Genomic DNA, 71,232 nt, shown 5'->3' on the forward strand with positions numbered 1-71,232 from the left:
ACATTGTTTAATTCTTAACCATGTGAAATCAACTCATATCACTTATCCACTAAATTCTTGGTTGAATATGGTCTGGTTAGTTTTCTCATTATTTGAGATCACCAATGTCTGCATCATTATTCACAGGTCTTTATCAAATGCCTACTATGAAGGCAATGGCTTGGTTGCCAATGGGTTATCTTAACAAAGAGACAGAAAACACATACATTTGTATGCCACCTACACATAATATACTGTAACTTATACACGTTTACATATGTATAAATATGTACACAAATATAATAAAAATACTATACGGTAGAAAATACTGCAACATAAACAATATAGGCAAAAGGGCTGGTTTCCTTTTAGGTTTTTGAGGGGTGCTGGATATCAAATTATACCACTGAGCTAAATCTCCAAATTCACAAAATAGCCATTAGAACCAGACGCTAAGCTTGGATATAATGGAAGATTCTGAGAGCAGAGCGAAGTTCACCTGACACAGAAGGAGGGACAGGTTTTAAAAATAAAGGCAGGACAGCGGTGCAGACAACTTGACAAAGGGCAAGAATGGTGCTTGTCGGACTTCAGGAGTTATTCAGAAGTCTGGGTTTAGGGGTCTTTAAGAAAACGTTTTAGAATGAAGGCTTAATGTGGTTTTACAATTAACCTGGAAGATCAGGTTAGCTATTTAACCAAAATCAAGAATGATCCAGAGACTGTTGTGGTTCTTGAGGAGAGTTTCAAAAATTCTATGCGGTAAGGTGTTGGCAATGGGAATGGAAAGAAACGGATGCCTGCCTGGATGTGGAAAACGAGAAAGGAGGCCAGGAGGAATATAAGATTTCAGGCTGGGAGAGTGAGCTTCCCTCAGGAGAATGAAATGGGAAGGTTAATCTTCCCATTTAATGAATGAGCACAGAATTTAATGAACAGAGAAGCCCTGAATCATTTAAGATGGGGTTAAGCGATAGGACCAAGTTTTAGAGCAGTTATAATAGACATTTATGACCCCCCCCACCCCCCGGCAGTTGGTACTGGAATTAGAAACTCAACTTTTTAAGAGGAAATACAGATGGGAAAGATACAGAACAGAATGAAGAGAGGACACTAACAAAGAAAGTATAACAATATCCCAAAGATGGGTGTGGCATTGCACACCTGTGATCCTAGCACTCGGGGAGGCAGAGGTGGGCAGATCTCTGTGAGTTCAAGTCCAGCCTGATCTACATAATGAGTCCAGGACAGCCAGGGATACACAGAGAAACCCTGCCTGGAAAACAAAACAAAGCAAAGCAAAACAAAACATCCCGAGTACACGACAATGGCAAATACTAAAATGACTGAGTTCTGAGAAAAACCGAGTAATACTGTCACTTGTGATCTACACACAAAAGAGAAAGAATAAACTGTTGTCAATCAAATGATTTATATGAGGTTACACTCTAAGAAACGCAGTGTTGAGAGACAACAAAGTTAATCCAGTTGAAAGGAACTGGATGGAGGATTAGTCAGCAAAATACGGAGAGGCAGAAGAGGCTAGGATAAAAACAGCCATCAGTGACATGAGAAAAGAGAGAACATGCCTAGACTTTTAAGTAGAAAGCAAAGGCATTCTCCAGATTTTCTCCAACCATGGAAGGTGGTGTGTAAGGGATCTGAGGTATAAAAGGCCGAGAAAAGGGAGGACAGAGGTGACTGGAGCAGAATCTTAGACATGACATCATGAGACTGTTATTTCCATCCCGGATGTTAGCTCAGGCTGACCACTAGATCCCGTCGTCCAGACTACTCTCTCATAAGCTGTTAGATTAAATTAGATAACACATATAAATTACACAGCACTCCTCCAACAAGGAAAGTTAGAATACCAGTTATGGGAAATGTGATACGGCATGAATAAGAGATGGAACAAAGTGTAGCTGAGCACCAAGGAGGCTAAGTTCAGAGCAACAATATAGAGCAAAGGTAAGTCCACACAGTTTTTGTAATTTGCTTCAGCATACCGGAGTGAAGCAAGTGGCTTCAGTCAGGGCAGTGCAGAGCACAAAGGCTGGAGAAATCTAGGTAAGGACCATTTTCATTTTTAAGACCTTTATAGGCATCTTACATTGGCCAGTCACGTGATTTTTATATAAAAATGGCTTTTAAACAATTCACAGGTAATATTTTACTTATGTTAAAGTTAGAAGCAGATCTCAAGACCCTCACAATAAAGACCAAACCAGACCATTTTGGGGGTGGTGTGTGTGTGTGTGTGTGTCTGTCTGTGTTCACACACGTGCTAGAGACAGAACCCAGAGCCTCATACATACTAAGCAAATACTCTACATCTCCAGTCCGACATATTTTAGAAACAGCCAGATTGGTTTTTTTGTTTGTTTGTTTTGTTTGTCATCTTTCCATAATTTAGGGCCCTTTCTACCCAGAGTCCATACTTCATAAAAGCGTACGTAGCCTCTGACTGCTAGGGCTACAGAATGAAATCTCTGGTAAAGAGATCCCCGAAACAGCTGTCCATGGATCGAAATCAACGATGGGCGGTTGTAAACGAGGAAAGGTGGGAGGCAGAGTCTTAAGCTACTGAAGAATAAGAACAGGTGGCAACTAGGGAGCCATGTTACCACTACTGGAATTCAAGAGATGAAGGACTCAGACCTCACCTGTGGGAAGCAGCAGTCTCCTTATGAATGAATCTGAGACTCCTGGCAGAACTCTTCAAGGAGACAAAGAAATAATAATGCTCAGGGTATCAGGTGTGCCCATTTTCCTAACTAGTTGTCAGGCCTACAAAGGATTTATCCCTCACTCACATCCTCCACTGTCCCATTGTGACCAGGCAGTAGCCCCCCTTGATGGTAAAAACAGCCGCCAAGCTTGCTCTGCTAGCCCCACCTCTCCCCCTGCCCCGACCACTTCCGTTACTGTAGAATTCTGGGTGAGAAGTAGCTGAACTCCTAGGTCATGTGCCCTCCGGCCTTGAACCGGTGAATTAAGGGCAGCCTGCACCCCAGAAACTCAGTGGAGCTCCGCGGGGCTTTTCTGTTAGACTCCTGGAACCAGAGCCGGAGGTACCTTTGCCCTGAAAAATGCCACAAGCTAGCCAGCTGCTGGCAGCTTGCGAGACCTAAAGAACAGAAAAATGCTCTTGAGACCAAGGAAAAGAACCTGATAGGGTGACCCTGATTCGCGGAGGCCTCTGCAGCCAAGGAGAGGCCGCCTACAACTTCCAGCATGCTTCGGGCTAGAGCTCTGCCGACTGACAGTACCACGCACCAATGGGAGAACCCTGTCTGACTTTAGGGCGGAGCCCGTCCAGCGGCACTCAGCGCGGCTTTTTCAATGATCCTGAGGCCTCTCTACTGGCCGGAGCTCTTCCTCGTGAAATGGTGATGCCGACGACACTACGCCGCTCACTCCCAGGCTCCTCTTCCCGGTCCTACCTGCCGCCCTCCCTCGGTCGTCCCTCTGGTCTCAACGCCTGAGGATGTGGAACTTCCTGAGCTTATTGGATAACAGTGGTGCCACTCTGGGGGGCGGCGTGGCTCCGAGCGGCGAGGCCTGCCCCTCTCAGACGGTGATTGGCTTCTTTGGAGCTTACCTTGGCTGGGATTGGTGCGAGGCGGGGCGACAGCTCTGGGGCCTTCTGAGCAGCCGAGGGGGGCGGCCGCACTTGGCGCCGCATCCTGGGAGAGCCTGAGGACCCTCTACCTCATCGCCGGGGGCGGAGGGCGCGCTTGTCGCGTGGGGGGAGGGGGGGCGGGACCGGTGGAGAGAGAAGGGGGTGGCCTTGGAGGACCCGAAATGCAGGGGTTATGGTGGTGGTAGCTGGACCAGCGGGGGACTAGATCAAGAAGCGCTTGCTAGGAGGACGACTTGGGTGATAGAGGAGGGCGTGGACGTGTCTGGAATGGGGTGCAGTGGAAAGGAAGGGCCCAGCCACAAATCCCGAGTAGAACTGTGGATGGTCCTCAGAGGCATTCTCTTTACGGTTGCCCTTTTATTTGTCAACACAAAAGTCCTTATGGTTTCTGTTCAAGTTCTTGGAACTCTGTCTCTGGGTGAATTTAACCTGCATTATAGGACTGCCCAGGGCCTTTTCTGATACGGGGTACAGACGTGGGGAAGATGTCAGAAAACAGGAAGCCGCTTCCGGGTTTCGTGCACAAACACCCCGATGCGAACGCATCTGGGAACTCAGGCAAGACTCACTGCCCTGCGTGTCTGGGGCTTTTTAAAGCCCCCAGGCTCTTGCCTTGCTTGCACACGGTGTGCACCACGTGTCTGGAAAAGCTGGAACCGTTCTCAGTAGTGGACATCCGAGGGGGTGACTCAGATACACGCGCTGAGGGGTCAATATTCCAGGAACCCAAGTCACGCAGCCTGCAGCCACAGATTGGCATCCTCTGTCCGGTATGTGATGCTCAGGTGGACCTGCCCTTGGGTGGAGTGAAGGCTTTAACGATAGACCACCTGGCCATGAATGATGTGATGCTGGAGAGTCTGCGTGGGGAAGGCCAGGGCCTGGTGTGTGACCTGTGCAGCGACAGAGAAGTAGAGAAGAGGTGTCAGACCTGCAAAACCAATCTCTGCCACTTCTGCTGCCAGGCTCATAGGTAAAGAGGGAATACCCCGCTTGTTGTGGCTTAAGAATGGAGCACAAAGATAGCAAGCTACACATCCCTTTGGCCAGCAGATCAAAAAGCAAAGAACTCCGCCTCTGCAACCACAAGCTCTAGAAGAGAAGTTAGCACAGCTGAGCCGATACCTGTAGTAATAGGAGCATCACAGGTCGCAGTTCACAGAGCACCCTGGGTTTCCCACCATCACCAGTCGTTTATCCATTGCATATGCACTGGGTGCTGTGGAGACAGGATTCCTGGGCTAGCGTAGACCCTGCCCTTGATCTCATCTGACCATTGTGACTTTTACAGAAAGACAGGTGCTATTTCACTCCTGTTTGTCAAGTGAGGAAATGGAAGCTCAGCAATATTTTGTTAATTTGCCAGGGTCCCACAGCTGGTAAGCATGTTACTGAACTGAGTTCTCAGTCCAGAGCTAGCTCTGCCGTGCTCTCTTTACTAAGCACATGCCACCTTCTTGACATAGGTGTCCACTGCCTGTGCCTTAACTTCCACCTCTGCACCTAGGGAGCAAGCTGGTAGATGCTAATTGGAGTGTTTCATCTTATCACACTCCACGGACGGTTTGTTAGAAGATTTACCCTTTGTCCCCTTTCCTCACTACAACAAAGCAAACAAACAAAAAACTAAGTAAGTTCAGATTAACTAACGTTTTTAAGTTCTGACCTCCCTTAGTTTTCTGGTCTTAGCAACAGAACAATTGTCTCTGCTCCCTATTTTTAACTTGTATGACTATCCCCATGGCTGTCTTGTTGCCAACTCAACAGCTGACCCATTTTCTCAGCAGCCGCACTCGTACCAGAATGGGCACATACACTTCAAGTTGATGGAAACTCCTCAAGCAGTCACTGCATTTCCCTGGGGATTTCCAGAGTCTCCTAGAAGCCTATAGAAAAGAGGAATTAAAGAGAACTTTGATTTTAGTGTCCATTGATTTTGCTTTCTACTAATGGTGATGGCTCTTGAGGGAAATGCCGGCCTGCCAATGTATGTGATGGAGGCACTGGCCAGAGGAATTGCTTTGCTAAAATGTTAATTAAACATAAGATGAGTGTTTGTCGGAGCCAGCTGGCTGCTTTCACTGCTGTGTAGATCCATCTGGCCTGCGTGTTGCACGTGGTGGCTGTCTTCCACCATGTTTTAGGAAGTGGGCTGTGGCTCTTGTCTAAACTTAACAAATTAACTCGAGTGGAAGTTCCTTGGCTTGTAGTCTCAGCATTGAGCCTTTTCAAGATGTATCCCAAGCCAAGTTCAAGTGTATGTGTATCGTGTTCTAAACAATAGACCCAGACAGACATGAGTTTCACTGTGTGGAGAAATAGTGAAGCAAAGAGGGACCTGTAGTTTTATATAGTTCTGAGGAATGTGACTGTTTAAATTTATTTAACTCCTACAACCTGTTTGCCAAACTGCCTCCCTCTAGAGTTATTCCCTCACTTCCTGTCCCCAACTCTTCTTCCCAGGCGACAGAAGAAGACGGCGTTTCATACCATGGTGGACCTGAAAGACCTGAAAGGCTACAGTCGGGTTGGAAAGCCCATCCTGTGTCCCACTCACCCTGCGGAGGAGCTGAGGCTGTTCTGTGAACTGTGTGACCAGCCGGTGTGCCGGGACTGTGTTGTTGGGGAGCACCGGGAGCACCCGTTCGACTTCACCAGCAACGTCATCCACAAGCACGGAGACTCTGTGCGGGAGCTGCTTCGAGGCACCCAGCCCCACGTGGAGGCCCTGGAGGAAGCCCTCGCTCAGATCCAAGGTGTGAGCAGTGCCCTCCAAGAGCAAGTGGAGGCGGTGGCAGCCGATGTCCACGCGTTCTCCCAGGGCTACATCAAAGCCATCGAGGAACATCGGGACAAGCTGCTAAAGCAGCTGGATGGCATACGGATCCAGAAGGAAAATTCTTTGCAGCTTCAGAAAGCACAGCTGGAACAGCTGCTGGCAGATATGCGGACTGGAGTGGAGTTCACAGAGCACCTGCTGACCAGCGGCTCGGACTTGGAGATCCTCATCACCAAGAGAGTGGTGGTAGAACGGCTCAGGAAACTGAACAAAGTCGAATACAGCGCCCGCCTGGGAGTGAACGATAAGATCAGCTTTTCTCAGGAGAAGGCAGGCCAGTGCCGAGGCTATGACGTGTATGGGGCCATTAACACCAAAGAAGTTGATCCAGCTAAGTGTGTCCTTCAGGGAGAAGGTAGGAAAGCATTTCTTGGTGGCACTGAGGGGATAGTGTACAGGGACATGATATTTAAGGAATTGTGGCTTGCTGTCTTGAGGGTGTAGCTCAATTGGCAGAGCACTTGCCCGACCTGCACAAACCCTGGGTCCAGTTACCAACTCCACATAAAACTGAGCATGGCTGGCCACACATGCTTATCATCCCAGCACTTGGTGGATAGGGACAGGAGGGTCAGAAGTTTGAAGACCTCTTTGGATACATAGCAAGTTTGAGGCCTGATGGGCTATAAGAGACAATATGTCAACAGGAGGAAAAAAAAATGAGGCTTGTTCAGCTAGGAGCACTTCCCAAGGGAGAGAGGCATACTGATTTTAAAGGCAGCAACCCTCTGCCTTGCAGTTTTCTTTCTCACTTGTTCTGCAGATATTAATATGGAGGTGAGGCTTGAGCATTTTTCATTTCAGAAAAGTAGATGTTCCCAAGAACCTTAAGGATCAGGCTTTGCTTTGGGGAGACAGAACCTGGCCATGCCCACAGGAAATAATAGCACTGACTTGGACAAGGCAAAATCTGCCTGCTCAGAGGCATGCATGGCAGGTCCTAGTGCTATGTCAGGGTTACAGAGCAACAAGGAAGACAAGATGATGGCTTCCTTTCTTCCCCACCATTTTGGTTCATACAAACTATATCATTGGTGGTTCAAAGGATTTGATAGGTTGAGGGTTTTTATTTTGTTTTGTTTTTTGAGACAGGGTCTCAGTATGTAGCTCTGGCTGACCTGGAACTCTATGGAACAGGCTGGCCTCAAACTTAAAGAAACCTACCTGCCTCTGAATGCTGGGTCTAAAGGCAGCATCGCCAGGCCCATCTAGAAATGATTTCTTCATACCAGTGTTCTGTTCCTAAGGGAAGCATGTCATCCAGACCAATTTCACAAATTAGTCCTGATGGGAAATTTGTATTTGAGTTGCCTTCACTTTAGTGAGGAACTCCTAACTCCTTGGGAGTCACAGATCACTCTGAGAATGATCGCCCCCAGAAGTACCTACTAAGTAGGGCATACAGTTTCAGGAGTTTCCTAGCTCCTCCCATCCCCTTGCTCTCCACCCCCCTCACCTCCCATAGACTTCTCCACAACACCTGGTAGTTCACAATCCTGGTTCTATCTGCTTGCTGGCCTGCACGATATAGCCAGCGGGTAGCCTCCCAGCACCTCCACATTAGCTTCTGAGTTGCACAGGCTCTCACAACAGGAGAGTTGCAAGCTGGACTGCAGGATCCTCTACCTATTCGAGCAGGACCCAGGGCTTGTGGAAGGTGGTTTTGAAGATGTCAGTCTCATACACTTCTAAAGGCTTTCCTTGGATACCTAGATGGATCCTGACTATTTGCAGTTTCCTTGGGACTGAAGTTAAGATGCAGAACCCTATGTGGCCTCCTAGAAGCTGCTGACAAATGACTTTGCCCAGGCCTCTGGGGCAGAGTGTGAGGGGTTATCCAGGTGGCATGGCCTAGAGGGAAGGAGAACAGGAAGGAAACAGGGTCATTCAAATAACCAGGAAGCACAGGCTTTGTTTGGATGACTGGGGAGACGGTCCTTCCTTTTTGCCTGCGAGGTGAGCACTGTGTGTTTGTCTTTTGCAGATCTCCACAGAGCTCGAGAGAAACAGACAGCCTCTTTTACCCTGCTTTGTAAGGATGCCACAGGAGAGAGCATGGGCAGGGGAGGAGACAACGTCCATGTTGCAGTTGTCCCCAAAGATAAGCAAGATAGGTGTGTATAAAATGTAGCATGTGTCATGGGCAGTGAGGAAACCAGTAGGGCCTTTGAGGTCCGGCAGCTGTAACCGGACTCTTTCACCTTACAGTTCTACAGTGCCATGAGAAAATGATTCCACACCATTAACCAAATATGTTTCCTTGTGTAGGTTTTATGGCTAGCTTCAGTTCTTTCTCAGTATAGTCTTCCCTGTCCCCAGGTTGTCCTCATACCAAGCTCTGGAATGGACAGAAGTTGCCTTGAGGTATATGGAATGATACCCTTTCTTAAACCTAGCCTATTTCCATAAAATTATTCCAGGATCATATTTATATTCTCGCTCTGCAGTTGGCATAAGGAGAAAGGGCCATGGAACAGAGAGGACAACTGAGACCTGCCAAAAGGAGTCTAGGAACATTTTCCTGGTTTTCAGGATGATGGACTAGAGTAGAGCTGATGCTGTTTACCTTCAGCTTGGGGGACGTTTATCATTCATATTAAGTGCAATGAATGTAATGCTGCAGAACTGTTGCCTCCAGCAGGGCAGCTGGAGCAGGCTTGTGAGAGGGAATGGCCTTTTGAACCCTTACTGTCATTCAGTCCAATCAGAACAGTGGTCCAAGACAACAAGGATGGATCATACCATGTTTCCTACACCCCTAAGGAACCTGGAATCTACACCGTGTGGGTCTGCATCAGAGAGCAGCACGTGCAGGTGAGGAAGCCCCACCCCCCACACCTTCAGTCAGCTCAAGATCTCATAGGACCACCTGCTTAAGAGATGAAATAAGTAGCCAGGTGTAGTGGTACACACCTATAATCCAGCACTCTGGAAGGCAGAGGCATGCGGATCTCTGTGAGTGTGAGGCCTGCCTGGTCTACAAGGTGAGTCCAGGACAGCCAAGGCTACACAGAGAAACCCTGCCTCAAAAACAAAACAAAACAAAACAACAACAACAAAAAAAAATGAGAGAGAGAGATGAAATAAACTGTCCCTTTCTCTTCATCATGAACAGAGCCTAGATTCTGAAACTCCTGTTCTTACTAGATGGTGCTCATGACCCTAAGAATGCTGCCTGTTTCACCCACTGACAGTTACATTGCATTTTATCCTTCTTCTGGTCATTTGTTGGGATTCTTAATCTTGGGGAGATGTCTTGGCCACAGGGGGTCTGTTAGCAGATAAGCACACATGTAGGACAATTTTTGACTTTTCCACACTGTGACTGAGCATGGTTGGCAGGGATATGGCTCCTCCTGACATCTGACCGTCATATATCTGCCTAACCATCAGCCCACAGAACATAAGTGTATCTGTACTGTGGTTCCAATAACCCACACAAGAAAGTAGAGCAAAAACCTTTGATGACATTGAAGCATTCAGTTTCCTCAGTCAGAAGGCAACACTGATGGCCATAGATGCCACTGTGGTTATGTCGATCATGTGACCTGTGCCATTACTACTTAACTAATCACAGCACCAACAGCTTGGATGTTTTTGTATACTTCAGTCTCTTCAATGCCTACTCAGATCTGTCTTGCCGCAAAGACAGTAAGCTCTGTAACCAAAATTGGCATTTGAACCTCTTTATCTTCGGATCGTTTTATTTTATTTTGTTGTCGTATGAAATAGGGGACAGATTATACAATTATAACAATAGTTATAATCTGTAGGCTGGCCTACAATTCACTGTGTAGCCAGGCTGGCCTTGAACTCTTGATTCTCTTTCCTTGAACCCTCAAGTACAGGGATTATAGGATGTGCCAATCATGTTTGCATCCAAGTTTTTTGTTTGTTTGTATTAAATTGTGCATTTGCTATCCTTCCATTACTGTGACAAAATACCTGAGCTATGAACTTGAAAGAAAGATTTTTGGCTTATAATTTAAGAGGCTTAGCCTATGAGTCTTACCTTCAAAAGATGGAAACTTTAACACTGGGAAGTCTTCTAAGATACCAGATTTCCACTTTGCCTTCTGTCAGATGATGTGGTTCTTAGGTAGGGAGAGGAAAATTACAATACTTAATAAACATTCGTGTTTAATAGAGGAGATAGATTAAAATAGAGAAGTTATCCTTGAAGAAAAACTGGCTAGAGCTCCTCACTTGAGGCTCAGGAGCCACACATGCATTCTCTCCTCCACGGACCCTCACCAACCACTAATAAGAGGATGCACGGACTGGTGGTGTCAGGATCTGGAGGTGAGGGGAAAGGTGCCAGCTCTGTGAGAAGAGACGTGGCTGAGAAGCTGCAGAAAGCACTGCCTATGTCCTAGCTTGAGGCTGTGGCAGCCTAGTGGCCAGGCCTGAGATGCCTGGGACTCCTAAAGATGGCCAGCCGCATGAAAGCCCAAGCTGATGACTGGTGTGGAGTGGGTTTCATTCCCACTTCATGCAAGGCTGGAGGGAGGCAGAACCCATGAAGAGCCTGAGCCACGCCTGAGTTAATTCAGATGTTATTGAAAATGGAGCTGACCCTATGTAACTGTCTTCAGTGCCCAGAGGCTTTGGTAGCCACGTGAACAATCAGTGACCCAGTGAAATGTGACTCTGGCGCATGGCAGGGGGGCTGTATAAATCTCAGTCCAGCTTCACTGCACTGGTACTTGCCCTGTCCAGCCGAGAAGTCCCTACCCAGTACATTCCTGTCCTGCATCCTTGTCCCCCACCCTGTGACCAAAACCTGCTAACCATGCATCCCACTGATGCCTGAGGTGCCTTTCTTTGCTCGTGGCCTGCCCCCTTCAGGGCTCACCGTTCACTGTGACTGTGAAGAGAAAGCATCGCCCACACCTAGGGGTGTTTCACTGCTGTACCTTCTGCTCCAGCGGAGGCCAGAAATCTGCACGCTGTGCCTGTGGAGGCACCATGCCAGGTAAGGGTGGTCGGTGCCCTTAAGCCTGCTAGCCCAAGCAGCAGCAAGCAAGGGTCCTTCCCTTCTCTGCCCTGGGGCGTTTCTTCTAGAATTCTAGCTTCATGTGTACAGGTGGGACAGAGAACCCGTGTAAGCCCCTTGTTCTGACCTGAAATGACGGGCTTCAAGGTTCTGAGTTCTTTCTTCGTACAGCTCACCAGTCCACGGGCCTTGTGACCAGTCCACAGGCCTGCTGCTCTTCCATGGGATTCTCAGGTTCAGTCTATACCCACTCTAGCAGTGTGAGCACTGTGAAATACAGACCCATCCAAAACCATGGAGAAATTCAAATGGGGAGGATCAGGGGAGTGGATGATTGAGCAATGTCTGGCTCTTTCAGAAGGCAGAACTTCAGGCAAGAGATTAAAAACTTTTTTTTTTTTTTAAATTATCATGGAGCTGGAGAGATCCAACCATGTGGCCACTGCCTGCTCTTGCAGAAGATTCAAGTTCAATTCCCAGCACCCACTCAGATGCTCACAAGTATTTATTACTCCAGTTAAAGGGATTTAATACCCTCTTCTGGTAACAGGCACACACATGGTACATAGATATATTTCATTAAAAAATTTTTCCATCATGTCTTTACTCTAATGGTGGCCCACAGAATGCTGTTGTACCCTTCCATAATCAATTCAGAATCTGTCTCCTTTTCTATTAATCTATCCTTCTTTTTTCATGTCACTCACTCAATACAGTTAAGATCCAAACCAGTTCATTTAACACTTAAAGTGCAAACTAGTTCATCTTCAGGCTGCACTTCGGACAGTTCTGAGAGCCTGGGCTGGCCAGGGCTACCACAGAATCCTGATCACAGTGGAGTGAAAACGGTAGCTCCTTTGGAAAGATTTTCACTGCTTAGGTCTGAATGCTGCCAGGCTTAACTTGTGTGGCAGAGCTGGACCCTGCTTGCAGCTGTTCTCCTCCCTTTGTATCGTGCAGGTGGGTACCTTGGCTGTGGCCACGGACACAAAGGCCACCCAGGCCGCCCTCACTGGTCTTGCTGTGGGAAGTTCATCGAGAAGTCTGAGTGCACATACACCAGTGGGCAGGGCGCACCGAGGAGTCTGCTTCGGACCGTGGCACTCTGATGACTTCCTGGGGACAAGTTCAGCCAGGTAAACCTGAGGCCAGCATGACTTCAGATATGCAGAGAAGCAGGATCTTGAGGAGTTTCAAAGAGACTGAGAGAATTAAAGACAAAGTGCTTTCTCTAACGTCAGAGTCCAAGTGCTTCTGTGTGTGTAAGCGTCTCGCCATGGCTAAGCACAGGTCACCACTTCAAGCAGGATGCTCAGACACAGGAGGCTCCTCTCTGTTTCATACAGACACCGAGGAGTCTGCTGTGGGAACATACCAGCATGGAGCAGGAGGACTTTATTTCCTTACTTTCCATTGTATTACCACCTCTTCAGTTTATCCCTGAGCTAGATAGAGTTTTACTTCTCCCAGAGAATGTAAACCCTTTGTCCCATTGCTTTTTGTTAATGTACTTTCAGTGTTGTTTTTTTCTTTGTTTTGTTTTCCAGCACACGGTTTAGGACCACTGTAAAGTGATTTTGCGGTTTAGGTGAGAGCCTAGGTGATGACGCATGTGTAGGGCTCACAAGTAGACAGTCAATAAGGAGGAATGGTGTAGAGAGAGCTTGTCTGACTTACTAGAGGGTTTTTGCTGTGTCTATACCCAGCAACTGAAGGCACTGACTCTGCAGGGTGCCCCCCAGCAGCTATAGGGTTCTGGGAAGAAGACTTGGTACTGCATCAGCCTGGCCAATGTCCTCCCTTATACATTTTGTGCTCTGGGATTCTTAATTTCTTATGTAGCAGTAAGCTCAGAACACATTAAATATTGGCATTATTGGCAATATAAGGTCTCTTTGGGAGCGATGACTCATTGGCATGACCTGGGCAAAGCAAAGGAAGGGAAGCAAGTGGACAGTTGATCTCTGCAGAATACATGTTGGAGCTGCTGCATGGCAGCCACAGACATTAAGATTCAATTTCTTCCTTTTCTGGAACATTTCCCTTTCGCACCTTTGTGTGAGCAAAATCTGATGCTTCCAGAAGATCCCACTGCCCATCACCCCTCCAGCTAGTGGTTGTCTGTTCCCCACTCTTTGTCTCTGGGTCGAGAATTGGGCACCTCTTGAGCTTACCACTGCTGATTGGGATTGCTGCTTCTCAGCCAGAGGTGATTTTGGTCCACCCCACCTCCCTGAGGAATGTCTGGCAGGATCTTGGGGATACAGGCTCTAGCAGCATCGAGTGAGGTCACCGGTCAGTTTGTTCAACTGTTTGCAGGATAGGACAGCTTTCCACAGCAAATGGAACATGTGACACCTCCCTGAAGTGCCATCTTGATGACTGGTGATGCATCACTCCTGCATTCTTCTCGACCATTCCTTCCCAGGGTCCTTTGCGCATTCTTGCACTTTCCTGGTTTGTAAATGCTCAGTAGAGTTGAAAAGCACTTCTTCTATTTCCTTCCTCTGTTTCCAAGATCTCATTCTGACTTACACACGGTGACTCCCAAGTTCCCCTCTAGGTCTGCTCTCTAAATGTTTATAATGTCTAGTGGCTTTTCTCACTTCTCCGCCTGTGTACAGTAAGCACCTCACTCGAATTTAAATGACTTCCAGTGCCCAGTTCTCACTTCCTCCTGCCTGCCATCACCAAACTGCTCCTCCTGCACTAGAAAAGAAAAACACAAGTCTGTCCTTAGATGGGGAGCCTTGAAAACATAGTGTGTATTACATCCCATATCCAACCACAGGGAACCCCTGTCAGCCTTACATCTGACTCCTCCGCATCCACAGCTGCTGTCCTGGGATGCCAGGACTTCCCACATCAAAGTTTTGTCACTGCCTTGTAAGCAGCCTGCTTCCGCCTCCCTCCCCCAGCCCCCTACACTCTATTCCCCCAGTAGAGAGCCCCTCAAAAGTCACGTCATTCTGCTCATTCTCCTCCAGTGGCCTCACGTCTTACTCAGAACAGTCAGTATACATGCTTCACATTACCATGCATGACTGGCATGATCCATGTTCGTCTCCTCCCCAGCTGCCTCTCTCCTCTGCACAGGGGCCCCGCTGGGTGCTCCTCATGCTCAGAACAGTCTCATCTTGGAGCCTTTCTAGTAGCTAGCCTTCTATCTCAAAGATGCATACCTCTTGATTCACTCTGATGATTTTTCAAGTTTCTGCTCTAGTGTCAACCACCATTCTATTAGTGAGGTCCCTAACTTCCCTGTATAAAATAGCAGTATCCCGCCCAGGGGAAGGCATCCCCCGCTTCAGCTTCTTCACCATATATATATATATTTTTTTTTTTTTTCTTTTTCTTCTTCTATCTGCTGTACTGAACTCTGAGCTCCCTGGGGACAAGAGCTTGACATTTAGTCACTGTATTATCCCCATGCAGGACAGGTTTTGGTTCATAGTTGAGAACAGTGTGTTGAATAAATAAAAGTCAAAATTGGTAGAGGTTTCAGTTTGGTTTTACTTTATATGTTTTTATGACTTCCATTCTCCCAAGTCCAAGTACTTCTAATTCAACCAAATTCCACTTGGTAAAAAAGATGTCTTAACCTTCTATCAAACTTGTTGGGTAAATTATGAACACCCAAGGGACCAGCTTTGAGTTTTCCAATTACCTCAGACATCTAGGGAGTCTTCTGCCATGAAGTCTCTTGAATTGCATCATCTTTCCCCGAGTGTGTTTATGAGTCAGTGCACCAAGGCTCACGCGTCTCCCTGGAAGGGGTTGCAACAACTGGACTACTTTCTGTGGGTGAAGCTGCATCTCTAGAGCAAAGATGTGGTTTTGGCAGAGCATCTAGGTTCTGCCTAATACTTTGTCTTGAGGCAAATAGAAGGTCTCAAGATAGTAAGCATATCCCAGGGCTGCTAACAATTCCATGGAAAATATTCAGTCTCTGTGGCAGTAGGGGTGGTTGGGTTCTTCCTGAGGCCCAATTTAATCTAGATTCTCTGGCAGCTGAAAGAGCTTCTGAAAGTCAGAGCAATCTGAAGAACCTCAAACTCCACAGCGAGGAGAGAGGAATTGGAGGTTTTAGGGACTGTCAGAACTTTGAGCTGTGCACATGGAAGCATGGAGATGCAGCTCTGTGATGTGGCTGCTGTTACTGCCAAGGGGAAAAAAAGACACAAATTAGTCTTGGTCCTCTGGGATATTGTAATAGGATAAACACCTTGGCTGTCTTGGAAAATAAACACCCATATATCTGCGAGCCCACCCATCCTCTTATCTCCCTGTCATTGCTCAGCATTACTCTAAGGATTCGTACCTGTGTCCGGTGTGGCTGGATAAAGAGAATGCCAGTTAGAAGCAGAACAGAGGAAGAGGCAATCGACTGTGCTGTGTCAGCTCCTGCAATTGATAAGGCACTCCTTTATCACCGCCTTGGAGCTCTCACAGGTCAGTTTCCGTGATGAACCCTGCAGCTACACAGGACCTCTACCTCAGCTCTCACCTCCAAGCGCCAGTACAGGCAGCCTTATTAATGTGCAATGCTAAGCCTGGGGAAGGTAGGCTTTGCTTCCCCTCATAATGGGAGTACCCAGCAGAGCCTTGCACACAGTAGGTACATGATACATATTTTAATTAATGTGCAAGTAATTGAGTAAGACATACCACCCATCTGTCTTTTCTTAGACATCTCCACCTACGCTCGGATTAGCTATGAAACCTGGATAGAAAGGACTCAGGATAGTAAGCACATGCCATGGCCACTGCCTGTTTCCTCCCTAGGGCAGGCTTTTCGCATTTCCTGCCTATCCCTCATGGTAATGGACTCCTATAGTACACTGCACCTAATCAGCCCTTATTTTATTTTTATTGATGAAAACATTCTAATACAGATTACATGCTCAAGAATTCAAAGAATTCTATTATTTCCCTTTGTGCTTACATACATGCTTTCTTTTTCTTCCTATATTTTTCAAGGGTTTGATGATGTGTGCTGCTCAGTCGGTCAACTGGTAAACAGGGTCAACTAGTCAACAGGGTCATCTGGGAATGATGATTGGCCTGTAGGGCATTTTCCTGATTAATGATTTATGCAGGCAGTGCCACCTGGGCTGATGGTCCTGGGTGGTATAAGAAAGCAGGCTCAGTAGCCATGGAGAGCAAGCCAGGGATCAGCACTGCTCCGTGGCCTCTGATTCAGTTCTTGTCCTGACCTCCCCCAGTGATAGAGTGTGACCTGGAAACTGTAAACGGAAATAAACCCTTTCTCTCCAAGTTGGTTTCAGCCATGTTTTATCTGAAGACTGGAAACTTCACTAAGACAAGCTGGACAAGAGCAGTAGAGTGTCCCATTCCATAAACTCAACTCCAAGAAATTAAACAAGACTTCAGAGATCAGGCCACACGTTGCTGTTGGTCCCACAATTAGCCTCTTGATTCACCTGGGAGTCCTGCAAAGAGCCATGTCACTGAGCAAGCGAAACCCCATAAGGAACTAACACTGTGTATAAGGGGCCACAGTCAAACTTTATTAGAGGAAGACATGGTGGAACGTGATTATAATTCCCAGCACTCAGGATATCGAGGCAGCCTGGGCTACAAGGTGTATAGCAAGACCCTGAGTTCAAAACAAAACAAAAACACTAACCCACATGGTTGCCAAAGGGGGGGTCACATCCCATAAAGGTGTCATTGTGACTATTGCTGTTCCCAGCTGCATGTCAAGAGGAGTCCTTGATGGGGTTTGAAAGGGCCTAGAATGCCACATGGCCGTGGTGTGTTGATGTGTGTTCTTATTTGATCAACATTCAAGAGAAAAGTCAACCGTAAACCTCCATAAAGGAAACTCCTTGTAAATTTGGTATTTGAACTTTGTGCCCTGGTGACAGTTGTTCAGTCTGGCTCTGCCAGCTGCGCCTGTGTTCTGCATGCTACTTCTAGCATTGTCCCACAGCACTGTCACTAGTACCGATATGGCACTTTAGGACTCAGAGAGGGTTTATTACTCAGACTGTTGATGGCCAGCTCAGATGAAGAAACTGGCTGTGGAGGTTCCTGTGAAGGCTTGGTGATGTCAGCAGGGCTCAGCACAGCAACTAGGTCACTACATTGTAAGGTGCTGCCCACTGGTTGGGGTGCAAACTCAACATCTTACGAAGAACTTGATTAGTTGAGCCAAGCATGGTGGCTAATGCCTTTAATCCTAGCCCTCAAATGGCCGAGGCAGGAGGGTTACCACAAGTTCAAGGTCTGCCTGGACTAAAGAGACCCTATCTCAAAAAATGCGAAACAATAATTACTTAATTCTTATAAACTAAAAGGAACATGAAGACTGGGTACAGCCCAGGTGTGTAGTACTTGCCTAGCATGCATGAAGCGTGGACTTGACTGTTAATGCCCCCAGAAATCAATATTTGAAAATAAAGTGGGGGCTGGGGAAGTGGCCCAGTAATAGAGTGCTTGTTAGCTGCCGACCCCAGAGTCAGCCCCCAGGACCATAGAACAAAGTGAACCTCATCTTGAAACGGACACCAGAAGGCCACACATAGCATTATTTCATAGATGTGTGTCCTGGGACTAAGATTTAAGAACACATTTGGTGAAGTCCATCCCATCAGACAATTCTACATTTTCTACATCCACAGATATCACCAGCATCTACTTTGGTAGGAACACTTAGCACCCTCAGACACAGTGAGGAAGCTTTGTCAGCTTGCCATCAGAACAAGAAAAATGAAGGGAGGTCTTTAAGAAACCTGGAGTCCACCTTATAAGCATTTGCCAATTGGCCTTGAAGATAGGTTAGAATCTCTGCATTCTCCAAATAAAGACTTAAATTTGGAAGTTAGGACTCTGTCAAACAGTGCTTGGCATGGACAGTTTTCACCTCACAGGCACCACTGATTTGCCTGGTAAGAAAGGCTAAACCATGCACATTTGTTACTAAGTTCAAATGTTTAGTATGAACTTAATATGTGATATATGCTAATTCATACAGCATACAGATGGAAAGCTGTGATGCCCACAGGACCTGTAACTAGTCTATGGCAGTCAGCTAATGGCCTGCCAGACTTGGACATGCTTGCTAAGAGCCATTACCTTTCAGGTGTCTTTATCATTCCTTTGATCTCGTAACTTCAAAAGGGTAATTTTACCACCTTTATTTCATCAGGAATCTTATTGTAGACGTTAAGTTCTGAAAACAAGGGCTGCTTTATAAATGAGACCAAAATATGAAATTTTTAAAACTTGTATTAACTAGCTGTGCAAACAGCTAAGGTGAGACCAGAATTAAAGAGTTCTAGATTTGAGTTCTCCCCTCCTGTGCGTTACCTTAAGTCTTCAGGTCCCACTTTTGTAAGGAGCCTTTCCTGAATAGACTGCAGAGTCTCAAGCTAAACCGACTGGGTTCATGTCTTTATCCAACACAAAGGAGGAAACACAAAGGGCTCTCTAGGAAAGTGTTTTGTTCTCCTTGCAGAAGTTAGCAGTGTCTTGGAGACTACTCTTAACTAGTTTCCTGATAAATGGGTCTCACATTATATACCAGTCATCATAGTGATAACCCCAAATCTCAACATTAAATGATTTGCCCATCATGACCCAGTCCAGTGTAGGTGAGGCGGGTGAAGAGTGTGCAACCAAGGACCTAGTCCTTACTGTCACTCTGGCAAAACAGTCTAGGGCCCAAATTAGGTTCAGAACTCCTGTTCTTTATGCCCACCCACCCCCTATCACAATGATCCTTCTAGAGAGAGTGGGGGACCACTGAACATGGTCATGACATGAAAGGCCACTGCACATGTGAACTCACAGGACCTGTGACTTACGCATGAGATCAAGCCAGCTAGATCCCAGCATGGATGGGGAGGGTCTTATACATTCCCACTCCATAGCTTCAGAGCTACTGGCAACTGATGGCTGTTGGGGAGGGATGGTGTCAGCTTGCTTCATGTAGGCTTTGCTTTTTTTCTTTTTTTTTTTTTTTTTTGGTTTTCAAGACAGGGTTTCTCTGTGTAGCCTTGGCTGTCCTGGACTTACTTTGTAGACCAGGCAGGCCTCAAACTGTGTCACAGGGATCTGCCTGCCTCTGCCTCCCTTAGTGCTGGGGTTACCAACAGCAAATGCAGCAACAAAGACCACTAGCAGCAGGGGCGACAGCAACCTCCTTGAAGCATTCAGTGTAGCATTTCTCTCTATGAGTGTCTTGAAGCATCCTTTCTTTCTCTGCGCTCCTATTTATACCTTCTCACAGTCCGCACAAGGATGTTTTTTAGCTGGCAAAAACAATGTCCCCTCCCCTCCACACACAATGCAGTTTCCACCTGACAAAGATCACTCGCCCTCTCATGAGGCTGTTATCAGCTGTGGCTTCCCAAACCCCACTCTTGAGTTACAACAAAAACATACTTACATAAATAACCAAAACTTCCACTACAGCTTCAGGAATGCAACCTCTGATAGGCGGCCAGTGCCCCAGTGCACAGCCCTGTGAACACACTGTCAGTACTGAGGAGACTTGGGTTTAAAAAGAGTACATGAAGTTGGGAGGGAAAAGCTATGGTGGAGGATATGGTGTGAAATTCTCAAACATTTTAAAAAAGAAAATCAGGAGATTCCCCGATCTAATGTTATTTACCCTAACCAAGGCCACATCATCTTTCCTTCAGATTGTACCTCCAACAGGTTTACAGACACACCAAGAAGAAACATTTGGAAAGTTGCACAAGATAGCCTTTTTCTTCACAACACTTCCCTCCATGCTCTCCCAGCTAGAACTCACCTGCAGCAGGTAGTCCTTCGATGCTCTGAGGAAAAGGAGATGGGGTTTGGTGAACACATAGCATTATCTCTGTGACACTGTTGAACACATTTATTAGCCTACCAATGATAACACAATGTGGTGCAATGGTATAAATTAAATGATACAACAGTATTAAATGCAAATGACAACTAAAATTGATACACATTAAATAATACAAATACTATATAATAGAAATACTGTGATACCAAATACTAAATGACACAGTGATGACACTGAGTGCCACAGTCACACTCATGTTGGTATATTCCTAAATGAAAACAGTGATACACAGGCTAAATGACAGATATTAGATGATACAATGATAAGTACTCAATATCTGTTTATATGTGAAATATCTTGACCCTGAGCCTGCCTGGACCATCAGCCAACAATGTGGCAACATGGGGCTTTGAGGCTGTTTGACAGATAGGGTCTCACCATGTAATTCAGGTTGCCAAAGAACTCACTATGTTAAGTCAGGCAAACCTCAGTCAAGATCCTCTTGCCTTTGCCTCCAAAGTGCTGGGATTATAGGCATTTGTCACTGTGTGTGGATTGACTTGCTGAGCCTTACCAAAGCATTTGTACAGTTCTTCCAGACTTATCTTCCCAGACCATCAAACACCAAAGCTTTTGTTGGTTTGTTTTTGTTTTTCTAAGACATGATCTCACTCTGTAGCCCAGGCTGGCCTGGAATTTTCCCTGTAATATAAGCTGGCCTCTAACTCACAATCCTTCCTCAGCCTCTCGAGTGCTGGGAATTATAATTATGGACTCCATGACTGGCTTTCAAAGCACTTTTGTGGTTTGTTTTGACAGAGTCTGTAACTCAGGCTGGCCTGGAACCCTCCATCTTCTTGCCTCTTAAGTGCTGGGATTATAGGCATGTACCTCCTGCCAGGCTTAAATCTGAAATAACAACAAGCTGAATGACAAACGTGATTGACTAAACAGATGGCTAACATAGTGACCATCCTTTTCAGTCCTTGGCATAGAAGCATACCTCACTTCGAATAAGACCAAATCTAAGGCTCCAGGAGCAGGGAGAGAGCATCACTCCAGAGCCTAGTACACACCCGCACCAGCAGAGGAAGCTAGATGCCAAAGAGGATCTTCAGGTCAGCCAGTGTAAGCTTGGTGACAGAGCCTCCGGATCCCGAAAGAACCTGTTTGGCTAAATCTTTTTTTCTTTCTTGGAGCTGTAAGATCTTCTCTTCCACTGTCCCCTCACAGACAAACCTAAGCACAAATGATAATAAACATCAGAGTCCAAGGAGCTTACCGAAGCATGCATTCATGTCCCTTCAGTTTTAAAGAGGACTGTTTATGTTTCCCTGTGATTACCAGAGCCGAAAATCCATATAACTTCTATTACATATATCCATTTATAGTGATATACCTCAGACTTCCTTTCTTTTTGAAGTGAGGGTAACTACAGAAGGTATTTCTACCTAAAACAAATACAGAGGCCCAGCTTTTACCCAAACTTTATCTTGACAAGGTCAGAAGGCCTCAAAGGTCAAGCTTCTGAGAGTGTCTGTATGTGTTTAAGTGGAGAGTGTCTATCTTCTTAGCTAATCCATACCATAACCGGGCTATTCAAATTGAAGAAGTCCCCTACTGTCATTCAAGTACCAACTAAGTATGTATGTATTGATCTATACATATACCGTGTCCTATGGGAAATAACAGAATGTGCGTGTAACCAGGCTACAAAGACAATCTGTGTAGTGCAGTGAAGGCAGACTCTATTATGGCTAACTCAGTGTGTGGTAGGAAGATGACCTAGATGGGATGGCAGAGAGGGCACACATCCTAGGGAAATGAGAACATGTGCAAACTGGCTGAGCTTCAGAACATGGTATGTTTAACTGAAGATCATGCTGTCCAGTGAAGGCTCCTAGAGGCAGGAGTTCAGGAGGTGTGGGCCAAACCCTCAGTGGTTGTCCCGGACACGCCAAGACACTGAGAGTAAATCTACAGGAAGTGAGCCATGGAAGAAGGTCCCAGCAGGCCCGTCAGGAAGAGCCCTCTGCTGGCAGTGCAGAGGACAAGAATCAGCAGAGCTGGAAAGGGAGCTGGCAGTGAGGATGGAAGGAAAGGATGGCTAGCAGTCTAGAAAATACAACGGGAGGCCTTGGCGTGGGAGGAGGGAGAAGAGAGTATAGTTTCTGGCTGGGTGCTGTTCATACAGACAACACACACACATATACTGAGGCAGTAGGAAACAGATTTCAGATTGACATTTTTATCCTGGAGAGTATAATTATACTTGGCACACTCGGGCACTCAGTAAGTGTTCATTTTGGTGTCTGAATGTACAAAGGATGAATGAGGGTGGATGAGTACTTGCACACTTAGGTTTAGGTATTTGGCAGGGATCTATCTAGATATCCAGGTTGGTAGTTCAGGAGACAGTGGAACTAAAAATACAGGTTTGGGACTCACTGGAGTGATATAATTAAAGGAGGAAAATATGGAATGGCAGAGAAGAGAGCTAAAGACAGGAAAACTATCACTGAACTTGGCAAATTTTGGAGGTCTTTGGTGACCCTTGACAAGGGCAGCTTATAAGAAACGGGGTGGACAGCACTGGACCCAGTCATGCAACAGGCCCATGGCAAGAGGAGACTGCAGCTGTAAGACACGTCCTTTTGTTCCTCAAGGCATGAGGGACCCCATAGATGGGCACTCTGCAAAGTAACAGGTTGTGCGCTTCAAAGTCAATGCCAAAAATCAGAGAATGGGGCACTATGTGTCAGACTAAAGGATACAAAGTCATGACAACCAAATGCTACACAAGATGTGGGAGCTCCGGGTGTGAAGGACACCACTGTGCTTGGTCAGGCTAGTATTACAGTGATGTTAACATTCTGATGTTGGTCACTTTACACACACACAGACACCCCCCCCACCTCGACACCCCCACACAGAAACCTTCTTTTCTGTATGACAGAGATTATGCCATACTAAGAGTTAAAAAAGACAAGGGGAAGGGATAGACAGGGAGCAGGCTTTCACAGTTGCCTCCTTTTTGACCTGTGGCTTATCACCAATACGCTTGCTCTCTGGCACGACCAACAGGTTACCTCAGATTGCTTCTTCCCTTCCTGACTAGAGCTCCTCAGGTATGCCTGTGGACCATCATCAGTGCTGTGATCACTGAACAGCACCTATTCTATGCAAACACTCCTAGGAAAGGCTTTCACAAAGGAAGATGTGCAGAAGGGGCCTGGCGCCTTTGCTTACCTGTGTATGACAACATCCTTCTCCTGTCCTACTCGGTAAATCCGGTCACAAGCTTGGTCTTCAAGTGAGGGATTCCTGTTAGAGGGGAGGTATAACTCAGAAACACCAATGTCCTGACAACCATGGCCTACTGCCAGGTCTAGACCACAGTCTACTTTTGTATGTTTCTTTAACTAAAAATAGTCATTACATTTTCAAAGGGGCTTAAATACACACACACACACACACACACCAAAAGGATGTGCAACAGAGACCTATGTGCCCTGCAAAGCCTGAAATGCTTACAGATGTTCATCAAGCCTATTCTAGGAGGCACTGACCTGAAAGGCCCGTATCTTTTACCCACTACTGAGAATCTGAGACAGACTCCTAATGATTCTTACCACTGTCCTCAGTCAGTCCCTGTAAGGAACAGAAAGGAAACCTGGACACCCACCCAGCCTTTACTAGCTGGATGACCACAACAGATTACCTAACCACACCTTCCAGGCTTCAGAACCTCCTTGGAACCTAAGAGCTAGTTAAGAGTCTCAAATATTTCTTTCAACTTTTGTGTTCAGTGAAGTCAATTTGTTCCCATCCGTAGAAATTCTCATTCTCAACTCTAAACTAACCTCATCTTACCTCTTTAGAATCAGGATAGTATTTCTCCATCTCAAAACTGATGTAATGCCTAGTATATTTTTCTCACTTCTCTGTATGTGTTAGTAATCCTAAGTAAATCTACACACATTCTCCACAAGACTGAGCAAGCTGGCCTCTTTGTCTCAGCTGAGGCTGTGTGGAGAATCAGACATGTCATTCCAGAAACAGTGCCTGGTAAAAACAAAAAGTATGATGGTACAGGCCTGAAGTGCCAGCTCTTTACAGCACTGGGGCGGGAGGACCGCAAATGCCAGGCCTGCCTGGACACTACAAGTTCAAAGCCAGCTTGCATTACTAGTGAAACCCCATCTCAGGGTAAAGAGTAAGAAGGAAAGGCGGGATAAGTGTGCAAGGCCCTGGGCTCAGGCCACAGCACTGCAGAACAAGACAAAGCCGGTGGCAGCAGTCCCAGTTTGCCAGGTTGAGCATCAGAGACTGGCACTGTGAGACTCCACCTAGCAACATGTGACCTTGCCACCATTAGAATTAGAAACCCCTCTTCTTTCTCCTGGACTAAGGCTTCTAAGGTTGCGGCCTCCCTGATTCTTCAACAACTATGTCTGGAAAATGGTATGCCAGAGGCACCAACAAGAGCGATACAGCTCTTAGTCGTGAGAGGTACCTGTGCGCCTTGTTCTTATGGGGAAAATGATGCTAGATATTTTTAAAGAGTTAATAAAATCATGAACTACTTGAGGCCGTCATGAAATGTTCACTCAGCAGTCCTGGAGTGTCAGCCAGCCTTACACAGCACTTTGACAGGTGACGCACAATTTCTCCATGACATTCTAGAAAGGCACCCTCAGGCTGCGGCCCTGTTACCACTGCTCTCCCTGCTGTGCTGTGACAGGAAAATCCTGACATTACCAGTGCATGTCCAGAAGGAAAAGGTGGTTTCCTCCAGTCAGATTGAGTCCAACACCGCCAGCCAAGAGGGAAATTAGCATCACCTTTGAAAGGAAACAGAAAATTAGCTTTCACCCATTTGCTCTTTAAAACATCTGCCGTAGGCTGGGTCTTCTGTGCCCCAAAGCCAAGCGGCAAAGGCTTGGTCCCCGTCATGGTGCTAGGTCAGAGGTGGTGGAATCTTTATGGGGTTGGTACTATTGCTCTTCAGATCACTGGGAACTTCTACTTCCTTTGAAAGGTATAATGGGGCCTTGGCCCTTGACTCTTTCTTCTTTACTTCCTTGCTGATATGTGTGGTTGCTTCCTTCCATACATTCCCGCCATGATAGGCTCCCATGAGAAGCCCTAAAGCAGGGCTTGCTAACCATAGACTACTGACACCCCCCGAAACACAAGCCAAAAGCAGCCCTTTCCTTTGTCTTTATGGTGGGTACTTGTAGGGACAGAAAGAGGGCTACCCAGTGTCTTTCTGTCTCTAGTTCAAGAAAGTCAGGAAGCACAAGAAGCACGTTCCTTTCGAACCTCCTCCAGTGTAATGTTTTGAAACATTAAGATGCCATTTCTCATACCTCACCTTTAAAAGAAATCTCACATCTCACATGAGGGTCAGCCTCAAAAAAACAGTCTGCCAAAACATACGAACACTGTACTTCGGCTCCTGGCTGGCCAACTCTGTGTTAACCAAATTATGACTAGTCTTAAGACTAAGCCCCCAACCCCCAGCTGAAGTATCCTTCCTTCCATTCAGCTAGTGCTTCCTAAATCCCTCTTAGCTATGACACAGCCCTGTTCTCCCACATCTCATAAAAAGCAAGGCTTCCTCCTCTACAAAGATTCTTGCAATTCCAACTTGCTCTGTGGACCCTTCAGGTCAGTCGCTGTAAGTTATTCTCTTTAGAGCACTCGTGCATTTTGGTAAGGACCCTTAATGAATGTCTAAAAAATTATAAACATTTGGAAGGATCAAGACTGAGTATTTTTTAAGTTGAATTGCTACATTATGCTGCTCTGTAACTACGAACAGTTTGCTCCTTGGTTGCACAGGCCTGCTGTGCCTAGATTGTACCTGAGGCCCCCGGAAGTGGTTAAACGCCTCCACCAAGTCCATTCTCTCTTTGGGTTTGACAGAGCCATCGATGGTGGCATACGTCAGCTGGCGCTTCTTGAGGTGCAGTGCTACCACTTGTAGCATGCTGGTCCACTGGGAGACAATGACACTAGAGAGGAGGAAATGAAAGAAAGCAGAAACAGACACCAAAAGATTAAGCAGTCTCCTCTGCAGCGGGAACGCTGCTCCTGTCAAGATTAGTTACAAAATGCACACAGGACAAATGCCTGTTACCTGAAGAGCAAGATCATGCTGTGCTTCGAATAGTGTCCCCCAAAGACCTGTGTGTAAAGGCTTGATCCTCGGGTGGCAGTGTTGTGGGGAGCTGTGAATGGTTATGAGGTAGAGTCTGGGGGAGGCAGTCCTCTAAGGGGACTGCAGATCTCACCTCTTCCTGCCTTGACACGTGACTGCTTGTTTGGATGTGTACCCTGCTAATGCCATTTACTCCTTCAGCCTGAGCCAATGGGAGCCTCCAGAGCTCCCATTGAGGTACACACAACTTGTCTGCTTTCTAAGTGCCACCCGTGAGGCCTTTCACAGTAGTGACATGAAACTAATACAGGCGCACGATTTAAGGTCATGCTTAAGGTCATTTAAGTTCATGAGCTCTCTACTCAGAAGCTCCACTCTTACTTAGTGTCAGAGTCAGAAAAGAGGGACTGGCAAGGCTAAAGTAAAATAAAGTAAAATACAGCCCCAGCTGTATTTTGTCTGGGGTTCTAGCGGTCATCTAAAAACCCATGGTCCTGCAGAAAAGGGACACTAGCTAATCGTCCTGTGACCACCAGAACAGCTGCTAGGCTGTTCACCGCAAACATGTCTTAACCAGAGCTTGAGCAACTTTATAAGAAACCACTTCATACAGACAGACACATTTGTGTAATAAAGATGTTTCTGTGCATGTGTTTTACACGTGACAGCACAGCAAAGGACAAAACAAAGCCGCTCGACCCTAAGCCCCAGCTTGAGCAGCTCAGAAACAGCCCTGCGATGCTCCCTGTTTGAGTTATGGACTGTCACTTCCTGCTCCCCTCCCATGAGTCTCTCTTCTTTTACTGTTTCAGGTACCACCTTACCTAGATCCTCAGGGTGTGTGGTAAGCCAGGGATCCTGTTCAACGTAAACTATTCTAACTAGAAATTACAGGAATTTATACCATAACCTCAGAGCATTCTGCGGGGTGTGACTTTAGAGCATCACAAACATCAACTTCCCTTGCAGAAGGAGTGACATGATGCTTACCTCTTTTGGGACCCTGGGCCTTTTTGGATTGCCTCCAGTTCTGCCAGCAGAGAGGACACCTGGGAAAAGCCACATAACAGTGCAGTTTAAGCCATTTTCTTTCCTCTTCTCTCCCTAAATTACAGAAGCAATTTTCTGGACAGCCTGTGGCCTGGCTTGTCTACTCCCACTCCTACAGCCAGAAGGCCATTTCTTCAATGTAAGCTGGCTGCCCTCCTCCTCTCCGTGACTTTCCACTGAGGATAAAGCCCAAGCCTCTAAAATGACCTGTTGGGTCCACGCCGCTCGGCCCTCTGAGCTGGTCATGCCTCACTATGCTCTCCTCAAAGAACACATCAATCATACAGAAATCCTTTATTCAATAGGTCACATCTGTTCCCTCTATTTGAGAATATCATTTTCGGTGTCAGCTTAACGTCATGTTTTTTTTCAGAATTTTTTTTTTTTTTTTTTTTTACTAATTTTTAATTAAAATATAATTACATCACTTTCTCTTGGCCATTCTTTGCCTCAATCTCTCCCATGCACCCCCCTACTTCCTCTTAAATTGATGGCCTCTTTTTTAATCCTTGTTATATGCACACACGCAATTATGTAAGTCTAACCGACTTAGTCTGTTTAGTCTGGCTTGTGTATGTATGATTTCAGGCTAACTACTTTGAACTGTATAACTACTTAGGGGCCTCCTCCCTGGGAGAGGCTGCCTCATGTCTAAGCAGCAGTCTTTGGCTGCCTACAGTTCTTTGCTAGGGGTAGGACCCTGTGAGATTCCCACTTCCACGTTAGCAAGTCTATTTGGTATTGTCATTGTTCGGGACTTGGTTGGGTATATTGCTGGGGTATCATGGGTGTTACTTTTTGAAAGCCTCCCCAGCTCAGTGTGGGCTATGTGCCAACTGCACTGCGCTCCACTCTGTTTCTACTGTCACGGTTCTGATCATACTACACCGTCATCGCTTGGTAACCATCCTCTGCTTTCAGGATAGCAGATGCTCTGAACGCCATGCGTGTTTGGTTCCCTCCTGTACTCCAGTCCTCTACACCACTGCTGGAGGAGGGAAGGCTCTAGCCTGACACTCACAGAAGCAGAAGAGCTCTGCAGGCTTTAAGCTGTTCCCTGCTTACATGAAGCCTATCATGGTTTGAATCCACTCATAGGTTCATGTGGAGAGACCATGTGAACAAACATCAGCTGAGCACGAGGCAAGGACACAGCAACCAAGCTTTTCCTTCCAAGCTTTCCCTGGACAAACTGCAGGGGCTCACTCCCCGTTCCTAGCACTGGCAGCCCTGACTAGTAATCTGTGATAGAGAATCTACCTTAATGAGAGCTGTCCCAAGTCATTCTCCCAAAGCCCACCATGAAGGCTTAGGGTTCTTTGTGACAAAGTGAGGCTTTAAGACTAGAGGGGAATGCAACTCTGACCGTCTAACTCTGCTCTTACATGGCTCTTCCCATGAGCACAACTGAGGTATCCAACGCAGGAAAGAAGGTAATTCCGTCTCTCTGAGACAAAAGTACCTTGGTGCTCGTTCGTGTGTTGTCAAAAAGCTCCACCTTGAAGCTCGTGCCATTAAGGCTAACCGTGGGTGAGGGCTCTGAGACGTCGACTCTGGACAAGGTCAGAGCGCTGAGCTGTTCTTCCAGGGACAGGACGAGGCCTTCACTCTCCAGCTCTGTTGGGTCCAGGGCCTTGGAAATCATGAGAACGAATAAACATTAAGATCAGATCAAGTGTAAGAAGGAAGTCCCTTCGCCATCCCACAGAGGGGCCCTCCAGACCAGCCTCTCCTTGACTATAGAGGTGACAACAGACTAGAGCCTTCCCTCACCGACTTCAGTAGAGAAAGGTGGCAGCAGCACTGGCGAAGCCGCAGGAGCTGGGACAGGACGTGGACAGTGCTGGGTCTCTGTGAGTCTGCTGCAGCGGGGCGCCGGGGCACACTGGACCCGAACTCCTGAGCCACTTCCAAGAGACAAGACAAGCCCCAGGAGACAATGCAAGGGTTAAGACAGGAAACTGGGAACTGACTGAGGCTATTTAAACTTTTTTTGATCTGAGGTTCAATAATTTAGCTGTAACATACTTTAAAAGAAGGAAAACAAGAAACAAAAAACAGCTGGGCGCAGTAGTGCACACCTGTAATCCTAGCACTTGAGGAGGCAGAGGCACGAGGATCTCTATGAGTTTGAGGCCAGCCTGGTCTACAAAGTGAGTCCAGAACAGTCAAGGCACACAGAGAAACCCTGTCTCAAAAAAAGAAAAATAAAATAAAATAAAAACATTGGGGTTGGGATGGTATGTGTGCCAAGGTATTCATGTGGAGGTCAGAAGATGGCCTGCAGAGTCAGCCCTACCCTCCCTCCACTACACGGGGCCCAGGGATTGAACTCAGGTCATCAGGCTTGGTGCCAAGCACTGTCCCCAACTGAGACTTCTTGGCAGCCCTATAACATTCTTTTCTGAAGTCATGAAATACTAGGTTTTCTGTTGGCCTCTTTGTGTTTCCTAATGCAGATTTAGAAAGCAAAAAGAAGTCCTTATGGTTTCAGGTCAGTGTATTTCTCTCTGGCTCAACAGGCTTTGATAAAATGTGGTCTCCCTGATCTGGGGCCCGTAACCTGTCTGTTATTTTAATGGCTAAAACTCCCACTTTCAGCAGCTATACATACTTGAGTGTCCCCTGGCTTACCTCTACTGAATGGGTTATCAGGACTTCTTCCAGGGTGACTGCCTCTGCCTTCTTGCCTCCTTAGATAGGACTGGAGCGCTGACCTGTCTCAGATCAAAAAGGAAGCACACACGTTACAACCACTGCTCATAGTGGTTGCTGTTTAACTCCAGGTGGGGCCTGGGCAGGATAGAGAATGCACTGGCTAAATGATGTCCAGCTTACAGCAGACATGAGCCATAAGGAGAGCAATAATCAATTATTATTATTTACAAAACAAAAAATTTGAAGAGTGCAGAGTAAGTATAAAGTATAATCTTCTTGAAAAAAAAAAGTGCCACACAGAAAGGAGCAAACGGAGAATTCTGAGAACAAGAGTTCTGGAGAAAGTGCAAAGAACAAACAATATTAAAGATTACAAAGCTGCTTTTTATTTAAGCTCCAGTGAGATGATCAGTGGTGGGTCAAAGGTCAAAGAGAGTCATTATCCAATATAGCCCCCCCCCCAAAAAAAAAGCAGACAGATTCCACACCCTCCAATTTCTATGTAAAGAAGCCAATTAAAAGTAGGGTCAAAATTCTGCCTTCAGTGTGCATGAGAGTCAGAGATAAGAGAAGGAGAAGGGAGTGAGGAAAAAGGGAATTAAAAAGAAATAGAGTTTGGGGGTTCTCTGGAAAATAAAGATGTAATTTGTTAGTGTCGTATGTGAAACTTACGGAATCTAAGCCTAGACTCATCAAGCCGAGAAAGGAGAAGAAAGCACAAGAGAAGGTGCTTCTTCATGGCACACACCTTGACCTTGCAAGAAAGACATCATAAACAGCCCGCTCGTCCTCAGAAAGCTTTAAATGGTGCAGCTGACATCTTCGCAGGGGCAGTGGCACCTGGAGGAATGACAGGAGTCTGGTATGAAGCTCTGCAAACTGCTGAACACTTTCGAGCTATCCCCTTAGCACGCTGGCCCTCTGCACCAGGCCCCCACGGCCCTGGAAAGGACTGAGCTAACATAGCACCAGGGGCCACGCTAAGAGTCTCCTCAGAAGGAGGCCCCTCACTGAGAGGCTGATCCACCTGAGGTCCTGGCCACCTGCCCTCCCTGGCCTCCGGGGGAGAGGTAGAAATCTGGTTACCAAAGGTTTACCAGTGGAATCCAGTTGGTCTTTTGTTCTCCTCAGCAAAAGGCTCTTGGTTAAAATGCTTAACCGTTCTCCTCCTTTCATTGAACCATTGTCAACCTGACTCTTCCAAAGACTGAACTCATCAAATGGGGAACAGCGAAGAAACCTTTTTCAGGGCCAGGAAAAACATAGATCAGGAAAGGAGACATGGAAGAGGATGGGATAAATGTTCAGAGATGAAAACATGTCAGAACCGTTACCCCTATCATCCTAGCCCATCTGAAAATGAATTCCATAGCAATGTCTGCTACAGGCCAAAAGCACCCAAGTCAGTAAGGAAAATTAGATTGTAAAATCATGCATTTTACATGAGCACTGTAAAACAGTCACAACAGGACAAACAACGGACAGCTAGAATTTATTACTAAAGCATCAAAGTTAGCAAAGAAATCTCAAAGCCTTTTATGGCCTCACTTGAAAAAAGTTAGCATTTAAAAATTAGCCTTCTTTCTGTTTGCCTCAAATAAATTGCAACCCTGCCCCAGTCCCTGTACTTTAAAGCTAAGTAGCCTAAAACAGCCACTGAGCTGAAGAATAATGACCTTAGTTTCCTTTAATGCAAGCTGCTCTATATTTTTGTGTAAATATGAAATACTGGGATCAGCCTGTGAATTGATACTTTCTCATGAATATTCATTCTTTGCCTTTAAAGCTGGCTACCTGCCATACAAGCTAATCTGGACACACCACGTGTGTCCAGCTTCATCATGTGACATGAAATAATGATGATGGGTTACAAGCTAGGGGCGGGGCGCACATTAACATGACCCCAAAGAGCTTACTCACTTCATCAGTGAATACATATCCAGCAGGTTGTTCTGAATGGGGGTTCCAGTGACAGCCCACCGGGACTGCGCCTGTAGCTTACACACAGCAATGGATGCCTGCACTCGAGGGTTCTTCACATTATGAGCTTCATCCAATATGATTCGAGCCCAGACTACTTGAAGCAAAGGTGCCGAGATGCCCTACAAGGAACAAAGTGATATCCAACACCAGTATGGGAACATGGCCGTGTCCTCAAGGAGGTGAGGGGACATGAACATAAGTACTGAGGACCTGCCCTGACCCCTGTAATCTGCTTAGGCCCTTCCACTGAACTACATTCAGAAACCAAGGGCAGAACCTCTCAACAAGTTCAAATAAATGGCCACTTAACAGTCTGTCTCTGGACTTAATGTACCTAACGGTAAAATGCTTTGCAATCTGAGTTTTCATTTGTTCTGTCAACCCACATTCAGCAGCAATATTAACAATGTTTGGCCAGGAATACAGTAGGCATAAGGTTGAAAATTCATTCAGTAAAATATTTACTAAATGTCTTAAACCTTACTACACACACACATACACACACACAAAAAAAAAACAAACCTTACTACACATCTGTTTTTAGTTATAAGATGCTCAGTCAAAAACATAAGGCCAGTTCACACCCTCAAAGAGTGCAAACTCTAGCAAGAGAGAAAAATGTAATCAGAGGATGAAGGCCAACAAACTTATACAACAAAGCCTATAAGACAGCTACCCAAGTCTCTGCCTATAAAGAAAGAATACCTGAAGGTTATTTTTTAGCCTCTGGCCCATCTGTAGCCCTATTATTTGCAAGGCTCTTTCCTTGGAGGCAGAGGAAAGGCAGACAGTAACAGGTTAATGCATACAAAACAAAAATTACAAGAGAGTATACCCCACACAAAGATGCAAAGAGTGAGCAGACTCTTCTGCATTCATGTGTGATTACTGCTACCACAAACACAGTGTACGTTTCTTTAGTGCTAAAACACATAGCTGAACTCTGTGCCAAGAACTGATTTACCACTGGGATACGAAAGAGCAGTGGGAAGAAGGCTTCATTTCCACAGGTGGAGTATCCGGAACCATCTTCTCCTTGCAGGAAGACACCTTTGCCATCTCTCCCATTAGACTATGTGTGGCTCTACCTGCCCTCCGGGGCATCCCTAAGCCTCACCTCCACACTGAGGTTTGCTCCTGGGATCTCTCCCTCTTGCTTTGTTGTGGGAATCTCCTTGGCCAGAAGGCTATAAGTAGTAATCACGATGTCATACGTAGAAAGTCTGCGGGGATACCATATGAAGCAAACAGTAAGCAATTCCTCCTGGAGCCTGCCAGAGGCTCAGGTGACTTCTTTATAAAAAGGCATAGGGAGCTGGGGAGAAAGAACAGCTCAGTGGTTGGGTGTCTGCCTAGTCTGCTCAAGGTTCTGGGTTCAACTCCCAGTACTGTGAAAACAAAACAGATTGTATGGAGGGAAGGAAAGACAGCAGAATTGACACGGACTAATTATGTCCTTGGTAGATACATGTGTTCTCTCTATGTCTCTTTCCTGTATATGTGTGTGTGTGTGTGTGTGTGTGTGTGTGTGTGTGTGTGTGTGTGATATGAGAGGTGGATTCCCTATCTCTTACCAATGTGATCATTTGTACTATAGTCTGTTCACAATAGCCAGCCATATGGGGAGTCAGAAAAGAAAATCTCTAGCTGTAGTCATACTAGGTTTGCTATGACCTGATCAGAACACAAAGTAGGACATGGCTGGAAGCTGATATTTAATGACTTGAAGTGGGTGATGCTCAACTCTCAAAAAAGAAAGGAAGGAAGGAAGGAGGGAAGGTAGGAAGGAAGGAAGGAAGGAAGGAAGGAAGGAAGGAAGGAAGGAAGGAAAGAAACCTTCAAAGCACTTTCAACCCCATGCCAAAGGTACCTTCCTGCTACCACTTCACAATAGATTTGTGGAAAACCCATCAACTTACATGTAGTAAGCTTTCAGCTCACCTTTTTTATTTACACACAAAGATTCTTATTAAAGACACAGATTTTATTCGAATAGATTTAGTTTCGTGTCCCTAAGAGACAACAATAAATCATTTTGGTAAAACGATACACCTAGTTCCAAGCGGCAGTTCCACCTGCAACCGCAGCATCAAATGTAAGTGAGTGGTGCCTTCTGAGTGACAAGCCTGTTCTGTTCAAAGTGTACATCGAGTGAGCTCCAACTGTTCCCAAGTAAGCATGCAGAGCTCAGGCTGCAGCCCTGCCTCTACTGCACTGAGTATGAGAGCACCCATACAATGTGTTGTCTGCCTTGAAAGATGGCTCAGGGTGAAGAGCACTTGCTGCTCTCACTGAGGACTAGGGCTTGGTATCCAGCACACTGCATGGCTCACAACTACTTGTATCCCCAGTTCCAGGGGATCTGGTGCCCTCTGCTGGCCCTGCATGCATGTGGCATGCATATGTCCCACTCATACACATTAAATATATCTTTAAAATTAAAAAATAAATAAACCCTGAAAAAATACATACTAAAAATCAAAAGCCACCAATCTGGTAACTGACTGCTGTTCTGTGGCCACAAAGTACCCAGTAGCAAAGGCTGGAGAGAACATCAATGCAGAAGGAACAATGCTCCTGTCCCAAGTATTTGCCTCAGATCCTCTTATCCCAATCAAAAACACACAACAGTTCTTTTAAATTAACAGGCAGGTCTAGATGAAGCTCAGTGGTGGGGTGCTTACCCAGAATGCTCAAGGTATTAAATCCCTACCACTGAAAAGGAAAAAAAAAAAAAATGCTTTGAAGAACCAAAAGTAAACACTGCCACCTGGGGTCCATCTTTTCTCCCTCCCAAGCATCCCCTTTCAAGAATTTTCAGTTAAGTCTAAAAATTCTGCATTTAAAACTCTCTCCCATGTAAACTTATTGAATAGTCTGTATATGAAAATACAGCCATACACACCCACACTCCCACACAGCCTACAGCAGGTAAAGGACAGAATGCTACCAAGAGGACGTCTAAGAGTGGTTGCTTCCTTTCCCACTCAGGGAAGATGAGGTCTAGATTCAGGCCTTCAAGGCCCAGGAGAGACCATGACATTCCCTCATTCTCCAGGGTTTAGCAGGGAAGATGGCTGCCACCTAGCAAGCACGTCAGGGGTTGCAAGCTCTCCCCACCCCACCCCCCATTGCAGCTCTGGCTCAAGAGAGTGGCCAGCCCGTGGCAAAGTGAAACCACTAAGCCCTGAGTCGTGCTGAGGGCAAGCTGTCCAAGAGTGAGATTGAGACCGGCCTCAGTCTCCACATATAGGGCTAGCGCTGGCAGAGAGAAGAACCGGGCAAGCAGACAGGCAAAAGGGCTCCTTAGGTGGGATGCAGACCTGTCAAAGCACTTCAGACTTACACTTTGGGGTGCCGATTCCGGTTTGGCCCGTGGTAGAGGCAGATTCTGAGTCTGTTGCTGCTCACACGTTTCTCTACCTCATTCTTCCAGTGATGGATCAGGGAGGCGGGGCAGACAATTAGTGTTCCATTGGAAGTGAAGACAGAGGAGTCTGGAGGGACAGATCAATACCTAGTTATGTTCACTGAACAGCCTTGAGCCTTAACTTTCTCTTGACTGACTTTACCCCTTCAGTCAGTATGCTTAACTGGTGTTTTATTTCTACAATAAGCAAGTAGAACAGGAAATGGAAGAGATGGTCTTTTAAACCAAACAATTATTTACTTTAGAATGAGCTAAAGAAAGGACAGTAGGCAGTGTGTGACCTGGTCTAAAAAGCAATGCTCTCTCACAGTGGCCAGCAGTGGAAAGAGGCCCTTTCCTAAGGCCTCCTGAGAGGATTCACTTGAGGGAGTTATTGTTTCGTTTGTTTTCTCTATGACAACCATAATGTACTGCCACATTAAAATATAAATACAAATTACTGTGTGTTAAATAGAGCCCTTATGTAAGGAGAAAAAGCCTTTTCCAAGATAAGCAAATGTAATTTGAAACACAGTAGTGACACAGTACTAACTTAGTACCATCACTCCTCATCTCCGTGTGTGTGTGTGTGTGTGTGTGTGTGTGTGTGTGTGCTGCTCCATGCTGTGTGAAGGGTCCAGCTGCAACAGTGCTTACCAGGAGCCCTGAGAGTGAACCACATGCTTCTCCCCATATAAGCAAAGCACGACTTATGCTCACGTTCACAGTAATTCACACAGTATTTACAGATAACATATAGCATCGTGAAATATGCATGAAGCTATATTTTTAAAGCAAATTAAGAAATAAGTTGAATATGCACCTTTTAAAAAGTATATTAATTTGGATCTATGTGGGAGTTTATCCCCAACATGAACGGAAAATGCTAATTACTAACTATTCAAGAGCTTACCTACCTCCTTTAAAACTTTTAAACTTTAAAACTTTTTAAATCCCAAATCAAGGTAAGTTTAAATAAAAGGGAAAGAAATAAATGGCACACTCAGCATAAGAAATCACACAGGAAAAGTGGTCAATACTGGTTTTATAAGATTAGTTAGATGGCACCACAGATCTCCTTCCATAGCCAGCTGCCTCTGCTGGCTCAGATAAGGTTGGCAATGGGAGAAGGCGCGTCCACCTACCATCCTTGGAGAGCCAGGTCACAGGCATGCTTCTGTCCTTCTCCTTGCTTTTCTGCTGATTCTTCTTGGTTAGGATGAGTGCGATCATTGTCAGAGTTTTTCCTAAGCCCATGTCATCCGCTGGAAATAAGACACAAAGGACCACCATGACTTCAGGACTCCTCCTTATCTCTAGCTGCTCCCCACCCAGGGGGGTCTTTGTTTTTGTAAAGACGCTCTCTTGCTATCTGCACGGAGATGGAGGTCAGATACTCAGCATATAACAGATCTTACTCTTTCTGAGTTTATCTGACTGTGGCTCGGCTGACTCCTTTGCAGTTTCAGGATGGTGCCTGGTCTTTCTGTTATTCCCCCAAGCAAAACTGTCTACTAACAGATCCTATCACCTGCTCTCCTGAGGATGCCACAGTTCCAGCACTTCATGCACTTCCTTTCTCCAAAGGCCGTAACGGAACACTTCGTCATATATAGTCGTATGCCTGTGTGCATGTGTACATGTGTGTGTGTGTACATGCACACACGCATCACATGCCAAGGCACACGTGTGGGGTCAGTTCTACCTTTTTTTTTTAATATTTATTTATTACACATACTGTCTGCATGTGTGCCTGCACATCAGAAGAGGGCACCAGGTCTCATTACAGATGGTGAGCCACGATGTGGTTTCTGGGAATTGAACTCAGGACCTCTGGAAGAGCCACCAGGAGTGCTCTTAACCTCTGAGCCATCTCTCCAGCCCTCTCCTTCCATTAAAGATCAAACTCGGGTTACCAGGCTTTTACAAGTGTTTGCTTGCTGAGCCAGCTCACTGGCCCTGACACTTCTTGAGCTGTGCACAGTCCCTGCGCTAGCCATTGAGTTTGCTTAACGTACTTTTCATTCCATATGTGAAACTCATCAGGTTCACTCATTAGGCTCCTGTAATCATTCAAAATAGCCACTGTGGGAGCCAGGCGCAGGCACGGCAGTGCATGCCTGTAATCCCAGCACTCGGGGAGGCAGAGGCAGGCAGATCTTTGTGAGTTTGAGGCCAGCCTGGTCTACAAAGTGAGTCCAGGACTATCAAGCCTACACAATGAAACCCTGTCTCAAAAAACAAAACAAAAGATAACCACTGTGATCCAGCAGAAGTAAAATGTGCTTGCATGAGCTATGATTCACATTCTGTCCCTGCCACAGGGCGGGGGTCAAAATGGGCAGCGGCATAGCTACTTCTGGTAGCCCTGCGCCCATCAGGCCTTGGCTAGTCTTTGGAAGTGACATGTAAGGAGGGCTCTCTCATTTCAGAACTGTGCACACCATTAGTATAGACAATACTGTTCTAGGTCAGACATTGCCTTTCCTTCTGGAGGATGGAATCATGGTGTCCACCAGGATGAAAATGCCTATGTTACAGGCTCCTAGAAAACTCCCTGGGCACTGAGTTTCCAAAATGCTTCTCTGGTTGGAAACATCGTCCAAATTCCTACTAGGATGATGACCCATGTGACTCCACTAGGGGAAGACTTCAGAAGAGCACTCCCAGGATTTTGTCCTGTGAGCCGCTGCTGATTTTGATCTGTGTAAGACATGGCCATGGGATGGGCTGAGTGTTGTAGGTCCTACTACAAATCTCGAAGCAGATGGAGCTGTCATTGGGGGCCTTAGCTTCTTTGAACACTCAGAGCAACGTCACGATCAGTTTGTAATTGTGGCTCTGGACTGTGTTCCTGGAAGGCTGGGCCCCTGTCTCATGTTCCACAGCTTCTAGAGGTTGTGGGGACCTGAAGGGAACAAACCCCTGGCTTAGTCAGAGGCAGTTTCTGATGTTGGCTGCCAATGCCTCCTTTGGTATGCTATGAATTTTTAACCAAGCTCTTAGCACTTCTACACTTTAGTTTTCCATCTGAAAAATGGACGCATCCTCCTCGTGACATTGTGACAGCATCAAATGAAACACCGCAGCACAGTTAACATAGTGCCTGAGCACCTCATAACTGTCAGCTCTTATCATAATAACAAACTTACCCAGAATCCCTCCTTGTGGCTTCTGACTTTCCCGCCACAGTAACCAGGCTAATGCTTGTTTTTGGTGCAGTAGCAAAGGGACCTGACAAAAATAAGTCAAAGATCAGAATGAATTCCTAACAAGAGGCCATGTGGGACCCCGGCTTCACTCTATTGCTCCTTTGTACAGGTGAGCTGTTATCATGAGCTGCTGGCTTCGCCTGTCTGCTTTGCTGAAGCCTTCACTGTGGCTAATGTTCAGCATCTCTGTTAGGATGCTCCTGGTCATGTCTCCACCCCCACTAAAAGTTCTTATTTGTCTTCTCAATTAGAAGTCAGGCTTTAATGCTTGCAAGCACACTTCTGATGGTCCCTTGGCTTTTCCTAGCCTTTCTGTTCTTCTTCATGATCCTTATATTTTACTGTCCTCTCTACCCAGCAGCCCAGTCTCCATTGCTAATCACAAGCTACACTAGCCCTTTAACTAGTGACTTCCTCCCAGGTCTTCTGTGTTCCAGTTTACCCTGTGCTCCGGGAGAGAACAAACTTTCACAACATTCATAAAGTCACAAGTGAACAGGGCATGTTGAACCACTCAAACCTAGGTCTCCAGGCTGTATGGCAAGGGACCCGCCCCCCTCAGGAGCATGACCTGCTCCTCCCAGCTCAGGCAGTCATGACACCCACCCAACATCAACACTAACCTCTGTCTCTGCCCTCACTGTCCTGTGTTGTATTTATCCTCGATGTTCTCTAAAGAGCTGCATTTGTTTTGTTATTTTTAAGGTATAAAAGTACTTACTGACACAGATGTTTTCCTTGAGTTCCCTAGGAACTTTATATGGCCTATGACACACTGTAAGGTGCTCTTTTATTTTATTTTATTTTTACCTTTTCTTTAAGGTTTTTCAGGACAGAGGTACTTTGTGTAGCCCTGGCTGTCCTGGAACTGGCTCTGTAGACCAGGCTGGCCTTGAACTCACAGAGATCCACCTGTCTGCCTCCCAAGGGCTGAGAGTAAAGGCGTGCACCAGCACCGCCTGGCAGCATGGCGCTCTTTACCTTTGCCTGATGGTCACGTTCGTTTTATATATCTCCATCCCCAGTAGCTCATTACAAATAACAATGGGTTCACTGTGCTCTCTCCAGGGTGCCGGGTACTCTACATTGTTAGTCTTCCTGGCTCACCTTCAGGCCAGCTGGGTCTTCTGCCACTGCTGTTTCACCGGGACAAGACTCCAGCGACCGATGCAGCTCATCAATTGCTTCACTTGTGATTCTCCACACATTATAAAGGCGATGTTGGTTTGTGTGGCCTGAGAATAGACAAGTGTTACCCAGAGATGCTACAAGTGCCATGTCCTGAGGGCTAGGGATGTAATATAGTTGGTATAGTGCTTGCCTCACATATACGGGTTTAATCCCCAGTACCATACAAATTAGAATACAAGAGCCCCCCTCTCTCAAATTCAAAACAGCAAGACAAGTACTATATTATGGTGTTGGCTTAAGCCTCAAAAATGTAATTATTTGACAAATGATTGATCTGTATTGAGTAAAATTTCCTACCATAAGGCCCTACTGGTCTCCCAGGCTTTTCTGCTCCTACTCTGTTTACTTAACAACATGAACAACTAACAATTTAGAAAAAAAAACAATCTATAATGTTTTTCTAGAGCAGAAGATCAAGCTCAAAGCCTTGAATGACAGGTAAGCACTATCACTGAGCTACAACTCCAGCAAGGCCCTCGGTATTTCTGATCTTTTTTTTTTTCAGTTCTGAAAAGCAGTGGCCGATACGGTCGCGCTGTGTAGTAATTCTGGAAGCAAAGATTTCTGAATTCAAAGAAAAGCCAGTGAGAGTAAAAGCCATGCATGAAATCACCTGCGAGGACAGAGGGCTGAGCTGAGGTACAGGCCACCAACTGGCTATGTGTCATACTGTACCGTTGGCCCTTTCATGCCACACACAAGCCTCCCAAGCTGTTCGCAATTCTAGGGGAAAAGCATTCTGAGTACAAGGTTTCTAGACAACAGAAAACTTTAAGTTTTAAAATGCCTTAAAACTGTCTTAAAAGAATTCTCTCCAAGACTTATCACATGCTCTCCTATCTTCATAACCTGCTATAATTTGATGTTTCCTGAGGTGACTTCATCACTATGAAGTAATGGAATAAAGTCGTAACATACGCAATGGTCCCAAAGGGCTTGCTGAGTAGACAAGACTGCCAAGCTATGTGACCAAGTGTTTTCTCAATGCCCTTTTAGAGTGCCCTAAATTCAAATGTCACCCCATCTACTCAATACTCCCTGTCAAGGCTGCCCATCAATGTTTTACAGCTCCAACAGTTCTCAGTGGGCGAGACTGCCATTGCTTTCCTAATTTCTGCCAGGCCACTTCAACACCAATCTCCTGACTGCAAACCAAGTCATCAGAGAGCACACCTAAGTGTATCTGGGAGCTGGGTGTGGTGGTACACACTTTTAGTCCCAGTACTTGGGAGACAGAGGAAGGCGGATGTCTATGAGTTCGAGGCCAACGTGGTTTACAAAGCAAGTTCCAGGCCAGGCAGGGATACACAATGAGACCCCGCTTCAAAAAAATAAAAACAAAGCAGAATAACCTAAAAAAACGAAAAACAAACTCTGTGATTTGCAACGTTGTCTGGAAATTAGCAATAAAAACTCAGCTAACCAGGGAATTACTGCTTTCTATGTACCTCTAAGTCACTGGTCAGCACTTACTTGTTAGCTGCTAGTACCTGTCTCTTAACAATAAGCTGGTTTTCACACACAACACTGTGTCGCCTATCCTCCGGGTTGGTGGGTGGGCACATGATATAAGGCAGTAACCAGACCCTAGCCTCAGAGTCCTAAAAACAACTGTCCAAACTCTACAGAGAACCAGACCCCTAACACACACATGCACACTTCAGTTCAAGAACGGCCTCCCCTTCAGTGGGTGCAAAGACATGTGCTGGGCAGCACACAATTCACACATCAGCTCGTCACAGCATGGCTGAGTCCCTGAATCTTACCTCCTGAGCACTGGCTGGACCCTTCAGGAGCTCCCTGGCAGCCCGCCTTTAGTCCTAGAGAACCTACATGCTGGACACTGTGCCTGGGAAGGGGCTTGGGAGGCACGGGGTGCAGACGGTCAGCAGTAGTTCTGGCCATGTTCCTCTGCTCTGGTTCCCGAGAGCCACAGTTCTCCCGAGGTCCTGCTCAACACACAAGAGACAAACGGATTAAAAGGCAAGGCAAGCAAACGTAGCTGGGTGGGCTTCCCAGAGAAGACAGAACTTCAAGTGTGCTCAGACCACAGAAAGCAGGAATGCTTTTATAAATTACAGTAGATTATCTTCAGAAGAAAGCTCAGAAGCTGAAAATAAAATGGAAAAAAGAACAATTTTTTTTTTTTTTAATCAGATGTGTCTGTCTGTCAAGTTCAAAAACACTGAGTTCTGGGGCAAACCCTAGCTTACCTTGCTCTGGGGAGAGAGCCAGAGCACTGAGAGCATCCTCCAGTGCCTGGATTTGCTTAAGCAACTTCTCACCCTTGTCAGGGAGAGCCAGGATGTTCACTGCAGCCAATGTGCCCTTAAAAAAAAAACAAAAACAAATCCTATTAAACGGAACTGGCCTCGTAAGTGACTAAAAGACAACTTCAGATTTTTAAATTTCGGCTTAGCACGCCGAAATGATCTTTTAATTATGAATGTAAAAACCAGGATTAAAAAACAAAACAAAACCCCAGCAGCTAACTCACTAAGCCTTACTAAGCACAAACCTAGGAAAAGCAGGTAGGAAGCAGTCACCAAGAAAGTCCTCTCAGGAATCGACAACTCTGTGATAGTCTCCCAGCTGCCCACAGGAACGCCCTGACCTTAAAGCAGTGGTTCTCCACCTTTCTAATGCTGCGACCCTTTAATACAGTTCCTCATGTTGGGGTGAACCCCCCCAACCACAAAACTATTTCCTTGCTACCTCGCAAATGTAATTTTGCTACTGTCACGAATGTAAATATTTGATATGTAGGATATCTGATATTCAAACCCTGTGAAAGGGTCATTTGATACCCCAAAAGGTCACAATTCACAGGTTGAGAACAGCCGCCTTAGAGACAAAGAATAAGACAGCAATGGCCTGCCTTCCTCCCCTCCACCCCCAATTCTAATAATATGTATTTGTATGCATATAAACTATGTGTAAGTATGTGGACATAAGTGCAGGGGCCCAAAGAGATGAGAAGAGGGCATCAGACCCCCTGCTGAGGAGCTGAGGTTCTAGGCTGTGGGGAGCTGAACTGGGGCCCTCTGTAAGCAGTGTGCACTGCCGACTCACCTTCTTTTGTTTCAGCTGCGCTGTAAGGTTTGCCCGCTGGGCTGCAGGGTCAGACGAGTCTCCCTTCTTGGAAAGGTCTGAAGAAGCAGGTATCTGTTTTTGCACACTTTGGTCAGAAGGTTGAAGGTTCCCACTCTTCTGTGAGGCCACAGTCAAGTCAAAGAGAAGTGGGGACCCTGGGCTACTGGAAGCACCATCATCTTCCTCACTGTCATCGCTGCTGGACGACGTGCTGCGGGCATGGCGTGCCTCTCCCACACAGAGCCCAGGTGCTGCTAGTCCTTTGGGAGGAGGCCCACATGTCTTGGAAGGTGCCTGGAGAGGCCCCTGAGCTAGCCCTTTCTGGGAGGCCTGTGCATTGGGGGCGTCTGTTCCTGTTTTGTTTTGGGCTTCCCCATTCTTGAGATGCTCCCCACTGAGCATCTGGACCTTGCTTTCTGGGTTCTGACCAGGGACACTCTGAGGCAAAAGCTGGGTTTCCCCTTCTCTTAGATGTTCTGCCCTATTTGGGACATCTTGACTTTTACTCTCTGACATCCGAGGAGCCACAGGTGTTCCTTGAAGCACATCTCCATGGCCTTGCTTGGAAGCCATTCCTTCAGTCGCCTTGGTTTGGGGCTGGAAATTTGTTTTCTCTTCCTGTTCTTTCTCTTCACCTGCAGATTGTCTCTTTGTCACCAGGTCAGATGAGGGGTCCTTCTCCACCCTGCAGTTAGATTTGGGTTTCTGTTCTCTCCTCTGATCCAAGAGCCGCTCTCTGTGTTCTCCCAGCTTCTTACTGGCTGTCTTTCCCTCACCTTCTCCTTCCACAAACTGTTTCCAGAGAGCTGGCTTTTGATTCTTGTTAAGCACCCTGAATGGGTTTCTTGGTTGGCTGGGAGAGTGAGGAACTATCCCAGCTGTCTTTGGAGGCTTACTGCTCACAGGACGGTCTTTAGGATTAGGATCCTATGGACAATGAAAGCAGGACACTGTAACGCAAAATAAGGCCACCTCTATAGCTAAAATGCCTTTCTGGAGGAAATGGAAACACAGGAAATATATTCCACGCCTCTTATTGCCTCTGCATCTAAAAAGGAAAGAGGCCAAACTCCCAACAAACGCATTTCTTTCAGTGCCGGTTCCTTCTCTGTACATGATCACTCCTTTCCAGGACTCAAGTGAAGGCTACACCAAACTGCTCTGACAGTCACAAGAGCCAGAATGTATATTTCTCTATTCTTTACAAGTGTTTCCAGTTTCCTAGGTCTAGTCCCTGTGTACTAGACATCAATAGGGCCTCTTCTCCTCCCATATTTTAGGAACCTAGGTGTTATATTTAGCTTACATGTAAATCAAGTAAATATGATCTTTAAAAAGATCAGTTAGCCTTTTCTTCCTAAGCAGGAGGATACTGACTGCTTTTGTGACACTGGAAAAACATCTGCATGAAACAGGAGATTAAGTGATGAAACTCTGGCAGTGGCTCTCTGGGCAGTCACACAGCTTTTCAGGGCTCTCTCAGAGGCAGTGTGAGGGACACCAACAGCTCATACAGACTTGGGGTGCTTTCTGTCAAAGGGGCCTGCTACACTGTCTTAACACGGCATATTGGAAAACAGGTGTGTAATTCCTACCTGCCATGGGACATTTCCACACCAGTGCTTTCCCTCTGCCTTACTTTTAGCACATCGGAAGAACAACCTAATGAATATAAAACACAAATAATTAAGGTTACAAATATTCTTTAAGAGTTTCGGTGTTTTGATTTTTAAAAAGGGTTTATATATATATATATATGTATATATATATATATAATATATATATATATTATATATATATAAGGTATCACATTCATGCAGTGCCTCTAGAGGCCAGAAGATGGCACTGAATTCCCTGGAACTAGTTAGATACAGGCCTGTAACTGTTGTGAGCTGCCTGATAAGGGTTCTGGGAACAGAAACCATGTCTTAAGCAAAAAAGCTCTTAAACCACTGAGCATCTCTCTAACTCCATAATTAAACAAAACAAAACAACAACAAAAGAAAATGAGGGAGAGACAAAGTCTCACCACAGCCCAGGTTGGGCACACACAGTTCTTTTGTGGGTGCTGGAGATGGGAGTTCAGGTCATGCACAGCCAGCAATTTACCTACTGAGCCTCCCCCGCCCCCAGTCCCTGCAGAGGACATTTTTAAGGGCTGGAAAGTCAAGAACCAAAATGATACAACAACCAGAGTATGTGCAGGTCTATTCTTTTTACCCTTTCTGAAGAACAAATGAAATGGAGGAAGTGATCGGCAATGGCTGCTAAAATCAGAAAAACACAGAAATACTGTGTGTGCCAGAAGGGAGGCCGCAGTAACTGTCTAAAAAAGAAGTTGCCAAACAAACAAAAAATACTAGCAAACTACAAACTGTACCACACAGCTAATTCTTCACAATGTAGGGACTTTCTGGACTTCCACCATCAGTATCCCAGATGGGAATGCGGAGAGGAGATCATTAAAATGCTCTACCAGGAAATGGCTGGCCATTCCAGTCCTCTTCAAGCAGTTTTTCTCAAGCCTACCCGCACACAGCTGCATTGTCTCAATTCAGGCTTTCACTTAGAGAAAGCCCGTGAGTGTAGTAGCTGGGGGCGGGTTTGAATCCCAGCAACACCATTTCATACTCACAGGAGCTCAGAGTCCCTCTTCAACCTCTCTAGCCTCACATCCCCCTGTAAAACAGCTACTGACACTAATCATGGCAGATGGGTGAGGAAGACTGGGATAACAAGGTGCCATGTGGCTGCCATCCTGGGTAGCCATTAACTCAGCGGCCCTTTTCTTCCACTGTCTTCACTTTTGAATCTCCATGTTTGTTTGTTTTTTAAAATCAAAGAAGGAATCTGTTGGTTGCCTTCCACCACCTATAGAGGCAGATTTTTCTGACTCAAGGGACAAGTGATCTTAAGTGTCAGGAGAACAAGATGGACCTAATAAAGATTTGTCTGCCCCACTTTACTAACAGAAAATAATTTAAATATGTATTCATAAAGTAGTAAAAATATATTACATAAAATATATATCTACAACAGAAAACAATTAAATATATAATATACAACATACTATATATTAATTATACATATAATATTTATTACATATTTTTAAATTACATTTGTAGGTTAGAGAGATGGCTCAGTGAATAAAGTACTTCCTTGCAACTGTGAAAACTGAAGAACCCACGTAAAATACAGGTGGGGCTGGCAGCCGACTGTAATCCCAGCGCTCAGGAGGCAGAGACAAAGTGTCCCCAGGACAAACTGTGTAGCTAAGCTTGCAGAACTGCTGATCTCTGGGGTCAGTGAGAACCCTGCCTCAGTAAGTAAAGTGGAGAGTGATCAAGAGTCACTCAGCATCAACCTGTGGCCTCTACACACACACAGGCACATGGCATCCAAATATATGCACACATACATCTACACATATCCCCCACATACAGAGAATAACAAACATTCCATTTAAAACAGCACTGAAAACATAACCAGAGGAATACGTTTAGTATAAGGAGTATGAGAGCTTTATAAGGGAAATTATTTAAAAACAATGAGAGAAAAATTTAAAGTCTTACTGCACCATGTTCACAGACTAGAAAAGCCAATATTGAGGTCTATTCTTTCAAAACTGATCTGTGCAAATTATGCAACCTCAGCAGAGTTTTCTGTAGAAATTTAAGAAGTTGAATCTCTATTTGATATCCAAATACAAAGATCCAACAATTGCCATCGAAATCTTGAAGAAGTTATAACATACTATTTTACATAATTAAAAATTGCAAGAATATGGAAATGAACCAACGGACAGAAATTAACCACCTCAAACACCAACCACCCCAAACTTAGGCTCAATTGATTTTTTTTTTAAACAAGAATGCCAAGCATTTCAATATACTTGGGTTGGGGACAGAGACTTAGGACAGCTAAATTCTATTACAAAGAATTCTGTTCCATACACGCTATCCTGTATGACCCCCGCCTTCTTGGTCAACCACCAATCCAGTTCTCTGAAGTGGTCTTGTTACTTCAAGCCTTGGTACCCCAAGGCAATGTGCCTACTTCAAAAAGCATCTAGTGACTGGTAGGTTTCTACTTAGCTTTTCATCCTCATGACAAATAATATCTCCCATCTATATGGACTTCCCTGCCCTGCCCAAGGGAAACTGCACTTTACTGAGTACTTGGCATCTTAGACGTTCTCCCTCTTTGTTACCATACTCTAATGTTGACAAAGGAGTGGGCTGTTTTATTACTAATCGAGCAGCTGGAGTGGAATAACAACAGAGCTGGTAATCCAGAAATTAGCCACTGGCTTCTCGGGTAACTAGTTCAGCATTCAGGGCTGAACAACTGTGATCCTTTCAGACAGTTCCTCGTGTTGTGGTGACCCCCCCCCCCCCAATTATAAAATCATTTTCGTTGCTACCTCTTAACTATTTTGCTACTGTTATGAATCATAATGTAAATATCCAATGTGTGACCCCTGGAATGCAAAGGGGTTGTGACCCACAGGTTGAGAACCGCTGACTTTGGGCATAACAAGGTAGATGATGTTCAAAATATACAAACATAGTTTGTTTCTCAGTAATGACTTTTAAAGAAATATCTAGCTGCAACTCTGAGATTTCAGGATGTAGCAAAAAAAGGAGGGGGATGCATCTAGGTGTTCTTCATGGACGCTTACCTCCATTCTTCCTTGCCCTGCAGTAGAGACAAACCCTGAAGCTCCACCACAAAGTCCTCATGCAATAAACAATGAGAAAAAGGAATGCTGGAAGGAGAGAGGGGGAAAAGAAGAGAATTTTAGAAGACAAGGGATAGAGGCCAACCTCCTGAAATCAAATCCAAGCTTGAATTCTTATTATTTATACATCTGGAGACAAGGTCTCACTGTGTAGCCCTGGCTGGCTTGGAACTCCCTCCAGAGAGCCCAGTCTGGCCTCAAACTTGCAGCAATCCCTCCTCTGCCTCTTGAGTCCTACAATCATAAATGTGTGCCACCACACCCAGCCCAGCTACAGTTCTACAACAAGGATTTGCCCATAGCTTGTCCTGTGTTTATAAATCCCAAACATCACCACCCGTTTCTCTCCTCCCACTTAATAAAACAAAGCATGACCATAATTATTTTTTTCTTCACGACTTAGGAGTTTGAAAGTGCCCGTTACATGACGTCTACACTGCAATACTCCCAGGAATGCCTTGTAGTCTAAGGCTGGCTACAGGGCAGGCCTGTGGTGAGTTCTCCCTTTATCCTTTATCCATTAATGCCCCATTAGCTGTCACTTTTCGTTACTCACGTCTCCCCCTAACAATAACCTACTGATCTGCTTCTTGCTTGGCGTATATTTTTAAGTGTCCGTCCGTCCTAATTCACAGAACCATATGTACGATACTGAGGGCGAGTGGGTTTGAGTGAGGCACTCTCCTGCGATCTGTAAAGCTGTCCTCGGCCTGCAGCCTGCTTATCAGACACTGCAAGCCTCAGCTCAAAGCACTGTACTCTTCAGGTTGCAGTGCGCCCATGTGAGTGGCACTCCGTTCAAGAACGTTCACTCTCTTTCTGAAGGATTTATTTATTTGTATTCTATGTTTAGGGGTATTTTGTCTACATGTGTGTCTGGGTACCATGCACATGCTGTGCCTTTGGAGCCAAAAGAGTGCCCGATAGCCCGGAACTGGAGTTACAGATATTTGTTAGCCCCTGTGTGGGTGCTGGGAATCGAAGCCAGTGCTCTTAAATGCTGACCCATCTCTCCAATCCCCAACAATATTTCTCTTAATGTTGAACCAAACCTCAAAGCACCACTGATGCTTACTTAATTCCTATAAGCATGAGAATACATGTATCTCAAAACAGTTGAACAGGGAACCAAATCTCAACATATTTAGAAACTAGAAACAGTCTACCCTGATGCAAAATGGAGACACAAAGCATAAAACTTATTGCACTACTAATATCCATTATATAGTTATGATACTGAAAATTTTTTTTTTTTTTTTTTTTTGCTCTACAAAGTTCAGCTGAATAGTGAGCAGGAGGAAATGTTAAATGTTACCAGTTGAATTTCACTTGGAGAATGTAGACATCTGGTATATAAGACTGTCACTCTTGAGAGCAATATTAACTTTCCTCACGTTAGGCAAGATGCTTGACATTTCTGGGTCTCAGCTTTTGCTTCTGTGGAACCTGAGTTTAACGTCGATCTCTGACATTTCTTTCAGTGCTACTTCCTACAGCAGCAGCAGCGCCTGCGACACTTTAATAGTTCTTCATGTTTATGGTTGGGTAACCGCCCAACCAGAAAATTATTTTCGTTGCTACTTCATAATTGTAATTTTGCTGCTCTGGACTGTAATGTAAATATTTTCCACCACTAGCTGGAAAATATCTGGTATGCAGGATATCTGAAATGTGTCCCCTATGGAAGGGTAGTTCACCCTGGGGTCGCGCCCCAAAGGTTGAGAAACGTGTCCTGAAAGACTGCGGTTTATCAAGTTCACACCACTAACTGGAAAAAAGTTTGGTATCTAACAACTCATGTTTTTAACCTCAAGCATAAAATAAAAAGGGCGACCTAAAATTGGTACAAAACTAGCGAATTAATTTCCAAGACCACTGTTTGTCTGCACTTATTAGAGGCAGCAGAAAGGATGCCGGGAGGGGGAAGATGGGAGTTGCTAATTAAGGCCAGGCAGGTGACTAGAAACTTGAAGCTGCGTCTACAAGGATCCGTGTAGGGCAATACGCGACCCATCTGAATATGGTGGAATCTGCGTCCCAAGACTGCTAACGTGACCAGGCTGGTCATTCGGTGGAATCGGCCTGGAGACTTACTCTGTGGCCAGCACGAAGCCGCATGAGTTCGCCCGGCACACGTAGAAGCTCTTTCCCTTATTCGGGCCATCGCGGACACCGGTCTTTAAGAAGCACACGGTCCCTGAGGAAACAAGAAGGTCAGCAACGGCCACTCCAGGCCAGTCCCACAGGCTCGAGGGCAGTCCTGAGCCCGGGGGCCTTACCGTGCTCCGGACACTTAACAACTTCCATCATGTAACCGGGATGCCCCGACTTGCCGGGTTTCCGCCTTTGACCCCGCCCCTTCCCGCCCCCGACAACGCTTAGCCAATCAAATGAGAGATCCGCTCACCTTCCACCAATTACAGCCGCTCTCGAGCTTAGCGCGCGCAGAAATCAAACTTGGAGTGAGGGGGCGTGGCCAAAGTCGAGCGAGGGCGGAGCTTCCAAGGCCAGGGAGAACGCCCGCCTAGGCTGAGGCGGGGAGACTCCGGAGTAACCCGGGAGGCCTACAGAGAGCCCAAGCCGCCTGCTCGGGAAGCAGCCACTGCAGTGCGGAGACACTTCAGTCTGAGGCGGCCGAGAGGCGGGCGCGACCCTTGAAACTGTGGGAAACTGTTGAATAGTCTGTAATGGGCACAGAGACTTCCTTAGGACCCGGGGCAAACTTTCACGCGAGTGTGCAGCGTCCTCAAGGTCACCCACGGTTGAAGAAGCCCGAGTGCGCGATCTAGGACAGCTCCCAGATCCAGGCTCCGCGCTCTTTGAAGCTCACCGCTGCCTCCGCTTGCTGTCGAGGTTCTAAGGGCTACCTGGTGTGGAAAACCCGGCTCTGGGAGAGCCGGATGGAAACACCGGACTCGCGTGCAAGCTAATTTTACTTTGTGTATTTTGCATTGTCAAAAACCCTTAGAACTTGCCAGGCGTGGTGGTGTACACCTTTTAGTCCTAGCACTTGGGAGGCAGGGACAGGCGGATCTCTGTGAGTTCAAGGCCAGCCTGTTCAACAAACAGAGTTCCAGGACAGCCAGGGTAACACACAGAGAAACCCTGTCTCGGAAAACAAACAAAAAACCCCCAAACAACAACAAAAACCCAAAAACTTTTGAGCTTATTTTGCATTTGTAGTTTTAAATATCAAGAGGGCCATTAAAAGAATAATTGCGTTTGAAATTGTAACCAAGGGGCTAGAGATATGGCTCAGCAGTTATGCGTGCTTGCCCGTTGTTCTTGCTGAGGGCGTGAATTTGGTTCCTAGCACTTGCTTCTGACAGCTAAAAACCACCTGTAACTCCAGCCCCAGGCCTCCGCAGACTTCCACATTAACTTGTACATACCAGGGACACATACACAGAATTAAAAACAAATGAATTTTTAGAAATTATAATCGGTTCTATTAGGGACACAAGGGGAGGAATGACAATTGGTGCTTGGTCACAGTAGCCATGGCTTCGTATTTCAGCAGTGAAGACCCTATGTCTCAGTGGTGCACACAACTGCTATGGGGACAGAAAAGCTGCCATGTCTAAGAAGTCTGGGTTATATGGAGACTGTAAATGTTTTAGGAGTTCAGAGGCAGGGAGGCAGACCCGAGGGATCATTTATGAATTAAGCAGTTCTTACTAAATAACTTTCTTGGTGCCCCAAGAGGAGTAGGTGTTTGAGAAATACAAAGTTCATTCAACATGCACATTTAAAACAACTGTTCTAACCACAGGGGCTTACTGAATGGTGGAGACTGAGCTAACATATACCTAACGCTTAAATAAATATAAAATAGTATTTAAATGTCAAGATGAACGGAGTCAGCCGCAAACTCTGGGGAGCTGGAGGAAGACATGGATTTCCAAGCGCATGCAGTATACCCACAGATCTCCGGTGAATTTTTACAAATAGCTGGGGTGTCTTCTTTATTCCCAGACTGCAATTCCAAGATCTATATCTGTGCATGTGAAACAGATACCATGTGAAGAAATGGAGACCACAGACACTAGGTTTGGGGGAAGGGGATTCCCTCCTGCACAGTATGATTTTGAGGCTAGACAAAATCCAGGTCTCGGGTGTGGTGTTACAGGAGCATCTTTTCCTCTGCTGCTCTTGGTTTACTGGCTCACATCTAACTAAGCAAAAATGGACTCAGAAAACGTACAGGAAGTGAAACGGTTTCTCCCATAAACTTAAGATGTGCTAAATCAACATGTTTAGACCTCAGATCATATTAGTAAGAGCGGGGGTGGGCCAGTGAGACAGCCAAGCAGGTACAGGTTTTATGCATATATATTTCATATATATACATATATATGTATATATATGTTTTTATCATGAAAACCTCTTGAGAGAGTTCTGAGGATGAGCTTTATAAATTTCTATTTTGAATGAAGATGAGAGTGAGTGTAGGTTTTGGTTTTCTTGAATGAATAGAAGGAATGAATGCTAAGAATAAATCTTAAATCTAGGTGTTTTAAATGTACAAGTTAGCAATATAAATTATGGTTTGGCTCAAACACAAAGTTCATGTTAGAATTATTCTGTAGCTGGATTGTGACAATGACTGCACTGATCTATCCATCTCTCTACCTATCATCAATCTAGAGATAGAGTCTTAGAGTCAACCTGGTCTAGAACTGGACATGTTTCCCAGGTTGGCTTCCAATGCACAATCCTTCTGTCCCAGCTTCCTGCATGATGCGTTATAGACATGTGCCCCCATGCTTGACTTAGGCTTGTGCCCCTAAAATAGGGAAATTCTATGAGCTCTAAATCAGGCCTCAAGGAAGCTGTTTTTAAACTGGGTAAGTGGTGCCAGAACCTTCCATGTGGAAAGTAAACACTAGGCTCGTTAACATCCTTAGGAAACAGCCTAGGGGTCGAAGAACTGGGTAGTAGGAACCCTTTAATTTCAGATGCTGGCGATCCTTAACCTGTGGAATAAAATCCACGGCCATACACTCGTTTCAATTCTTGGGGAAGTGAGGAAAAAATCTTGGGGAAGTGAATGTGCCCAGCACTTTGCTGGCCGGCTTACATTAAACGTATCAGGCATTCATTAGATTCTGGAGGCGAGAGAACCAGCTACAGAGGTAACCCCTGACAGCCCTGTCAGCACCATTTACAAATACCCAGCAATTTCAACCTTCAAGTCATTTGCCAGACTCTGGTAGTTCTGCAAGTCTTGCTATTATATACATGTTCAAATGAGGTTTTCCGGCCAGCTGTCAATTCTAAGTGCGCTATTTTGTGGGGTGGGGGGAGGCAGTGTGCTGGGAGGCTAAGTAAGTACTGAATCACCGAGTACCACCCCGCCCAACACCTAGTTTTCTGAACTGCTCAGGCATTTTGTTTGTTGTAAACTGAGAGCCTCATTCTAACTGGCAGCTAACAGATCTTTGCCCTGAAGCACATTCTAAGAAGGGAAGTTGTCAAATCTCAACTCCCCCCCCCCCCCAGATGCTTCTAAGGTAGGGCTTTTACTGAATAACCACACTTAGTGCCCACAACTACCCTAGCAATGTATTCTTTATTCCCGGTTTTTAAGACTTAGGACAGCCAGGTCGTGGCCAACCCCTGTAATCCCAGCGTAAAGAAGGAGGATTGCCTAGAGTTCAAGGCAAGCCTGGGTTACATACAGAGTACTAGGCTAGCCTGAAGTTATATAGCTAGACCTTGTCTCAAAATGAATGATTGGGGTCTTGTCTCAAAAAAAAAAAAAAAAATCAGTGTATTCAAATAAAAAGTTATTATTATTATTAATTTTTGTTTTTTGAGACAAGGTTTCTTTTTTTATTTTTTATTTTATTTTATTTTTTTTTTTTGAGACAAGGTTTCTTTGTGTAGCCTTGGCTGTCCTAGAACTACCTCTATAGACCAAGCTGCCCTCAAATTCACAGAGATCCACCTGCTTCTGCCTCTCAAGCACTGGGATCAAAAGCACATTCCACTACCACCCAACTAAAGTTTTAAATTTTAAAATGCATTCAATGACGCATATGTTCCACCTGCATTTTATCATGCCTTTAGGTGTTCGCTGTGGCGTGTGAATGGCTTAACAAATCTAAGACAAAATAAAACAAAAGTTCTGCCATTTTACAAATAATCACTAGGTGGCAGCATATTAACGTGAAAGCCAAGCGGAAGGTCTGCCCACGTCTGCTCCATTCTTTCTGCTTACAAATAGATACTGCTCATTCAATTTCATTTTGTTTGGTGCCTTCCAGATATATGAGAGTTTTCAAATTGTCCTTTGACAAAGGAACAATCAAGATGATATGGTGGGCAGAAATCTGTTTATAATTTTATAATAACTGTCATTCGGTTTGACAAATGCTTTTGTTGAACCAAAATTTGCAGCATTAAGATTCCAAATTTCACTGTTCTTAAAATATGATGCCGAGAGTTGTTCAGAGGAGTCCCCTCCTACTTGTATGTAATTCCTTGTAGTACTTTTTTGATGTGTAAAGTTGCATTGACAACTAGGTTCAGAACATTTTGTGTATAGTATAATGTGTATGTACACACAGACATGTGTGTACGTGTGTGTGTGTGTGTGTGTGTGTGTGTGTGTGTGTGTGCATATGGAGGCCAGAGGTTGACATCAGACATCTTCCAATGCTATTCTCCACATTGGTTTTTGAGGTAGGGTCTCTTACTGAACCTGAGTCTTATCCCTTGGTTAGACGGGCTGGCCCAAGCTCTAGAGATCCACTTGTCCTTGGGCACAGCCACTCCTGGCTTCGATGGGTGCTAGGATCCAAGCTCAGACCTTCATGCTTACATGACAGGAATTCATGAGCTGTGCCCTCTCCAAGCCCCTTCCAGGGAGCTTCAGACTATTTTCATCCTGAAAATACCACCAACCTCGTGGTCTCAGTCTTTAAAGCGTTGCCTCCTGAATATCTTACATAAGCACGCTGATTGCTTCTGCCTTCTTACATGATGCCTTGAGGTTCATCCATGCTGTCTAGTGTATGAGTGTTCCACTCCTGCCTACAGATGAATAGCATTCCTTTGTACTCATTTGACAGACATGTGGATGATGGTTCCTTTGGGACCACTGGAAATAATGTTGCTATGAACATGAACATACAAGTCTCCGCGGGACTTTTGTTCTCATTCTTCTCGGGTAGGTAATTTTGAGTGAATCTGGGTCAAATGGTGAATTGACTTCTTGATAAGTCACCAAACTGCTTTCCAAGCTGGCTGCACCAAGTCCTTTTCCATCAGCAGCACGCGACTCCCCTGCCCACCACATCCTCGCCGCCACTTGGCATTATCTTTGCTTTTTAATTAGTGGCATTCTAACAGGCCTAAAATGGCATCTTGCTTCTCTTTTGATTTGTATTTCCCTAACTACTATTGATCTTAAGCTCCTTCTCATGTGCTTTTGGGGCCACATCTTTCCCCTGTTTAAATGGTCTTGAACAGGCTTTTTCCATTAAAGACTTTTATGGAAGTTAAACTAAACCCAATGTAAAAGTGGTGATAAGCCAAGGACATCAGAGAGACAATAATGGTTTGTATAATGTTAGGCATCAAAATTGCTTGTGCGTTTTGACTACAGTCACGCCAGTATTTTGAGACATCAAACTATAAATCTTTTAAGTTCTGAATTACATGGCTCTATTTCTATCCCTCTGGGAAGTCGGTTTGGCAGATCTTTGCTGTTTTATTTTCTACAACTAGCATGTATTGCTCTTATGATTTAAAAAATTCCAATAATGCCACTAAAAGCCAGTGTGCAGGGAGATATGACAAAGAGAATGTACCAGAATGACAATAATTATGCTTGTGTAAGATGGCAGGATTTGGGGTGCCGTCCGCCATTTTTCATTCCCACGTAATCTCATTACACTGCCATGGAGTGGCCTTGGGATCACATGTCTGTGCCTCCCTGGAAATCTTTTGTACATACTTACTTCTCAGAGTGGTTATTTAACCCCATCCTGTAAGTAATCCTTTCTTCTTTGGTTCATTTTATTTCCTCTCAACCTCTTTTTTTTAAATCTAATCACATACTTTAAACCAAGTCCTTTCCCCCTTTTACTCTCCTTCATACTAGACGTTTTGCTTAATTCTAACTTTATTCTCGACCCTAATTTCCAATGTTCTAAGAAGCAAGAGCATTCCTCACTGTTTCTCTGAGGCCCTAGCCACGCCACACACAAAGATGACCAGGATGAGAAGCCTACTGTGGCTGTGTGCACAGTTGCTCCAGGTTGCCTTTCCCCTGGGTGCTGACACGTGTCACTTAGGCACAGGCTATGGTCTCCTGTTGAGAAGGAATGTGCTATCCCATGGCCTGAAGAATCACCACCTCTGAGCCTCTCGAGGCACTGGGGTTAGCGGGCGACACAACCTGCACAGATCTGGTGATGGCTCCTCACGTGCCTTCACAGCTTCACCTAGGAGCTGGAATAGAGCAATGTCTGCATTGCGCTGCTATATTTCAGAGCAAAATGCCATTAGAAGGCCCGCCCACAGCTGAGCACTCAGTGTGATTTATACCCAGCACTTCGACCAGTTAGGACTCTCTGCATTAACCGCTGCCCGCCGCAAAAAAGAAGCTCCTCTGACCAAAGTTGAGAGTGGCACAAGTCTATGGTTGTAAACAGAAATATTTACAGTGCAGGTTGACAAGACGGCCATTTGGCGAAACAGCAGCGGTAGGTTCTCCTCTAGGGCATACGGTTCCCTCAGCCATGGCTTTTGACCAGGTTTGCTGTCTCAGACATGAAGTTTTCCCTGTGGATCAGGCCTCATATCTGGTCAGAAAGCAGTTGGCTTGTCTCCAAATAGTCATGCCATACTACCTTCACCAGTGTGGACATTTTTCCTGGCGGGCTGGTATCGTAGCATGCTGGGTCCAGCGCTGGGCAAGACCACTGATGTGTTCCTTCCCCACAAGCACCTTCAGACACTGTTGTAAGCCAGCCAGCAGGGAGAACGTTTCCTGGTCAGTTCATGATTGATTTCTCTCTGTCCTGCATCCCAAGTGAGTATTGTCTTCAGAAATGGGGTCATACCATATAGGTATGATGGGCAACCAAGAGCAATGAAAATTTCTTTGGGGGATAGAATACCATTGGCTTCCACAGAGTTTTTCATGCGCCATTTGTTTGGTTAACCTTTCTGCCAAACCTGTTTCCCTACCCCCAGCCTCCTCCATGCTGAACCTTTCCCCTCTTCTACATTCATTTTACCTTTATTTTACTCTCCCTCCCTCCTTAAGGTGTTCACCCCCCAGTGGCCCGTTTCTAGGATCCTGGCTTCCACTGTACTCCAAGCTAAACGTACAGAACAAAAGATTTAGAGCTAGAATGCACACATGAGGATAACCTGCAACCTGGTTTTCTGTGCCTGGGTAGGCTCACTCACTATAATGTCTCCAGTTCCATACGTTTGCCTTTAAGTGTCATGATTTCACTTTTCCTTACAACTGAGTAGTACTCCATTGTGTAGGTGAACCACATTTTTTTTTCCTATCCGTTTGTCAATTGATGGGCATCTTGAGTGATTCAATTGTGACTTGAGCCTCAAGGAGCATGAATCTGTAGTTATCTCTGTAGGAGGATATAAGCCCTTTGGGTATATGTCCGGGTATAGGGAACTTCAGGAAAGAGGCAACGAATAGGGACGAGATGTATGAAGTCCTGACTATTGGTCACGACGTGGCTGTTGTCTGCATTAATTCACAGCAGCTGGTTACCTACACAGGACCTATACATGATTGAGACGGTCAAAAGTCTAACGCAGCTTAAGGGTAGGGAGCTGAGGATCCACTCCCATCAGAGAAGCTATCTGCAGTTGATAGCTAGTGTGGGAGGGAAAGTCGCTGTCCTTTGAGAACATGGTCGTGTGCCTGTGGGTGATCCCACACCCACGTTCATATAGGAAGTACAAGTTGGTCTCCAGGGTCTTAATAACAATTTGTGAAAGATAGCATGGAGTTGGGAAGGAGATGGGGTGTGTGGGGGGGGAGGTATGAGGAGTTTGAGGAGGTGCTAGTGGCTGGATAAGATCAATATATGTTATATAAATATATTAAAACTTTCAAAGAATAAAAAATATTCAAAGGCAACAAAAATATTCAAGAGACACCAACTTTTTAAAAGCATGATTGACTCTGCTGTTTCTCTGAGCAACTCCCCTCTCCCCGGCCAATGGCTTTCTATTAAGTTGAAGAAAGATATAAATCCTCCCTGGGTCTATAGGATCTGGCCCAGTCCATTTCTCCTTCCTCCCTGCTGCAGTCCTGCCACGTGCTTACCACACGCCTGCCCCACCAGCCTTCAACTCCTCCAAATGCCAAGCTTTCCTTTGCCCTAAGGCCTCTGTCCATCCTTCACCATCAGTCCCCGCTGCTTTTCCCAAGCCTGTAGAAGGCCGGCCCCTCACCGGTGAGGCCTCAGCCTGAGCGTGGCTCTGCCGCCCTTGCCCTGTGTGCGTCTCCACAGAGCCCCTTCCTTGCTGCTCTGTGGCAGTCCCCCTCATCTTCCACACAGCACTAAGCACATAGCTGTCTGCTTGCTTGCTCATTGTCCGTCTCTTCCGCCGATTACACATACGCGCCAAGGTCAGAGACTTGTTTTGTTCAGCACTCTTCCTAAGGCATAGAAATTCAGCATATACCTGTTACATAGGTGCATGAAACTAGAGTGGAAGGAACCTTAATACCGCTTAGTGTGCTCTCTGGTCCCTTCCACAGCATCCCTAATGGATGTGGCACAAACACTCTTGCTCACAGTCAGTTCTCTATTATTATCACACTTGTCAGTGAAGTCTCTCGCCTACTGAGAGGGAACCTTTCTGTCTGCAACGTCCACCTTCTTGTCAACCGAAGTTATATGGGGTACATCAAGTCTTGTCTGATGTCCGTTTAAAATATTCTAACATGGCCGTTTCATCCTCGTCACATATCATGTGCATTTTTTTTTCCTCCAGAGAGTCCATTCCAACTGTTGCCATTCTCTCCTCTGGGCCCCCCCCCTCAGTGATGCTTTTCAAGGGGTATTTGCTTCACCTCAGGCAGCTCAAATGAGAATACAGTGGGACAGTTCTCTCCTTTATTTTTGGCTCTGACCGGTTTATTATGTGGCTCCTCCTCTCTTCTCTCTTTACAGCAAATATGCCATGCTAATAATTTATATTAAGTATGCAATCAACCAAGACCACAACTTTCATTTTTCACACATGGACTCAAGAAATACGGTGCGTCTAATTTACTTGAACTTAACCATGGGTTCTGAATTTCATCTTGTTAGTTTGATCCATCCTTCTAGCTTGTCCAGGTCTCTTTGACTCTTCCTTCTAAGGCTGGCTTATTAGTACTGCTCCTTATTGAACCCTTGACAAGCCCACCTACCCTACCTTTGGCAGTGCTGCCTATAAAAAGGCTGAGGCAGGCAGCACGTCCCTCTAGGTAAACATGACATCATAGTCCCTCAGTCAAGAATGGAGTTTCACAGTGTTCACTCTATTGCCATTGTTCAGGGACACTGCCCTGTGGTTGTCCCTTTACTCATCCAAATTCAAAGCATGCTGGAAAATGAGAAGTGAGGCTAACCTGGCCTGGCTTTTTCTTGGTGATTCGCACAGGAAAAAGCCAAAGGCCGCAGGGATATGACTCTTTAGGACAAAGCTCTTGTCTTACATTAGGCTGCTGATTCATTCAGCCACATCACCTCCTATCTTGCTGATTTGCCTCACAGCATCTCTCACTTCCTACTCCTGACCCAGTCTGCCTCCTCCACCCTCTCCTTTTTCGGTCTTCTCTCAAGGTTTACATGTATTTAGATGAAGGCTCAGAACATTCTAAGTGAGGGATTTTTTTTTTTTTCCTGCATGAGCTCACAGTGAGAGGAGTTAGCTATTTTGATGAGATCTGAGGCCACCTCCTTATGTACCACAGTGCAAAAGCCTGGCTGAACCACACGGCCCAGCTTGCCTCATCATCACTTCCTCTTTAACACTTCCTCACCCTGTTTCCTGGACTGACATTACCTCATTATAACTGGAAGCCCACAGTCTTGTTTTCACACACAATATTGTCTACTGTGCCAGTGAGGCAGAAAGACTACCTAAACTCTCTGACACTTGCTACCTCAGCCTCTCAGGCTACCTAAAGGACTTCTAAGAGCTGGCAGTCTTTCCTGCACTGGGGCCATCCAAGCTACTGGTGTTACTGGGTGGGAATCAGAGAGCCCAAAAAGGAGCAGGGAAACGGCGGTTCTTCCCTCTTCGGGCTGCTGCCTGTTATTTCTGCTTTCTCACCGTGATGAGCTAACTATTCTGTTTCTTCTCTTCCATTCCTCTTTCATTCCCGCTTGTTCCTCTACCCCCTCCCTCCCTCCCTCAGGGCAGTTCTTCTTCAGTGTAGGACAGGTGAAAGCAGCATTGCTGGACGACTATGGTGGGAGCAGTCACATCCCGGCTCTCTGTGTCCCTACCCAGGGCTTTGCATGCATCCTTAAGCAATCTCTCTGCGTTCTTAAAACTTTTTCATGATGACACCATTCCTGCCACTTCGGCGATTGCTTACTTCTCATGGAAGAGCTGGAGCATGGCTAAGTGGCAGGTGGGGAAATTGTGCTCACTTCATTTGACTAATTTTGCTTTTAGGTTGTATACTTAAGAGAGAGGGAGAGAGAGAGAGGGAGAGAGAGAGAGAATACATTTGTACAATAAAACATACAAAGCCTATAGCACCCACATAACTTACCTCCATTGAAAACTGTTACCAGACTTTAAGAACATTCACATAGGGTAAATTCAGGACAAATAGCTCCTTGATTATCCTGACAATTATGTTATGGTATTATGTTCCCCACATTTCATACATTGAAGCCAATGCCCTGATACTGAGAGATGGTGCTTTAGGGGGGCAGTTAGAGTTAGCGGAGGTTCTAAATGTGAGGCTCTGTGACAATGATTAATGCCCTTAGCAGAAGATGCAAAAGGGCTGGGGAGATGGCTTAGTCGGTAAGCTTTTGCCACCTTGCAAGTGTGAAGGCCTGGGTTTGGGTCCCCAGAACCTAGGTAAACACTAGCGCAGTAGCACATGCCTGTAAGACCAGTTCTCGTACACTGAGATTGGAAACTGAGTAGAGAAAACCCCGGGAAGCTTGGGGACCAGCTAGTCTGGCATATGCAGCTACAAATGCTACTCTGCCTCAAACATGAGGAGAGGCAGAGTCCAACACCCAAGGCTGTCCTCTTAAAGCCACAAGTGTGTCGTGGCATACATATGCCTGTGTGTGTGTGTGTGTGTGTGTGTGTGTGTAGGAGAGAGAGAGGGAGAGAGAGAGAGAGAGAAATGAACAGAAAAGATAGGTTTGGGATTCAGCCTTGAGAACTGTGAGAAAATAAATGTCTGTTGTGTCAGTCACCCTCCTCTGGTGTTTTGCTCTGGGCCCAAGCACACCAATACAATTCCCAAGCTAATTGTTTACTATCTACCACAGCATATGTTTCCACATACAATGTTTTTCCAAATGTGCCATTTGCACTCAAATCTACATGTAAATTGAATTAGCTAATTAATACAGGTATAATGTGTCCCAGGATAGGCGTCTCCAGTGGCTCCATTTCTCATTATTTTCTGTGTATTTATATATCTTTGCTTTGAACCCCTGGACTAAACCACACTGGCTTCTCATTTAACTGGAAAGTGCCCAGACCACATTATCCAAATGTTCCACTGCTCCCCTTGCCCTGGTAGCTGGATTCTTTCCTGAAACCCTCTTTCCATTTGCCTCGATGGCTGAGAAAAGGGCAGTAATCCTGTTTTGTGACTGAGTCTCTGCCTGTGTGCAAACCCCACAGCTTGCTCTCCCCGGCAGAATGCTAGCAATTGAAACACAGGGAGCCAGTGTTTCCTTTTTGGTCATAGAAAGGAGTAAAATGAGATCTGGTCAGAAATGAGAACAATGTCTGAAGGTATGAATGCCAACTCCCTCACTGCCATGTCATTTAAGCCTCGCACTGAGCCCTGCCAAGCCCCTGTCAAGATATTAACTTCATTTGTGGCTCTAAAAGGGACAAAAAGTCAAAGCAGGTGGTGAGAAGTAGTATTTAGTAGCTTCAATCTGTCTTACTGAAGTTTGCTTCTTGGTGAGGGCTCCTGTGTTTACTATGTCTTTCATGAAGAAGGACTGTTGGCGCTATTTTTTAAACTCTATTTTTATTTGGGGTTTCTTATTTTTCTACCTCTCTTCTCCACTGCCCAACACTAGGTAGAGGAGAAGGGGCGGAGTTCTCTTTGGCTGCTTCTGGCTGTTTAGGGTTGTTGGGTTCTTTGGGTTCATACCAATCTCAGTCATCAGGAGAGTTAGGATATCTAATAGTCTAGCTAAACAGCAAACCAGCAACCGCAGCAGCAACCGCCATCTTTCTCTGTCTGTCTCCTTCAAGCGTTCTTTGAAATGTTCGTTTACATAATATAACTAGGTTTTTAAAGAAACCAAAACCTCCACTACAAAGGACAAACTACTGAACTGGGCAGGTGACACAGGAGAAGCAAGCACGGTGATGAATGATGCTTTTTTTCGTTCCTTGCTGGATGCCTTTCCTCACTCAGACACCACAGGTATACTTATATGAACCTACATTTTAGGACCTGATGCTGGGCAGAGTGGGCCACCCACTCTAGAGCTTACGTTTTGGAAGCTGAGCCCTGCCGCTCAGCCGTAGCCCTGTCGCTATAGATGCCTGCAGCTCTGCTCAAGTTTCTGGCTCAGTAGAGCTGTTCTCCAAGCACGGAAGTGCTGTTTGTTGGCTTCAGGGCTTAGAAGGCATTTGAGCCATGCATAAGGGAACATGGGTCATTCTGATATCAACACCCTTTCATTGAGCAGGTCGTATCTTGAGCAGTGACCACTAGAGAACCCTCAATTTTCTGCAGGCAGCAGGGTGGTAAAACAGTTGCTGCCAGACAGGCCACTAAACAATGCAAGGACTCCCTAAAGATGGCCTTGAGAATTTGTAGCATCTGCCTTCAGTGACAGGAGACCATCACAAAAAACCAAAACCAAAACCAACCAAACAAACAAACAAAAACCACTCTCCTGTGTCTGTAGCCTGCTTCATAAGGCAACACAGAATGGCCATGCACTCGACATGTATTGGGCTGAAAGAAACTGTGAAAGTCAGGGTTGAGTGCAAAGGGGTCCCCTTGTTTCCTAATCTCAAGAGCTAGCTGGCATTTACAGGGCCCTAGGCTCTACCATTGCTGTTGTCCCAGAGTCCTCTTGCTATTATCACATTACTTATGTGTCTCTGTTAATGAGAGGGTAGGGTCTCGAATACTGTGAGAGAGGAGCAATGCTTTGGGGGCCATAATTCTTAGCGATCATAAGACAGAACTGTGTTTCCCCTGTTTTATACTTGTAATGGGTAAGTGCACGTGTCAGCTTGATTGGGCTAAAGAACAACCAGGTAACTAATAAAATATTGTTCCTGGGTATGTCCGAGAGGATGCTTCGGGAAGACACGAGCAAGTAAGCCATGTAAAGAGCAGCCCTGTGGATTGGAGAGCTGGAGTCATGGTTAAAAGTCCTGTTACTCTTGCAGAGGACCCAGGTTCAATTCACAGTACTCACATGGTGGCTCACAACCATCTATAACTCCGGTTCCAGAAGTTCTGACACCCCTTTGTGGACCTCTGTAGTCTCCATGCACACTGGAGTGCATAAAAATACCCTGCAGGCAAAGCATTCAATGCACATAAAATAAATCTAAAATAATTAAACAAAAAGATCAGCCTCCAGGTTGGTAGCTACAAACGGTTACTAGCAAGAATAGAACAAAAGCTGGAGAAAGGGCACCTATTCTCTTCTTCAGCAGGGATGTCCATCTTCTGCCTTGAACACCAGGGCTTTTGATCCATGGGGCTGCAAGGCCTACTGTCTTTGCTCTTCAGTTCTCAGGCCTTCGGCCTCAGTGTGGGAATCACCTCACGAGCTCCCCTAGTTTCTCAGGCCTCTGGGTTCTGATTAAATCACACATTAGCTTTACTGGGTCTCTGGCCCACAAATATTGTACTAGAGATTTCACTGCCTCCAGAACTGAAACAATTCCCCAAACAAAACTCCTCTTACATCTCTGCTTGGATCCTGTTGTTTCTGTTTCTCTGGAGAACTCCAACTGAAGCCATTTTCTTCCCAGCATTGTCACAGAGATTCAATCCTTCTAAACCTGTGACAGCTGCTTCATGAAATAAATGTTCACTCCACTTCCCGCTTTGCTAAGAGAAGGAACTTTGTCAGCAGCTACTGCCTGGCTCTTGGTATAAGGCTTGCCACACAGTCAATACCACAGGATGCTTATTGAATATGTGCACCCCATCATTGTTCTTTCATACTAAAATTCCGCAACGTCAGTCATCTATTTGATTCTCAATTTTTAATTTAAAAGTATTTAAAGTAGCAGCAATAATAGAAATTATTGCATTTTATAGAATTTCCTGGAATCTGATCATGTAATCCTGTTAACTATACATATATATATATAAGATCTTCTGGAGCCAAAATGATTTTTTATTTTTATTTAGTATTGGAATGAGCATATTGATGCCTAAAAAGAGCTGGGATTTGAGTCAGGATTCCATTAAGTGTGACACTAATGAAGTCTGGGGCTTCACATGTATTTACTATGGGGGGGGGGAGCTGTTCTATACATTTCAGGGTGTTCAGGAAAATACCTAGTCTCTTATTCACTAGCACTTCCCCAAGATGTGACACCAAAAATGTCTCCATGTACTGCCACATATTCACTAGGGAGCAAGTTTGCCCCCTTCCTGCATTGTTAACAGCTGTTTTATGTCAGTAGATCAACTCAAAGATAATCGACATGTTAATGATGCTGAGCCTTTAACTATGAAAATAGTCTTTCTATAATAGGTCTTTTTTAGCCCAGCAATGTCTTATTTATAGTTTCAAATGTAGAATTCTTCCACTTATTTTAAAAATTTATTCCAATGCATTTGATACTTCATTCTATTATAAATATGATTTATAAATTATTTTATATCAAACTACAGTTCAATTTTTCTATTGTTCTAGCTCCTATTTGGGTTTCCTGAAAATGCACTGATTGCATTTTTCAGGAAACCCAAATAGGAGCTAGAACAATAGAAAAATGCACCTGAAAATAAAGACAGTTTATGTTTCAATCTTTTTGCTCCTTATTTCCTTGTCCTGTTGTATTGTGAGGTAAGCCAAACAGAGACAACCACACGGACACTCTTAAATATGAAAGAAAAGTCTTTATTGCCGGCCAGTGGCTTCATGGGAAACTTGCCCAAATCATGCAGCCCCTAGCCTTATAGCCCTTTGTCTTCTCTGCACACACTTCTGGCACACTTCAGTTAGCACAAAGCAAAACTGCAGAATCAAGAAAACAAGGTTAGTACACTAAGGGACTATTTACTCAGGACTTTCATGGAACTATGGGCTAAGTCTTTGTTCCTATTTTGCCAAGGATTGGGATCTGTGATGGGTTTTAAGGGCAGAATGGTGCCTCCAACGTTGCTGAGCACCGGGGAACCGTTACAGGATTGTATTACAAGAACTTTCAGTTGGGTATTCAAGAGATATAATTCTAGTTAACTTGAGACAGTTCTCCTCTATTGTCTGTTTTCTGAGAAATGTATTGGACATGAGCACTAAAAACTATTAAATTTTTTCCTTGCACCTACTGAGATGATGAAACATTTCTCTCTTTCTGTTAACACAGTGATTTACATAGATTGAATTTTGCATGGTAAACCGGTTTTGCATTTCTTAATAAAACATGCACAGTGGTAAATTGTGATTAGATCACAGTTGATTGTGATTTGATGTATCATTAAAGTCTATAGAGCATAGTCTAAATGTTTTTTATGTTTTGCTTTGTTTTTGAGACAAGGTCTGGAACTAGAGGCATGTAATACAATGCTTGCCCCGGACACACACACGCACGCACACACACACACACACACCTTTTTCCCCTCTTTGTTTGAAAAAGGGTCTATGTAGCTGAGACTGGCCTCGAACTCATGGTCCTCCTGTCTCTGTCTCCCAAGAGTTAAAATTATAACCTGTACCTTGACACCTAGCTAAGCAATGGTTTCTTAAATAGTATATAAATTATAGCATTGGTGTCATTTTTTGTTCTCAATGTTACTACATGAAAAAAAGAGATACTCTTTAGCAATATGACATCAGAGTAACAAGATAATTGTGGGGAAGAAACTTTGGTGTTTTATCTTATATTTTGCTCCCTCTCTCTCTCTTTGTGTATGTGTGTGTGTGTGTGTGTGTGTGCATGTTCCTGTGTATGTGTTTTTTCACATACAGGTGGCAGTCGGAGGCCAAGCTCAGATGATTTTCATCAGAAGCTGTTCACCTTGACTTTTGAGACAGCGTCTCTTATTGACCTAAGGGTTCACTGGTTCTGGTTCAACTATGCAGGCTGGTCAGTGAGTGCCAGGGATCCACCTGTTTCTGCCTCCCCAGAAATCCTCTGGGATTAAGGTACTTGCCACACACCAGGACCTTTTAAATTTATTTTTATTTTTATTTTTTATGTGAGTTCTGAGGCTGAAACTCACACCCTCAAGCTTACCCACCAAAGCCAACTGAGCAGTCTGTCAGCCGCTGCACTTTTAAATGTGCTAAAAATCTACATAAAAATGTACTATTCTTTCCACTTCCGTGCCGGTTTCAGCGGTATTGCACGCTGTTGTGCAATCACCACCACCCAGTCTCAGTGAGTTTTTCAGCTTCCCAAATGAAAGCCCTCTAATGAATTAAACAAATATCCCACATTTCCCCACCACTTAGCCCTATTGGACTCTATGTCTCTATAAATTTGATTACTCCAGGCACTTCCTATGAGAGAATCATACAACCACCTACCCATTTATGATCAGGACGCTTCCCTTACAGCGTCTCCAAGGTTCATCATGTTGTAGTATGTCTCACAATGTCCTTCCTTTTTAAAAGGATGACTAATATTATGTAGAGAATATCATATTCTGTTAATTGATTCACATATCCGTTGACGTTGGGTTGCCTTAGAGTTTTGGTTATTGTACATGCTGCTGCTATGAACATGGGCATACAAGGTCTCTTCATGTCTTTGCTTTCAATAATTTGGGTATGAACTCAGGAGCAAAGTTACTGAATTATATGGTAATTCCATTTCTATTTTCACAGTAAGATAATGCCAACAAGATAAGGAAAAGAAATGAATGGACCTATTGCTTGCTCACAACAGCTATGCTGTCTTACATCCCCAACAGCAGTACTAAAGCTGTCCACCTCATCTGTTATACAGAAATTCATTTGCAATGTATGGTAGAACTACTTTTGAATGGTGAAATAGCAAAACAGCTTTGTGATCTGTGGCTGTAGTCATGACCTTGAGACGCTTTTTATGGTGGGGTTTGGTATCTGTTGATAGCTTCAGGATGTGCTGCAGGATTCGAAGGATTGAACCCATCCTCTAAAGCCTTCTAATTCCTTGCACAATTATCTCATATATTACCTTGGATCTGAGTGTCTTTAAATAGAAATGCATGCTCCAAATACCTCTGTCTGCATTACTCCCTAAGGATTCTCCTCAGACAAATTGTTTTCCTTTTAATTTACCTGCTTAAATCTGAGTTGATGATCCTTGCTCTATAGTATTATCGTACAAGAGCTATTAATGGTATATGCTTCAATTTGGGACTCCCTGCACACACACTTATGTGTGTTATCAAAGGTCACTAACTGCTATTGTCATAGTGTGTATCTATTTTATCTGCTCAGGACTCTCAATGATTATTTTCTCTTTGTTTGTAGAACTTCATGAAGTACAGACTGTCCTTGACCTCATCATTCAGCTGAGGAACTCCTGATCCTCCTGCCCCCACCTCCCATGTGCTGGGAAAACAGTATGAACCCCAATGCTCTGCGCTCCTAGTGATTAGTGTTATAACTAATAACTAAAATGTTGAAAATCCCTCATGTTGAAGAATGGCTTATTCTGGTCACCATTGCCAGCTGCAAACTCTCACTAGTGATAAGGGCAGGTTCCATGTTATTGAGTCTCTCCATGTAGTGCTATGCGTGAAATCAAGCTGTACAGAAATGCTTCCCGGCAGCATTCCCATATAAGAAGAGCAGGAGCATGCACAATCTCAGTTACCAAAGAGTGAGCAGTGGGTACGGATGGCTCTGAAATTCTGTCTTGCACCACAACTCTATCTGAATTTCATCCAGTCTAGAACAAGCAAACAAAAGAATAAACAGTACAGCTTTCTCCTCCTAAGACTTTGTGAGGACAATTCAAGGGATTAGTCAGAGTCATAGGGGAAAAGAGGTTTCCACAATAAGAAAACACACAACCAGAAACACAGTTTGGGATTCTGTGAGTATCTGTTATAACTGGAGCACAAGATACCAAAAAAAAAAAAAAAAAAAAAAGAAAGATGGAGGTTGAGATGAGTTATCAAGAATCCTATTTTGGATGTGCAGATCAAAACAAAAGCTGGCCACTCCTTGCCTCACAGAAAGAATTGCTTTGGACTTTCATACACTGGAGATGATACCTGGTAAACTTCAGAATTGCGGGCCTTACCTAATGCGGCATTTTGTTTCAGCAAATGCTTTCAACAAAACATCTCTATTTGGTAGCTGGTCCAGAAGAGACTTTGGTTTCAGAGATGATGTGGTAGAAGCTTCACATTTCTAACAGACAAATTAAATGCAGAAGTGATGGGGGAAAAAGGGGTAAATGGAGGCAGGCATGATGATGTCACATACCTATAATCCCAGCATTCAGGAGGCAAAGGCAAGGCCAAGGACTAGCCTGGCCTACATAGCAAAATCCTATCTCAAATAAAAAAGATGAACAAAAAAACAGTTGAGGTAACAAATGTAACTGTCTGCTGTTTCTGTATATATCATGATGTGTCACTGTATTTAACAAATAAATATTAGCTACTTTGTGACCTTCATGTGATACTTTGAATTTTTTCCTTTTCTTCCTCCTCCTCCTTTTTTGTTGAGTCTCTGAGTCAAAGTCTTGTTAAGTGGCCCAGGTTTGCCTAAAACTTGAAATTTTCTGATAAATCTTTTCTACACCCAAGACAATCACAAACTTGATGCCACCTCCATTATTGTTTTCCAGCCAGCTGCCCTGCTTCACTTGGGTGCCACTGCCTTCCTAGCCCAATGTTAACCAAAGTCTTCACTGGTCATTTTCATTCCCCGAACACTTAACCTCTCCTTCCCTGCTAAGCCATGATTCCTGGCTAGCCAATGGTCACTATAAAATCCAAGTATCTATGCACATTTGAGACCCCTTCTCCTGGCCCTCTCCGGGCTGTGACACTTAAACCAACCCAGAGCTACTCTGTGCATTGCATTTTCCTTGAGAGTCTCCTCTGCCTTGACTGTTTACCTCAACTCAACTTTTCTCTTAAAGATATGCCGTTACCTTTAATCCTCAGTTCAATAGCACCTCCTTTATGGTACTTCTCTCATTTCTAAGTGGTCACAGCACTTAGTTCCTTAGGGGTGAAATGAATAGCCAGTGTAACAGAGGTGCCAGCTGAGGGTGCCAGACACCTTGGATCCTGTCTGGGGTAGCGTTCCTTCAAGCAGGCCTGAATGACCTCCCTACAGGAAGCAAAGGGAAAGATGCCGTGTACACAGTACCTCAGTCATGGGACAGAAGTGGAGGGATGAATGTTCATCTTCCAGTCTGGTCCCGGACTGGTCAGCGTTTAGATGTTACCAAGGAGGTATTGCAAAGTCAATAGAGCAATTTTCACGAGAGAATAACTAGAGAGCAGAAAGTCACAGCGCCTTGGATTAACTCTAAGGGGTTAGAGCGGAATGTGACATAGATAGAATCAGTGAGTGCTGCCTTCCCACCTCTCATACTCCAATATCGCAAGCTCCACAGAGCCTGTGATACTCAACTAAGTAACAGGGAATCATGGGGAGGGACTTCACTTGGGAATGCACGTGAATCCTCAGAAGCCTGCAGAATTCTTAGATACATTCGAAGGGCATTATTGATGGCTAAGACCCCGTTGTAAGCAAGCCGTGACAAAAGCCTGTAAAATCTGAATTACTACTATTGATTTCATTTCATATGAGCACAGGTATGGCCCGGAAAAAAAATCGAGATACAGTGACATTCGCTTATGATTTGAAGTGGTTTAAAATCTATTTATAAGTCGGCTGCTGAGATGTGAGCAAACTGCTTTATTAGGCTAAACTATTAGAGTGGGGCATTGCTGCTACCACCATGAACTCTGCCACGGAAAACAAAATAAGCATAGGCATTGTTTTGAACCATATACTGTGTGTATTGCCATCGTCAGAACCCTCCCCCAACCCCCGCACCTCTGCGCACCCATAGCAATAAATTTGCGTGCAGTGTTTGTAATGAGATAACCCAGGATGGTAGTTCTCAACCTGCGGGTTGTGATTCCTTTGGGGGTCCAATGGCCCTTTCACGGGGGTCGCATATCAGATATTTACATTATGATTCATAACAGTAGCAAGATTACAGTTATGAAGTAGCAATGCAAATAATTTTATGGTTAGGGTTACCACAACATGAGGAACTGTATTAAGGGGTCACAACACTACAAAGGCTGAGAACCAGCAGTTTAGGATAGCCTGGTAAACCTGAATTTTTGTTATTGCACAGTGCTAGTTGACCTGGATAAGTCCTAACCTCACTGAGCCCGGGTCCCTTTCTTGTGGGATAAAAACAAGCCCTTCTTTGAAGGATGCCAAGAAACTCCATGATGGTGAATAAATTCTGAACAGTCATGAGGAATTAGCATGGCTCGCATCTTGTCGCCGCTGCATTCATCTTCAGCAATAAATCAGTGTTACACATGCTTCAGAAGACTAAAACTAATGAAAGGAGCAGCCTGCCTTACTCATCTCTGTGTCAGCTCGTCTCGCTCAGAGACAGTGGCGAGGAGTCTGTGGGTGGCGAGATTTCCAACCTTACCGCCAGCCTGCTCAGGAGTATCCCAAGCACAGAATGGTTTGGACCAAAAATCAGTCCAGAGAGCCCAAGACTGTTTATTAAGTCACCAGATACACAACAAGAGTAGATGTAATAGGTCAAATCAAGTGTCTCAGGAGCATAAGACATGGGTACAAAGGACAGAACGTTAACTAGAAGAGACAGAAGCTGGCAAACGCTCCCTGTAAGGAGTCAGAAGGAAATCGGTTTTGGCTTTATAAGTCACATGATGTTCTAGGTTTCTTTCTGCTGCTTTGAAAAAAAAAAATCATTCCGACCAAAAGCAACCTGGGGAGGAAGGATTTCTTTGTCTGATACATACGGGTGGCAATCCATCATTGAGGGAAGCTTGAGGCAAGAGCCATGGAGGAGGAGCACTGCTTGCTGGCTCAG

The 71,232-nt window shown here is 45.2% G+C and overlaps 2 protein-coding genes across 4 annotated transcripts; one reads left to right on the forward strand and one right to left on the reverse strand.

The window, feature by feature from the left end:
* Nucleotides 1-3,621: 3,621 nt before the first annotated feature.
* Nucleotides 3,622-12,695, forward strand: Trim45 (tripartite motif containing 45). The gene is made up of 6 exons (XM_055628426.1): nt 3,622-4,598; nt 6,089-6,819; nt 8,449-8,578; nt 9,164-9,278; nt 11,313-11,439; nt 12,421-12,695. The coding sequence occupies exons 1-6, from the start codon at nt 4,111-4,113 to the stop codon at nt 12,567-12,569; spliced, it is 1,740 nt and encodes a 579-aa protein (XP_055484401.1). The 5' UTR covers nt 3,622-4,110; the 3' UTR covers nt 12,570-12,695.
* Nucleotides 12,696-14,963: 2,268 nt separating this feature from the next.
* On the reverse strand, nt 14,964-50,096 carry Ttf2 (transcription termination factor 2). Of its 3 annotated transcripts, XR_008722652.1 has the most exons (26): nt 50,049-50,096; nt 49,864-49,966; nt 47,710-47,796; nt 44,624-44,690; nt 43,008-43,955; nt 42,149-42,263; nt 41,702-41,884; nt 39,852-39,979; nt 38,685-38,766; nt 36,678-36,797; nt 35,470-35,620; nt 33,241-33,346; nt 32,061-32,242; nt 31,227-31,380; nt 30,889-30,980; nt 30,117-30,199; nt 29,256-29,389; nt 28,945-29,115; nt 27,423-27,481; nt 26,136-26,286; nt 25,028-25,110; nt 23,516-23,590; nt 21,343-21,505; nt 20,246-20,270; nt 15,782-15,864; nt 14,964-15,619 (listed from the first exon to the last, which is right to left on the reverse strand). XR_008722652.1 is itself a non-coding variant. In XM_055628417.1 (25 exons), the coding sequence occupies exons 1-23, from the start codon at nt 50,077-50,079 to the stop codon at nt 21,361-21,363; spliced, it is 3,450 nt and encodes a 1,149-aa protein (XP_055484392.1). In that variant the 5' UTR covers nt 50,080-50,096; the 3' UTR covers nt 14,964-15,864; nt 20,246-20,270; nt 21,343-21,360. The 3 variants fall into 3 exon arrangements, 2 of the variants coding, with proteins under 2 accessions (XP_055484392.1, XP_055484380.1); XM_055628417.1 differs by having other exon boundaries at nt 14,964-15,864; XM_055628405.1 differs by lacking the exons at nt 14,964-15,619; nt 15,782-15,864; nt 20,246-20,270 and having other exon boundaries at nt 20,323-21,505.
* Between the last annotated feature and the right edge of the window lie 21,136 nt (nt 50,097-71,232).

The sequence above is a fragment of the Psammomys obesus genome, unplaced genomic scaffold, assembly GCF_907164565.1.
Source record: "Psammomys obesus unplaced genomic scaffold, mPsaObe1.curated_primary_1811, whole genome shotgun sequence".
Lineage (NCBI taxonomy): Eukaryota > Metazoa > Chordata > Mammalia > Rodentia > Muridae > Psammomys > Psammomys obesus.

Coding starts and splice junctions, on each gene's coding strand:
- Trim45 (XM_055628426.1), top strand. CDS start 4,111: ATGTCAGAAAACAGGAAGCCGCTTCCGGGTTTCGTGCACAAACACCCC. Junction 8,579..9,163: donor CCCAAAGATAAGCAAGATAG/GTGTGTATAAAA, acceptor ACTGTCATTCAG/TCCAATCAGAACAGTGGTCC. Junction 9,279..11,312: donor TCAGAGAGCAGCACGTGCAG/GTGAGGAAGCCC, acceptor TGCCCCCTTCAG/GGCTCACCGTTCACTGTGAC.
- Ttf2 (XM_055628417.1), bottom strand. CDS start 50,079: ATGATGGAAGTTGTTAAGTGTCCGGAGCACG. Junction 49,967..50,048: donor TGTTAAGTGTCCGGAGCACG/GTAAGGCCCCCG, acceptor TTGTTTCCTCAG/GGACCGTGTGCTTCTTAAAG. Junction 29,390..30,116: donor TGATAACCCATTCAGTAGAG/GTAAGCCAGGGG, acceptor GTCTCTTGGAAG/TGGCTCAGGAGTTCGGGTCC.